This window comes from Xenopus tropicalis, chromosome 8 (genome assembly GCF_000004195.4).
Source record: "Xenopus tropicalis strain Nigerian chromosome 8, UCB_Xtro_10.0, whole genome shotgun sequence".
Classification (NCBI taxonomy): domain Eukaryota; kingdom Metazoa; phylum Chordata; class Amphibia; order Anura; family Pipidae; genus Xenopus; species Xenopus tropicalis.
The window spans coordinates 18,062,396-18,134,484 of record NC_030684.2 but is presented as its reverse complement, the minus strand read 5'-3'; the positions used below and the strand labels follow the sequence as shown (position 1 = coordinate 18,134,484).

The 72,089-nt window shown below is 44.2% G+C and overlaps 1 protein-coding gene across 3 annotated transcripts; it reads left to right on the top strand.

Moving 5' to 3' along the window:
* Positions 1 to 25,815: 25,815 nt before the first annotated feature.
* LOC100494522 (aldo-keto reductase family 1 member C1 homolog) lies at positions 25,816 to 43,351 on the top strand. 3 transcript variants are annotated; one of them, XR_004219606.1, is made up of 8 exons: positions 25,816 to 25,953; positions 30,016 to 30,183; positions 30,856 to 30,972; positions 31,191 to 31,268; positions 31,390 to 31,512; positions 31,632 to 31,714; positions 31,860 to 32,025; positions 42,890 to 43,351. XR_004219606.1 is itself a non-coding variant. In XM_031890948.1 (7 exons), exons 1-7 carry the CDS (start codon positions 25,867 to 25,869, stop codon positions 31,966 to 31,968), a joined length of 792 nt encoding a protein of 263 aa, XP_031746808.1. In that variant the 5' UTR covers positions 25,816 to 25,866; the 3' UTR covers positions 31,969 to 32,278. The 3 variants fall into 3 exon arrangements, 1 of the variants encoding a protein (XP_031746808.1); XR_004219605.1 differs by having other exon boundaries at positions 31,605 to 31,714; XM_031890948.1 differs by lacking the exon at positions 42,890 to 43,351 and having other exon boundaries at positions 31,605 to 31,714; positions 31,860 to 32,278.
* The last annotated feature ends 28,738 nt before the right edge of the window (positions 43,352 to 72,089 follow it).

Below are 72,089 nucleotides of genomic sequence, written 5' to 3'. Positions count from 1 at the left end.
ACAAACTACAGAGTGAGCAGAACAGTGTCCCCATCAGTAACAGGGGTACTGCCCAGCCACAGGGCTCACACTCGGGGCTAAGTCCCCAACCAGTGGATCTATGCTGGTTAACAGGGTCGGTCTTATCAACTGAAGGGGCCAATTGGGGAACTTTGTCACGGCCCCCCAGATAGGGTTGCCACCTTTCTCTTTAGATAGACCCAGACAGGACTGGGGGAGTGACATCAGGGGACGGCGCTGTGACGCAAAGGGGCAGATGTGGTGAAACAGGGGGCAGGCACGGTGATGTAAGGGGGTGTGTCAATAACATGTAGGGGCGGGAATAAACCCTAGCATTCTGTGATTGGCTGTATTTCTTGTCAATCTGCAGGTAATCCTAATCCTAAATCCTGCAGGTAAAGGTTTTTAGACATCTGAAAACCAGGCAGCAATCTAAAAACCGGGTTGCCTGGTTCAAAACTAGACAGGTGGCAACCCTATCCCCAGATTTAAAGAGCCATTAACATTTTAAAAAAAAGTGTTTTTTCCCCAAACAAAAGTTTTCATCCATTAATCCAGCATCTACAAAATAAACCTGACCATAAACATCATTAAAAAAAACCAGACCCACTGCAGAAATACCAATTAGCGCTCCATTAACCGTAATGGTAACAGTAATGGATTCATGAAAACAAAAAAACAAAAGATAGTTATACTGGATTTGGCCCCAGTTCCAAATCACAATGTTCACCCAAGACTCCAACAAAGAATATTATAAGGCAAGCAAGGGCCAAGATAAAGGCATAAGGCATAAACAAGGCCACAATTTAATGAAATAAAAACGGACTAATTTGCAGCACAATAAAACAGGTGGGAGGGAAGTAAAAGACCAGAAATAATGATTCCCAGGCAATTACGATATCATATCAATTAAACATATAAATGTAAACATATTACATTATACATAATATTTGGAGCTTCCAGTTTACTTGTCTTTGCCGATACATTTTCTATGAGCAACAAGAGCAGCAAACATCTCAAGATCTCTAGGGTTTCAGTTTGCACCCTTTGTAACTGTTTCATTAGATGATTGGATCTCAATATATTTATCAATCTGGTACATTATAATTAAATACAGTACGTCACAAGTTCACAACACATAATGGGTCTAATGTTTTCGAGCAAACAAATCTCAATGCTGACATTTTTGCGACCATTCTTAACCCAAATGTTCTATATGTGATTAACATCTGGCATCTGCCTGTCTGTGGTGCAGACACAGATGAATATATTGAGATCCAATCATCTAATGAAATATTTAAAATCTAGTACATTATAATTAAATACAGCAGGAGCAGGTAAGGAGTATAACCGGGGGGTGAGGAGCCACTGACTGTGTGACCCTCTCCCTGACTTACTACTTGAAGAATCTGGAGGGAGCGGGAGGTGCCGACTAGATAGAGGAGCCGATGCCGAATCTCCAAAAGTGCTGGTGGTGTTGCAGGGCAGTGAGAGACAGTTCTACGGCAGCTGGTGGTGTTGCAGGGCAGTGAGAGACAGTTCTACGGCAGCTGGTGGTGTTGCAGGGCAGTGAGAGGCAGTTCTACGGCAGCTGGTGGTGTTGCAGGGCAGTGAGAGGCAGTTCTACGGCAGCTGGTGGTGTTGCAGGGCAGTGAGAGGCAGTTCTACGGCAGCTGGTGGTGTTGCAGGGCAGTGAGAGACAGTTCTACGGCAGCTGGTGGTGTTGCAGGGCAGTGAGAGACAGTTCTACGGCAGCTGGTGGTGTTGCAGGGCAGTGAGAGACAGTTCTACGGCAGCTGGTGGTGTTGCAGGGCAGTGAGAGGCAGTTCTACGGCAGCTGGTGGTGTTGCAGGGCAGTGAGAGACAGTTCTACGGCAGCTGGTGGTGTTGCAGGGCAGTGAGAGACAGTTCTACGGCAGCTGGTGGTGTTGCAGGGCAGTGAGAGACAGTTCTACGGCAGCTGGTGGTGTTGCAGGGCAGTGAGAGACAGTTCTACGGCAGCTGGTGGTGTTGCAGGGCAGTGAGAGACAGTTCTACGGCAGCTGGTGGTGTTGCAGGGCAGTGAGAGACAGTTCTACGGCAGCTGGTGGTGTTGCAGGGCAGTGAGAGACAGTTCTACAGCAGCTGGTGGTGTTGCAGGGCAGTGAGAGACAGTTCTACGGCAGCTGGTGGTGTTGCAGGGCAGTGAGAGACAGTTCTACGGCAGCTGGTGGTGTTGCAGGGCAGTGAGAGACAGTTCTACGGCAGCTGGTGGTGCGGTGCTGACTGAGCCCAACGGGGCGGCTGGTACTGATGCTGCTGGTAATGTGTCCAATAACGATGCCTAACCCTATAGTAGGGAGGAAATGAAAGAAAACAACTTAGAAGTGTTTAGTTTAGTCCCCTCAGAGCCACAGTCTGTAAATGATTAATCCACTGATTCACATTGTAGCAGCATCTTATGTCTGTCGCCCCCCCTCCTGGGAGGTAGAGTACGGTCTGTGCCCAGTCAGATTGTTCATGTACTAACCATGAACCAACCATGCACCAACCATGCACCAACCATGCACCAACCATGCGCAGTGGGCACCAGCACAAACTAGTAAATCCCACAAACTGAGACCTCGGCAGAAGCCCAGAATAGGTATTTTATATTCACCAAAGGGCAGTTTTCATCCAAGGAAAATGATTGGCCAATATTAGTTCACAAACTGCCTTAGGGAACTGCTAGAAAATGTTACAATGGGAGATAAAATGAAGGTCCGAATCCTGTGAACTAACTACCATAGGAGGATGTTAGCGGCAGCCCGACCCAACCCTGCCGGAACCCCGACCCGACACCCCCCCCCACGGCAGCCTGACAAGACCCCCCACGGCAACCCAACCCGAACCCCCCACGGCAGCCCGACCCGACCCACTGCAGCCTGCCCCGAGCCCCCTCCGGCGGCAGCCAGGCCCAACCAGACACACACCCCCCCCTGCGGCAGCCCAGCCCTACCCACTGCAGCCGGCCCCAACCCCCCTCCCGCGGCAGCAAGGCCCGAGCAGAGAAACCCCCCCCACAGCGGCAGACCGACTTTCCACAGCAGCCCCACCCGACCCCCCACCCCCACAGCAGCCCGACCAGACCCCCACCTAGCCATGGCAGCCCAACCCAACCCCCGCGGCAGCCTAGCCCGACCAGACACCACCCCCCCACCGCAGCAGCCCGACTCCCCCCACGGCAGCCTGGCCTGACCGGCCCGACCAGACCCTTCCCACGGCAGGCCGGCCCGACCCTTCCCACGGCAGCCCAGCCTGACCCCCATCACCAGGACCTGACAAGACCCCTTGACGGCATCCTGACCCGACTCCCCCCCGCCACCATGGCAGCCTAACCCCCCCCCACAGAAGACCAAACAGACCCCCCCTGGCAGCCCGGCCCGACCAGACCCCCCCCCCCAGGGCAGCACGGCCCGACCAGACCCTTCCCACGGCAGCCCAGATCCCCCCATGGCAGCCTGACCCGACCAGACCCCCCCAGGGCGTCCCGGCCCGACTCCCCTGCCCCCATGGCAGCCCAACCCTACCCCCCACAGAAGACCCACCCGACCAGACCCCCCGCACAGCAGCCTGACCCGACTCCAAACAACCTGACCAGCCCCCCCCCCCCACAGCAACACAGCCTGCCCAGCCCGATCCGACTCCCCATGGCAGCCTGGCCCCACAAGAAACCCCCACAGCCCCACCCGATCCCCCCCATGGCAGCCCCCCACAGCAGTGCCAACGGACCCCACCCAACCTGACCCAATCCCTGCCACGGCAGACCCACCCAATGGCAGCCCGACCAGATCGTCCCCCACTATAGACCTGTCTCTACAATTGCGAGCCGCGGCAGCGTGATGCGACCCCCCCCCCCCCCCAACTCAATATATCTTACAGAAACTCCCCCCATGGAAGCCCAACCGACCCGACCAGACCCCCCCCACAGCAGCCTGACCCGACTCCCCACGACCTCACCAGACCCCTCCATGGCACCTCGGCCCGACTCAACCCCCACCATGGCAGCCCAACCCGACCTCCCCCACAGAAGACCTATCCGACCCCCCCCCAAGAACCCACCCCCATGGCAGCCCAGCCCACCCCCCCACAGCAGCCTGACTCGACTCCCCATGACCTGACCAGCTCCCCCCACCAATGGCAGCACAGCCAGACCCTACCACTGCCCAGCCCGACTCCCCATGGCAGCCTGGCCCCACAAGAACCCACCCAATGCCCCCCATAGCAGCCTGGCCCGACTAGACTCTCCACAATAGCCCGAACCCCCACAGCAGTGCCAACGGACCCCACCCAACCCAATCCCTGCCCTGGCAGCCCAACCAGACCTTCTCTTAAATTGCGATCTGGCAGCGTGACGCGACACCACCCCGCCCCAGCCACACCCAACGCGACATATCTCACACAAAGCCAACAACTATTTTTAGCAAATACCAACATCGATAACTCACCTACATCCCTCTGGCCCGACAACACAATCGCACTTCTGAACTTGGCACTGCGTCAATAATTAACAAACGCGTCATGACTATAGAGTGGATTTACTAACAAGTTGTTTCAGTTGAGGAGACTGTCTCTTCCTTGTATGCAAATAGCAAAGTGTATTCTGGGATCTCATTAAAATTAATACCCAGAATTCCACTTTGCTTACGTGCTTACATATTTGCCAGTCTCCTCAATTGTAATGATATGATAGCCAATCTACTCTCCTGGGTAGGAGTCATTTATAGTTATTAGTGGGCTGTGTAATGACTGGGCCTTTTGGCTAAGGATTACATTATGGCTCATAACTAGCCTTTCCTTCTGCTGGCCTATTGGCCCTGGAGATAAGGGATGGGATGGGAGGGTTCAAGGAGATATTCTTGGAGTAGTTTAGGCTGGGGGATCTGAAAATAACATGGGTTATGTGTGCATAAAGATGAAGTGTTGGGATAGGTGTAGCTTTTTTTAAGTGAATGTTATTTGCACACTGGATGATGAAGTAAGGCAAACTTCAACAAATAATATATATAAATGTCCTTATAAGGGTGAATTGGGTATAAAGCTCACCAGGCTAAACCCTCCCAGTGCCCATATCTAACCCCATCCCAGAGGGGCCCCTAACCATATAATCTCCTGAAACTTACAGATATTGGTTTAGGGCAAAACCAGTCAGCTCTAGCCCCCGGCACCACTATAGCCAGGCCCAGTCTAACCCTGGGATTTTGGTTATACCACATTTTATATTATTATTACTATTTTTACCCATTCTCTGCTTTGGTCGGTAGGGGGAAGGATATAGGGATCTCTTATATCAAAACACCAGTTCAAATCCCGAATGGGAAAAATTTGGATTGGAAACGAAAATTTCTGAAGATCGCAAAAATCACGAAAATGCTTACGAAAAAATCGTATTAGTCACGATAATATCGTATTGACGATCCGAAAGTCACAAAATTTTCGTACCGAACTATCGTAAACAGCGGCAAAACCAATCCGATTTTTTCACGCATTCGTGGATAAGTAAATGTGCCCCTTAGCCTTACGGCACAGGGGATTCTACTTCCTGCAGGCATTTTGCTCGGGGATAAAGGGCTTTTCTGGGCCAGGAGGCTTCAGGACATTTGGCCAGCTAGTCCTGCATATATTGGCTTTTCAATTTTTCAGGCCGAGTCATTGCCCCCTTTGAACCAGAGTCATACTGGGCCACTGGGAAAAATCCCGGTGGGCCCCAGCTCTAGTGGGCCCAGGTGGCCCAGACCCGACCCTTGCCGGTGCTCCCTCTGCCCGACCGCTGCTTCGCTGACGCGTAAAATTTACGCGCTTGCGGGAAAGATGTCGGGTGGGGGGGCCGTGCAAGGGGGGTTAGGGGGGCCCTGCGGGGAGGGGGGGTTTAGGGTCGGGGCCCCTGTGGGGGGGGGTTAGGGGCGGGGCACCTGCAGGGCCCCGGGGGCGGGAGGCCCGGTGGGCCTTTCACCCCCCAGTCCGACCCTGGTTTGAACAACTGTTGAAGGGTTGGGAACGTTGTTGGAACTGTATGACTGTACATATTAATGTATGGGATATTTAATATGGAGCAAACGATCGATTAGTTCATTAATCAGCTTAATAGAGTGATTAGATTTGAAATTATGACTTTACTGCGTAGAATAAAATCACTTACACGGGATAATTTCATATCGCTCAGAGGTTGGTTCCCACAATCCGTTTGGCCATTTGCTAAGCGTGAGAGTCCAACCTGATTGGTTGGTAGCCTCGCACTCCCGGCTCTGAATAAATTCATGTGAGAATGGGCTTTGGGTTTGTGTTGTTCATGAAGCCCAATAAACACTTATAATAGTGAATTGTGTAGATGAGGGGATTGGGCTGAAAGCCAATAACATGTAATGGGGCTGCTGGAGCCGGTTCTGTACAGTGATGCTCAGAGGGTACAGTTCCGGCTAGAGAATCCGTGCGGATATTGCTGGGGCTCAGGGGTAATTGTGTTGGGCTGAACCCCCCGACTGTTCCTCCCCTTCAGCTTCTTATTCTTAGCGCCCCCCATTTTCTAAACGCTACTCCTCCTACAGGTTTAGGGGTACAACACCCGAACTCCCCACACTTCTTCGCCCTATAGCGGAGCTGGCTGCTTGTGCTTTTCTAAGGGATCCCACCCCCCGTGCCGATCCGAACCCCCCAATATTTCCATTGACTTTGACAAGGAAGATTTTAGAACTGCTGCCAATCTTACAGCTTTGAGGCCACACTCCCCAAACTTGAATCACACAGTCATGGGCTCAGCCTGAATGAAAATATGATGATTGTTGGATGCCCAAAAGTGGGCGGAGCTGTGCACTGCCAATCAGAAATCCAACCTGCTGCCAGTCTCACAGTAATAACGCCGGGGCCCCCAAACTTTGCAGGGTTAGGCGCCAGGTAACTGCGGTTTAAGGAAAAGTGGGCAGAGCCACCAACAGCCAATTAGATTTTATGTAATGACTTTTAATGGGGAAATCCAACTTCTGTAAGATGCCATAGACTGTCACTATTTATTGGGCCTGTGGGGCTGTTTTTATTTTGAATCCCAATCCAGACCTGTCTCTGTGTGTTTCCTCAGGGCACTCTGCTTTCCTCCCACACCCCCAAAATATACTGGATGGCTAAATGGCCCTTGATAAAACTGACCCTAATATAATAAGGACTTTATGGCACACAAGAACGGATGAAGGAATTCTCCGGCCGCTGTTGAGAGGTATCAGAGTGAAATCTACCCATCACCGCTGGTCACAGGGGGGTGACATAATAAGTAATGACAGGCTCAGCTGATGAGTTTGGGCACAAAAATGCCATCATGGTGTGGCAGTCGCCTGACTGGTGTGTCCCACTGATACACAATTACCAATTCCTCCCCACTAGTGGCCCTACACAGATCTGCCTGAGGGGCAAAGTAAAGTTAAGACACATCACTGCTTGTATTTGGTTACTATGGGCAACTGCACTGAGCTTCCTGTCAGTCTGGGGCCCATTGGGAGAACTATCCAGTGACTAGAGCCCATAGAGGCACTGGCTCCTGATAAGCTCAGCTGTCAATCACTAAGTTCCAGAACACTGCAGCCCTTCTTGATAACAAACAACTTTCCACATACCTCCTATAGATTTTACTATACTACAACTCCCAGGATTCCCTGCAAGTCACTTGGAACAGAAAAGTGGGGGCATCCCTCATCTAGGCGAGTTCGCACACAGGAGAAACCCAGACATATATAGGAGGGGAGTTTGGTTAGTCCTACGGGGGAGGCATAAGTAGATGTCCTAGTGGGGGAGGTACAGTGTGGGGTGAGATTAGATGAGCTGTGCTAGGTTTGTCTGTGGGGGGTATTTGGCTCTAGGGCAGTGTGTGGGGAAACTAGACTTCTCTATCAAATGTGAGTGGGCTGTGGCAGCAGGGGAGGTCTCTGGTTATGGATGGGGGGCTGTAGGTGTGTAAGTAAGGCATTAGACAGACATGGGTGCCCATTTTGAATTCACCCAAATGTGTACTTTCAAAAAAGATATGGTTTTGGGGGGTCAATGTACTTTTTTGTGTTGTTGCTCCACAAAAATGCAGTAAATGTGTTGAATTTTCAGAATCTAAAGTGATCTCCGGGGCAATTTGTATGCACTAACTTCCTTATGGGGCCTCTAAATGCCAGATACATCGGGGATCCTATGCACAATGGGCATCAAACTGTTCAGTGGGCCCTTGGCTTTCATATTTAGGGTGTGTTTTCTTGGTACCTAATATTATGTGGGAGATATGATGCTTGAAAGCGGAAGCTTTGAGACAATGTTTTATTATTTTCATATTTTTCTTTTGGAAACTGCTAAACTTAGAAAAGCATTGCTGTTTGGTACTTAGGAGTAGAAAGACACGGTTACCCATTTAGATTCGGCAGAATGTGTACTGTTCAACAATATATGGTTTCCTGGAGTAGGGCTAATGTTCCAGGATTTTTTACTTTATGTATGAATGTAAAGTATGCCGTATTCTGCTGTAATGCTTTGAAAAGTTGGTAAATTACTGCTGGGAGTTTTTGATCTATAGAAGTCAGAAATCTCCATAAAACTATACATATCAGGTATTGGCACGTTCGGGAGATATGAGGCTTTCCAAATCAGTTTAATTTTTGTCCATAAAATAAAATATGTTTCTGGTATAAATCCCTATATCGTGAAAAATCTTGTTCCAGAAGTGGAAATACACAAAAACTGAGCCAGATGTGGAAAGCTCAGGTTCTCCTGAAAAAACGATATATATCTTTCCTACCTAAACTTGCATGCATGCATATAGCCAATATACACTTTAATGGCCGCCCACATGTCCAGGTGAATGTGTACAATCCATATACATTTGCGCAGGCATCCAGACGCATCCATACCGTACACACTATATGCATTGTTATGCCCGTATGTCTAAATGCATATGTAGCTCATACTCTGTATCCATTTGTTTAGATGCATACACAGTAGTCATATACACCTGCATATTCTAAAATAGATGACTTCAATATACACAGCCTTAAGGTGGCCATACATGTAGTGATTTTCGATATTTTGTCTTGGTCGCATGAAAGATCGTTCCCACCGTCAATAGAGGTTCAGGGCTGAATCGTCAGATATGGAGGTAGAAACAATAGAAATTCTACCTCCTTCTGCCAATTCAGCCCTGAACAGAGATTTTGCTTGGGCGCCACTGAAAATCTTTTCACCTGACCGGTTAAAATGAGTCGACCAATATCCGCAGCCTTTTGCAATATCGGTCGCCTTGTCGAGCCGCCATACACGCACTGTATATCGCATGAAACAAGGTTTTGTACGGTATCATCGGTGCGTGTATGGCCGACTTTACACTTGCATACGTATCCAGAAGTATCTGTGGAAGCCATGTACATGTGGACGTGCATCTAGATATATACCCATATCGGGTACTTGGGAAAGCATGTGATTTCCCAGGCCTCGGCTATGGAAACCTCTCGTATGGCTGCTTTAGAAGTGAAGTCTTCTACTGGGCAAGAAGATAGCCAATAACACCCGAGGAACAGCTCATTTACACATCCGTTCCTTGGTGAAATAGGCTTGTTTATGATTTGATTACATAAGGGGCATGCAGGGATAATGTTTAGGACTTTGCTTATCCAGTGGCTTCCCTTCCCCAGATAAAGGGGTGGTACCTGCAGACCCAAAGATTGGGCAGCCATGATTATATTCCCCTTCCAGCATGCAGAGGGAATAAACACCTTAGCATTCTGTGCTTCTTCCCACTTTGCTCCTTGTCTCCCTCACTTTCTACTTTGCTTTTTCTCATCCCTGGTGTGAGGTTCTGAGTTTCTATTCAATGTCATTGCCATAAGCCTTAATTCTCATACCACTTTATTTCTCTTCTTTGCCATTGCCTGCTCTATTGCTTATTTATTTCCCTTTTGGTCAATGTGCCATTCAGTATATGGCACCCTGCGCTACATCAATGGGCCCATTCTATTACAAACCATTACTAGTCCTTTTTGCATAGGAAAGGTGTCACAACACCAAAACCCGCTGAATGGCCCAAATGCCTTAGGAATGGCTCACACCATCATCCCCTAGATCGCTTTGATTGCTCCATCCGCAGCATTACTAGATTTACATGGATAGATGGAATCTCCGCTTGAAACAATGTTGCTGGATACTTGGCTTCAGGGAATGAACAATATAACAGGGACTTATCACGCAAAACACTTTAATGATTTTATACAAAGGCATAAACCTGCCCTCACTCCTGTATGGAAAATGATTTCACACAATAAATCATAAAATGCTTCAATGTCTTTTGTCATTGCTTTTGCTTTTAAATTTCAGTAGGCTATTCAAAGGTATTTGCTGATTGGTTGCATTTCTAACTGCATTTGTGCAATTTGGCACCTATGTTCATAAATGAACCCTTCCGTGCTTTCTTCTGCCCAACTAACTTCACCCTTCTCTTAGTTATCCACATCTTAGCTGTGCTGGAAAAAACACAACAGGCAAGGGAAAGCTAAAGATCCCAATTGGCAACAATAAGACAATAAAAGCCCATTAATTGTTAAATATGGCACAATTTGGTGGAGAATCCACTAGCCAGCAACCCTTGATAGAATCACGTGCCTTTTCCCCTTTTATAGAGTTACTGCACTACCCCTGGGCAAATGGAAATACCCCCCCCCCCAGGGCATAAGTTACACTTCCATTACATTGGATAGTTAACTCATTACACCCCTACAGTTATATCTTGGGGTGCAGAATGCGACGTCAACACTAAGGGGCCGATTCATTAAAGCACGATTGAGAAAAAATCATATTTTTTCTTATAAAACATTTCTTAATGTCCACGATGAATGAATAACAAAATTTGTCATTGCAAAAAGTACGACTTTATTTAATTTCGTTAAAATTCCACTACTTTTTCGTAGTACATTCGTTCTTCCGGGAAAAAGTCATACTTTTTGCAAAGACTACGAAAATGTAGTTACCAAAGCTTGAATGAATATGTTTTTGCCAGGTTGGGACTGTGCCATCGAGCCCTATGGGAGGCTTCCAACATCATACATTTTGTTTTAAAGCCGGAAAGGTTTTCATGCCGTTTACGATCATTTGGATCTGAAAATTTTGTGACTTTTGGATCGCAACTACGATATTTTCGTACGACCAAGGAAATAATTTTTGTGACGTTTCTGAACATCAGAAATTATCGTGGTTACTCCGAATTTTTCCCAATCATGCTTTTAACTAATGAAAATTCATGCTTTAATGAATAGGCCCCTAACTGTTGTGTTCAGCCTTTCAGTGTTAAAGTAAATGAAATCATATATTCTGGATATAAGATTCCAGAAACAGGGAGCACATTATCTGCAGCTTTCTGTAATCTTATTCAGCAAGGAACATCTCATCCCCAAACACAGCAGTAAAACTACTGCAGGCACAGCACAGCACCCTTTACATTACTACCAGTAGTAAAGACACAGATGAATATACTACATCTCCCTTAATTTGAGGTAGAGCAAAAGTACAAATGCAAACATTAATCTTAAAGTCTTTATAGCAACTATCAGACCACTTTACGTGACTGTGGTATGTTGGGACAAAGCAGAATCTTCGGTCCTGGTTTCGGAAGGTCCTCTATTGGTTCTTGCAGTGGACGTGTTGTCGCTTCTCGCAGGGCCGCCATCAGGGGGGCACAGGGCGTATTTAACTTTAATCAACTCCGGGCCTTGTCATTGGTCGCGCCCCGTGCACATGTGTGACGTCAGTACACATGGGGTGCAACCTTATAAAAGTGAAGATGCAGCGGGGAGCCGCGTGACATAATGGAGTGCGCTGCCGGAGGAAGCAGGAGGATTCTGGGGGGGGGGGGAGCTGGAGGATGCTTGGGGGGGCCTGGAGGAAGTAGCAGGATGCTTGGGGGGCCCTGGAGGAAGTAGCAGGATGCTGGGGGGGAGCTGGAGGATGCTTGGGGGGCCCTAGAGGATGTTGGGGGGTAGCTGGAGGAAGTAGCAGGATGCTGGGGGGGAGCTGGAGGATGCTTGGGGGCCCTGGAGGAAGTAGCAGGATGCTGGGGGGGAGCTGGAGGATGCTGGGGGGAGCCGGAGGATGTTGGGGGGGGGCTGGAGAATGCTGGGGGGAGCCGGAGGATGTTGGGGGGGCTGGGGCAGGGAACATAAGGAAGCAGTAGGGGAGCAGGAAGCAGCGGGTCATAGTATGAGGACACTGGGGGAGGACCACCAATGTTTTAGGGGGCCCTGGGCTGGCTAGCAATGTTTTAGGGGGTCCCTGCCCTGGCACCAATGCAAAACGTAAGCCCTGGCCACCAATGTTTTAGGGGGCCCTGGCTACCAATGTCTGTGTGTCCTTTGTATTGATGGGAGGGGTCACTGGGGGAGGGGCCATTGGGGATGTGGGAGAAGGGGGGCCCAGAAAATTTTGTTGTGAGGGGCCCCTTGATTTCTGATGGCAGCCCTGGCTTCTCGGACCTGGTCTCCTTGTGTGTCATTGGTCTCAATGTTTCCATATATCACTGGGCCAGTGTCTTGCTGCATTGGTACTTTGTCTGGCCTGAGGTGCCATCTGTTCCTACTGTAGCGCTTTTCTTGAGGTGTGACTACATCATAAGATCTAGGTCTGTCTCTTACATTTTGTTCAATTGCTGCCTACCAGCCCGGTGTGGTTCCCATCATTACTCTGTCTGCCCTCTGAACAGGAGTAAGAATCCTGGCTTTTCAGTCATAGTATCTCTTTTGGTTGGCTTGGTGTCTTTGTAAACAAGAGGGAACATTCTGTGGAACTTTTGGTTTCAACACAGATGCTGATGCTGCAAATTGGATCACATAAACCTGCCCGTCTCTGGGCACCTAGGGCCCCTGGCGCAGCGCTGATGGGCCGGCATATGCAGTAGAGTGAAAAGAAGAGAATGCACGATCCCATGAAATCGCTACTACAGAAGTACCCTGGGCCAACAGGAGCACCAGCCTTGGGTATAAGTGGTCTTCCGGATAAGGGATCTTTCTGTAATTTGGATCTCCATAACTTAAGTCTGCTAAAAATAGTTTAAATATTTAATAAACCCAATAGGCTTAATAAGGATTAATTAATATATATATATATAAAATATATATTAATTATATACAGATCATGTACAGGTACTGTTTTATTATTACAGAGAAAAGGGAATCATTTAACCATTAAATAAACCCAATAGGGCTGTTCTGCCCCCAATAAGGGGTAATTATATCTTAGTTGGGATCAAGTACAGGTACTGTTTTATTATTACAGAGAAAAGGGAATCATTTAACCATTAAATAAACCCAATTGGGCTGTTCTGCCCCAATAAGGGGTAATTATATCTTAGTTGGGATCAAGTACAGGTACTGTTTTATTATTACAGAGAAAAGGGAATCATTTAACCATTAAATAAACCCAATAGGGCTGTTCTGCCCCAATAAGGGGTAATTATATCTTAGTTGGGATCAATTACAGGTACTGTTTTATTATTACAGAGAAAAAGGGAATCATTTTTAAAATTTAGAATTATTTGCTTATAATGGAGTTTATGGGAGATGGCCTTTCTGTATTTCGGAACTTTCTGGATAATGGGTTTCCGGATAAGGGATTCCATACCTGTAGTTTATTCTAAACTTACCCATTAAATCATGCAGGTACTTGTGCCCCAGACCTTTCAGCATAGGGAGTGGAAAGCAACTGTAAAATAGGAAAAGGTCAGCACTGACATGGCCGTGTGGTTAAAATAATACAGAAGACGAGTGTTTAGGAATAATATTAGGGATTAATATCTATATAATAACATGGACTCTTGATCTTCTGCTTTTAAGGAGCTCAGAGGGGTTGTCTGCCTTGTGTCCCCAATAATAGTACTAAATATTTGTGACATATTTGCAGTATATAAACTAGGGGTGTCCAGTCTGCAGCCCCCCTGATTTGTATAGAACTAGAACTGCCCTGGAGGGTTACAGGCTGGGGGGCATCAGCCAATTACCCCTTGATCAAGGATGAGCCTTGCAGGTGCCTCTTGCCCTGTTTTTACTTGATGAAACGTGTAATTCTGCAGCTTTGCCAACCCGAGCTCCTACATGTACAGCGACACCTCCCAGATACCGACTATCCCTCCATTCCCAGGCACCGTCACTGGTTTCATTTCCCTCCTGTTTCTCTCTTTGTTCAATACTTCTCAGTAATATATCGTTACATATAAGGTGTAAGTAACTGAAATAACAGCACCCATTTAGTATGTGATGTATGGAGAGCCAGGTTTCCCTGGGAAATGATTTTCAGTCCCATTAAAGAAATATGGCCTATTCTCATAGCAGTAACCCTTCAGCATATAGTAACTTTTTATCAATATTGTTCCTTTGCTTTCTGGAACTTAGAAAAACTATCCCAATGGGGGAAATTGGGATAGGCTGAGTACTGCAACCGCTAATACCCATAGGGCCAAGCCACCTTAGGAGACTTTTTGTGACCCTGTAGTATTGGCCACTTTTTGTGACCCTGTAGTATTGGCCACTTTTTGTGACCCTGTAGTATTGGCCACTTGTTGTGACTCTGTGGTCTCCACCCAACCCACGGCTTCCAACTCCTCCCATCTCTATAACATGTACAGAAATGATTTACCAGTGAGGAATTGTGCCCAACGCATACTAATATATGCAATATAAATGATACAAACAATTGCATTTTAAGATTTATTTGAACACTTTTTAACACAACTACATTTGGTGTAGGTTAAGGGGAATGGGAACGGGTGGGAAAGGGTGAGGGTTATATTAACTATTTTGTTTAACTACTGATTTAATAGATCTCCCACTCTTCAAGCAGCACTGCCACAAACCAAGGACTCGGGTGCCGTTTCTGGACATTTCTGAACATTTTTATGTTAATAATTATTATTAAGTGAGGACATGAATGGATATGGGTGGGGGTGGGAAAGGGTGAGGGAGTCTATATTTGTATTTAGCAATATTTTAAATTCTAACTGCCTTCTGCCTCAAAAGATGTGCCACTCTGGAGACGGCATTGCCAAAAATCCAGGTCTCAGTTGCTGGCAGGTCAAGTTCTTCACATTGGCCCGACCTACAAAGAGATAAATAGTGAGTGACATTTTGGTTGGTTCCCACTGTGGCCTCATCCCTCTGCCTCTGTTTAACTATTTAAACTTATGTAAAACCAATGTTTGATGTATTGATCATATGTTTAAATACAACAATCTACAACGAACATTCAGACTGAAATTGTAGAATAACGGGGCCTGGAAATCATACAAAACTGTCTGACTGATCGAATAAATGGCCGATCGCCATAGAACGAATGTTATTGGAACGATAATTCGGAGCCCACACACGGTCTGAAAATGGTACAATTTTATTGGTGCGTGTACAGCCAGCTTTACATGTTTACATACTGTATGTACATATTGAGTATAAAAAAATAAAAAATAAGGGGGGGTTTATACAGAGGGACCAATCTTGGGGTCCAGACACAGAGAATCCCCTGTATAAAGCAATTCTTTTAGGCATCTTGAATGATCCCGGGACCAGAAGTACCTACATCTCAACGTATATACTTCATCAAATGTTAGCTGAATTAGGAGAAAAGTTTTAATATACAGGTATGGGATCCGTTATCCAGAAACCCGTTATCCAGAAAGCTCCGAATTACGGAAAGTCTGTCTCCCATAGACTCCATTTTAATCAAATAATTCAGAATTTATCTCTGTAATAATAAAACAGTACCTGTACTTGATCCCAACTAAGATATAATTACCCCTTATTGGGGGCAGAACAGCCCTATTGGGTTTATTTAATGGTTAAATGATTCCCTTTTCTCTGTAATAATAAAACAGTACCTGTACTTGATCCCAACTAAGATATAATTACCCCTTATTGGGGCAGAACAGCCCTATTGGGTTTATTAAATGGTTAACCTTTTCATAGCCATATATTTATTTAGCCCCCACTTTGTGCCCCGTGTACCTGTGCCAGCATCCAGCATTAGTGTGTAGCCATATATTTATTAAGCCCCCACTTTCTGCCCCATGTACCTGTGCCAGCATCCAGCATTAGTGTGTAGCCATATATTTATTTAGCCCCACTTTCTGCCCCGTGTACCTGTGCCAGCATCCAGCATTAGTGTGTAGCCATATATTTATTAAGCCCCCACTTTCTGCCCCGTGTACCTGTGCCAGCATTAAGCATTAGTGTGTAGCCATATATTTATTTAGCCCCCACTTTCTGCCCCGTGTACCTGTGCCAGCATCCAGCACTGTACTAAGCACAATTCAGCAAGAACAGCCCCCTAAGTTTGTTCATAGCCTGTACAGAGAGATACCATAAAACTATGGCACATAGGGATTCCCCTGTACTAAGTACAATTCAGCAGGAACAGCCCCCTAAGTTTGCACATAGCCTGTACAGAGAGATACCATAAAACTATGGCACATAGGGATTCCCCTGTACTAAGTACAATTCAGCAGGAACAGCCCCCTAAGTTTGCGCATAGCCTGTACAGAGAGATACCATAAAACTATGGCACATAGGGATTCCCCTGTACTAAGCACAATTAAGCAGGAACAGCCCCCTAAGTTTACTCATAGCCTGTACAGAGAGATACCATAAAACTATGGCACATAGGGATTCCCCTGTACTAAGCACAATTAAGCAGGAACAGCCCCCTAAGTTTACTCATAGCCTGTACAGAGAGATACCATAAAACTATGGCACATAGGGATTCCCCTGTACTAAGCACAATTAAGCAGGAACAGCCCCCTAAGTTTGTTCATAGCCTGTACAGAGAGATACCATAAAACTATGGCACATAGGGATTCCCCTGTACTAAGCACAATTCAGCAGGAACAGCCCCCTAAGTTTGCTCATAGCCTGTACAGAGCGATACCATAAAACTATGGCACATAGGGATTCCCCTGTACTAAGTACAATTCAGCAGGAACAGCCCCCTAAGTTTGCACATAGCCTGTACAGAGAGATACCATAAAACTATGGCACATAGGGATTCCCCTGTACTAAGTACAATTCAGCAGGAACAGCCCCCTAAGTTTGCTCATAGCCTGTACAGAGAGATACCATAAAACTATGGCACATAGGGATTCCCCTGTACTAAGCACAATTCAGCAGGAACAGCCCCTAAGTTTACTCATAGCCTGTACAGAGAGATACCATAAAACTATGGCACATAGGGATTACCCTGTACTAAGTACAATTCAGCAGGAACAGCCCCCTAAGTTTGCGCATAGCCTGTACAGAGAGATACCATAAAACTATGGCACATAGGGATTCCCCTGTACTAAGCACAATTAAGCAGGAACAGCCCCCTAAGTTTACTCATAGCCTGTACAGAGAGATACCATAAAACTATGGCACATAGGGATTCCCCTGTACTAAGCACAATTAAGCAGGAACAGCCCCCTAAGTTTGTTCAAAGCCTGTACAGAGAGATACCATAAAACTATGGCACATAGGGATTCCCCTGTACTAAGTACAATTCAGCAGGAACAGCCCCCTAAGTTTGCTCATAGCCTGTACAGAGAGATACCATAAAACTATGGCACATAGGGATTCCCCTGTACTAAGCACAATTAAGCAGGAACAGCCCCCTAAGTTTGTTCATAGCCTGTACAGAGAGATACCATAAAACTATGGCACATAGGGATTCCCCTGTACTAAGCACAATTCAGCAGGAACAGCCCCCTAAGTTTGCTCATAGCCTGTACAGAGAGATACCATAAAACTATGGCACATAGGGATTCCCCTGTACTAAGTACAATTCAGCAGGAACAGCCCCCTAAGTTTGTTCATAGCCTGTACAGAGAGATACAATAAAACTATGGCACATAGGGATTCCCCTGTACTAAGCACAATCAAGCAGGAACAGCCCCCTAAGTTTGCTCATAGCCTGTATAGAGAGATACAATAAAACTATGGCACATAGGGATTCCCCTGTACTAAGCACAATCAAGCAGGAACAGCCCCCTAAGTTTGCTCATAGCCTGTATAGAGAGATACAATAAAACTATGGCACATAGGGATTCCCCTGTACTAAGCACAATTCAACAGGAACAGCCCCCTAAGTTTGCTCATAGCCTGTATAGAGAGATACCATAAAATACGGCCCCTTGCCCCCCTATACACACTATCCTGCAGTTACGGCCCCTTGCCCCCCTATACACACTATCCTACAGTTACGGCCCCTTGCCCCCCTATACACACTATCCTACAGTTACGGCCCCTTGCCCCCCTATACACACTATCCTACAGTTACGGCCCCTTGCCCCCTATACACACTATCCTACAGTTACGGCCCCTTGCCCCCCTATACACACTATCCTATAGTTACGGCCCCTTGCCCCCCTATACACACTATCCTACAGTTACGGCCCCTTGCTCCCCTATACACACTATCCTACAGTTACGGCCCCTTGCCCCCCTATACACACTATCCTACAGTTACGGCCCCTTGCCCCCTACACACTATCCTACAGTTACGGCCCTTGCCCCCTATACACACTATCCTACAGTTACGGCCCCTTGCCCCCCTATACACACTATCCTACAGTTACGGCCCCTTGCCCCCCTATACACACTATCCTACAGTTACGGCCCCTTGCCCCCCTATACACACTATCCTACAGTTACGGCCCCTTGCCCCCCTATACACACTATCCTACAGTTACGGCCCCTTGCCCCCCTATACACACTATCCTACAGTTACGGCCCCTTGCCCCCCTATACACACTATCCTACAGTTACGGCCCCTTGCCCCCCTATACACACTATCCTACAGTTACGGCCCTTTGCCCCCCTATACACAATATCCCACAGATACAGCCCCTACCCCTGTTGGGTGGAAATACTACTCGGTTTGGTTTGGCTGGGGATGCTGGGAAATGTAGGACTAAGCTGTGGAGCTCAGTGGAGACAACTGGAAGGCTTAGAGGCAGTGCACCTATCAATGAGCTTTACGTATGATGTAGATATTGATACAGACAATGTGGTTATTTTTTGTGGTTTTTCAGGTATTTATCTCTTTGCTCAGCAGCTCTCACAGTTTGTTATTTCAACCGATGGCTGGTTGCTAGGGTCAGTGACCCCAAATTTTAAAGTTGGACAGAGGCAGAAGAGGAAAGAAAAAAAATGAAGACCAATTCAGTTCAGTCTATAACACAGCGAGCAGCATCCCACAGAACCCCCGGGCACCGGGCTCACTGCTCATACCACCCCCTGTGGCGCCAAAAGGGTTAAACCATCAGCAACTAAACCTCAGAACAGAAACAAGGGGAAAGTTCGCTTTTTGGTAGAACTACAATTCCCAGCATCCCCTGAGGCCGTCACACCCAGCCCTGTGTCTGGCAGCCAGGTGCCCCCAGTCTGTGTGAATGGGCGCACTATCTGCAATACCAACAGCAGCCACTGGGGACAGCGCAAGAAAGTGACGTGCGCAAGTGCCTCTGGGATATGTAGTTTCAGTCTTCATCCTCATCTAGTCGTTCAAGGTAAAAGAGACTACAATTCCCAATAGACCAGGGGATTTATACTGTCGCTGGGAAATGTAGTTTTTGTATGTATGTATATCTTTATTTATAAAGCGCTACTTATGTACGCAGCGCTGTGCAGTAGAATTCATTAATACAGACAGGGGGTTAAAGATAATGGATAAATACAAAGTACAACAATAAATACAATAAATACAAGGTGCAGTTGCAATAAGAGTCAGAAACACAAGATGAAGGAGGTCCCTGCCCCGTAGAGCTTACAATCTATATTGATTAACCCTACTGTGCGGGCTGAGGGAGGTGTGAATAATGTGTGAGAGAGGGGGATCGGCTTGACTGCTTGCCGACTATACGGCTCAATCCTGTGTAATCTGCCCCCATTGATAATAATAGGGTTGTACCAAGTGTGTGGGTGTGGGGGACAGTGTCAGCTAATTGGGCTTAAAGATTGGGTTGAGAACCGCTGGTATAAAGGTTCTGTGCCACTACCCCATTTGCAGGCATTTGGCATTTCAGCATCTGGTTACTATGGTCTAAATTACCCTAGCAGCCAGGCTGCTAGAGATACTAGAATATGAATAGGAGAGCCCTGAATAGAAATATAAGTACAGGTATGGGATCCCTTATCCGGACACCCGTTATCCGGAAAGCCCATCTCCCATAAACTCCATTTTAATTAAATAATTCAGAATTTTATAACTGATTCCCTTTTCTCTGTAATAATAAAACAGTACCTGTACTTGATCCCAACTAAGATATAATTACCCCTTATTGGGGCAGAACAGCCCTATTGGGTTTATTTCATGGTTAAATGATTCCCTTTTCTCTGTAATAATAAAACAGTACCTGTACTTGATCCCAACTAAGATATAATTACCCCTTATTGGGGGCAGAACAGCCCTATTGGGTTTATTTCATGGTTAAATGATTCCCTTTTCTCTGTAATAATAAAACAGTACCTGTACTTGATCCCAACTAAGATATAATTACCCCTTATTGGGGGCAGAACAGCCCTATTGGGTTTATTTAATGGTTAAATGATTCCCTTTTCTCTGTAATAATAAAACAGTACCTGTACTTGATCCCAACTAAGATATAATTACCCCTTATTGGGGCAGAACAGCCCTATTGGGTTTATTTCATGGTTAAATGATATTTAGCAGACTTAAGGTATGGAGATCCAAATTACAGAAAGATCCCTTATTTGGAAAACCCCAGGTCCCAAACATTCTGGATAACAGGTCCCATACCTGTATTATTCCCGACCTGCCTCTGAAATCCTTATGTTTGTCAGGGGGTCACTGACCACAGTAGCAAAACAATAACCATACACCCCCCCATAGAATGTGGTGGTTCAAGTCTATTGTTTATGATCTTCAGCTTCCAAACTGCTGCCTGGTTGCTAGGGTAATTAAGCCCTGGCAACCTGACAGCAGTTACAATTCCAGGCCTGAGAGCTGCATCAGAAATAAAAATGAAGAATAAAAATCTAAGAAACATATAAAATCCCCCCCCGTCTGCCACTGGACTATCTGGGCTGAACACAGAGGCGGAACTGGAGGGGTTATAGACCCCCCTATACAGAGCCTTATGTTTATCCTGGTCCAATCAGCTGCATTTCCCCTTTAGTGCGTGACTTGTGTGACTAAGGGACCATCATGTGACCAGAATACTAGGCCGCAAGAGTGGAATTTCCCAAACCTTAAAGGCAAAGTAATAGCAATTTATACTTTTCCTATTAGCCTGCATGGCATCAACCTGCTCTTCTATTCCCTCTGTTTCCTGCTTGTGGACTTAACCCAACCCACCATTCAGTCTGTGCTCACTCTTGTCCTTCAGACATTTCCCCCTCCCTGGTGGGAGTTGTAGTTTGGCAACATAGAAATACCCTCCAGTCTCCATCGCTGATCCATAACAGTGGGTACGCAAAGCAGAGAGTATTCTCATTAAAGCATTAAGTGAGCTGTTTTATGAAAGGGCTATAAATAAAATAAGCCACATGGCCACTCATCTGAGTAGACACTGAGCCTGAGTGCATTTGCTCCCCAATGTGTTTCATATGAAACAGTGTTACTGTAATAATCCATCCCTGATTCTGCTGTACTACAGCTCCCAGCATGCTTTACCCCAGGATAAAGTGCAGTGCTGGTAGTTTCAGTCCAACAACAGCCGTAAAGCAAGACTGAGCCACACTGTTTAATAACTGTATATTTACAGCAGTCTCAGGTCTGCCACCCAGTGGCAAGAGCTGCTTATTACACCCACAGGAACATAAAGGGAAAGTGCTGAGTAACCATGACTGCTGCAGGAATACGTTATATAACACCAGATGGCTCAACTTACCATTAAAGTTCCACTTATACTAAATATCTGATTTAGGGGCTGACGGCTGTTTGTTCATGATTCCCAGCATCCCCAGGCACACAGCTGGGGGGGGGTTACACACAAAATATCTCTGCTAATGAGTTTCAGAACATGTAATATCCTAGTTGTTTGCCCTTCAAAGAGTATCTAATGTCCCAAAATGGCTTCCCTCAGTGGAGCTGCAGAATGGCACATTGCTTGTTTATGCACAACCATATATCTGGCAAGATAGAGACAGTAGGGCAGGATGGGGACAGTAGGGCAAGATGGAGACAGTAGGGCAAGATGGAGACAGTAGGGCAAGATGGAGTCAGTAGGACAAGATGGAGACAGTAGGGTAAGATGGAGCTTAGATGGGGACAGTAGGGCAAGATGGAGACAGTAGGGCAAGATGGAGACAGTAGGGCAAGATGGAGTCAGTAGGACAAGATGGAGACAGTAGGACAAGATGGAGACAGTAGGGCAGGATGGAGACAGTAGAACAAGATGGAGACAGTAGGACAAGATGGAGACAGTAGGGCAGGATGGAGACAGTAGGACAAGATGGAGACAGTAGGACAAGATGGAGACAGTAGGGCAGGATGGAGACAGTAGGGCAAGATGGAGACAGTAGGGCAAGATGGAGACAGTAGGGCAAGATGGAGTCAGTAGGACAAGATGGAGACAGTAGGACAAGATGGAGACAGTAGGGCAGGATGGAGACAGTAGGACAAGATGGAGACAGTAGGGCAAGATGGAGACAGTAGGGCAGGATGGAGACAGTAGGGCAAGATGGAGACAGCAGGACAAGATGGAGACAGTAGGGCAGGATGGAGACAGCAGGGCAAGATGAAGACAGTGGCTTAGATGGGGACTGTAGGGCAAGATGGAGACAGAAGGGCAAGATGGAGACAGTAGGGCAAGATGGAGACAGTAGGGCAAGATGGAGACAGTAGGGCAAGATGGAGACAGTAGGGCAAGATGGAGACAGTAGGACAAGATGGAGACAGTAGGGCAAGATGGAGACAGTAGGGCAGGATGGAGACAGTAGGGCAAGATGGAGACAGCAGGACAAGATGGAGACAGTAGGGCAGGATGGAGACAGTAGGGAAAGATGAAGACAGTGGCTTAGATGGGGACTGTAGGGCAAGATGGAGACAGAAGGGCAAGATGGAGACAGTAGGGCAAGATGGAGACAGTAGGGCAAGATGTAGACAGTAGGCAAAATGGAGACAGTAGGGCAAGATGGAGACAGTAGGACAAGATGGAGACAGTAGGGCAAGATGGAGACAGTAGGGCAGGATGGAGACAGTAGGGCAGGATGGAGACAGTAGGACAAGATGGAGACAATAGGGCAAGATGGAGACAGTAGGACAAGATGGAGACAGTAGGGCAGGATGGAGACAGTAGGGCAAGATGGAGACAGTAGGACAAGATGGAGACAGTAGGGCAAGATGGAGACAGTAGGGCAGGATGGAGACAGTAGGACAAGATGGAGACAATAGGGCAAGATGGAGACAGTAGGACAAGATGGAGACAGTAGGGCAGGATGGCGACAGTAGGGCAAGATGGAGACAGTAGGGCAGAATGGAGACAGTAGGACAAGATGGAGACAGTAGGGCAGGATAGAGACAGTAGGGCAGGATAGAGACAGTAGGGCAGGATAGAGACAGTAGGGCAAGGTAGTGACAGTGGGTTAAGATGGAAACAGCAAGTCAACCCCAAAAATAATTTTTTGCCCAATAAAAGAAAACTTAATTCTAAGCAACTTTGCAATATACACTCATTATATATTTGTGATGGTTTTTAGTTATTTGTATATATAACATACAATAAATATTCTTTTATTAGGCAAAAATTTATTTTTGGGGTTGACACATCCTATAAGACTGTTGGTCTAATGGGAGTGAGAACCTACACAGATTCAGCTTTGGTCTGGGCCCCACTAAGACTGAAGATGGTCGATGCCTCTGTGACTGGGTCTCTAGCCCTTTGGCCTCCCATAGAACTGGGCCGATATGGGCCGACAAATGCCTCCCACTCAGCCCCTCCAGACATCTATGGGACATCCCGTGGGGCAAGGACTGCACCAAATGTCCATGCAGCTTGTTGCTCAGTGATCTGATTGGGCTTTGCTTGATTGTGGCCAAATCAGGCAGCAATCCTCATGTTTGATGGCCTAGCCAATCGCAGATCTCCATGTGTATGCAGTGATGTATCTACATTGCACCGGCACCCCTTCCCCTGCAACAAATCAGGGGGGCACACACCCCACAAACACCACCCCAGTCCCCTTTCCCTACCACCCCCAGGGGGGCAGCAAGGTCTGGAAATTCAATCAGTGATTCAAATCATTTATTTGTAGTGCCATCTTGTGGCCAGCTTCATAATGACAGGAGGCTATGGACAGGTTAGTGTTCAGATTGATAAACCCATTTCCTTCACATTCATATTATAACCCAAGGGGGTCAATAGGAAAGTGCACAGGGCAGTTACTGATACAGTGGAACAAGCTATAAATAAATCAACCAAAGAATCATAATAAGATGGAATGACCCTGGGGCCCAGTTCATAATCACTAAGGGATGTTTAATGGGAAATAAATAAGCATATGGAGGCAATGGGACTGATTATTAAGGTGGGGATAAAGGACAAACCTTCCCTTGTTTCCTCCAGTTCTTTTTTTGGGGATTGGTTTCCCTGACTAAAGCAGGGCTGCCTTATACAGGGAATACAATAAATGCAATAATACAAATACCATACTCCCCATGCCCGCAGTCCTGTTTCCTCATAGATTCAGGCAGGTTATTTGGCTCCTAAACCTTCAGTGTTTTTGCCCATGTTTATTAGAGTGTAAACTCCTCTGGGGCAACAATAAAGTGAGGAAAGTAATAAAACTGGGGAAATGGTCAGAATTGTTTTGGGCAATGCCCATGGCTGCCACTGGGGGGAGCTCCAGCTACATACACATTTCCTATTACTAGAAAGCCATATATAATTACTAGTAACTTCCTCTAGAGGTGGCCGTACACAGCAAGGTTCACTTGTTTGGCGAAGTTGCAAAAAAGCGAATCTTCCCCCCAATCTTGGGTGGGTGATATTGTGCTAATGCCTTGGGCCAAACCATCACATTACAATGAAAGGGGTACAAGAAGAGAGCGAGGATCACCTCAATCCAACAGAAAAATGAAGCTTTTCTGATTGACATCTGGCTGACCAGATATCGGTTGGGGGGGGGCTGCAGAGGGGCCTATACACGGGCAGATAAGCTGCCAAATTGGTCTGAATCAGTGGCCCTGCATCATGATAAGGTTTCTCCTGTTTGATCTAACAGTTCAGTATATTACATGTTCAACCGGAGTAGAGTTGAGTTTAGGTGTCTATGGCAAATGTAACAAACAGGTTATATTGGCACTATTTGTACCCTGATGTCCCCATACGATCCCTGCCCAGCAAGTATGCCCAAGATACCCGGGCAGTGCTGCTGTGTTCCTTAATAATAAATAAAAATATTTGGATATTTTATCCAAAGGTTAAACCTTGTTGTGAATGTAGGAGAGCAAGTAGAACAGGTACAGTGGGGGGGGGGGGGGGGGGGGGGACGGTAAAACAGCAAAAAAAAAAAATTCCTTTTGACCTGTAGTGCAATTGTAGTGCATTCAAAAGTGGAACACAAAAGACAGACTGGTCAGAATCCAGTGCAGCTGGCGGCAGGGAGCGATGTGAATGCAGAGTGGAAGCAAATTAAATTTTATATATCACTTTTATTTTGCTGATAGTTGAGCGACTCTGCAGCTCACAACGGGACCAGAGTGAGTGCGTGGGAAATTAGAAGTCACATGACCTGGTGACAGCACCCTGGGGGGGAAAAGTTAAAAAGGCTTAGGGGGGCGGGGCTATAAATACAGTATAACTGTGGGGAAGGTGGGGCAGGGACAGAGAGCAGTCCAAGCGTTGGAGGGGAAGGATCGCTCACAGTAGCCATGGTGCTGCACAAAGACTCCTGCGTTGAGCTGAATGATGGGCACAAAATGCCAGTGCTTGGGTTTGGCACCTACGCCCCAGAGAAGGTAAGTGCTCCCTGTTGGTAGGAACACCTTCTGTGCTGTCTGGTAGGTCTGATGGCCAAATATCTTGGGTGGGTCACAACTGTCCAGCTGTTCCTATACCACAATTCCCAGAATTCCTTGACGGCTGGGGTTGTACCGGGCTGGCATGACACCAGTCCTCGTGGCTCCCGCTGACCCACCTGCAACAACTGCTGCTCCCTGTTGTTATAAGGTGCGAAAGTGGGGAGGAAGGGGCTGGTGCTGGGTGGGCGGACGGGGGCACCCGGGGGAGAAACCCTAAGCAACTAATGCCATTATTGGTGCCGCATACTAGAGCTGGGTAAAGTAGTATTTGTGCCCTGGTGATACTGCTCGATCCGGTACCCCCTCCATTACTCACCCCTATAGGTCCAGCCTTGCTGCACCAGGTCGTGATGCCGACTCAACTCTAAAACTGTGTGCCAAAAAGCTACTTAATGGATGCCATGCCCTGACATATCAAGTACACAGAGGCCCAAACAGCTCCCCACAGACCTAATAAATAGTGACTGTCTATGGCAGGGGTGGGCAAACTACGGCCCGCGGGCCACGTCCAGCTCGTTGGTCTTCTTAATCTGGCCCGCCGACTCCGCAAGTCTCATCACGCGACTGGACTGACAAGCGTAAACGGCGTAACCCGTCTGTAAGTCAATGTGGCCCCCGAGTCAAAAAGTTTGCCCACCCCATTTCTATGGCACCTTACAGCAGCCCCTCTGGCGCTTGCCAGAACCCACAGATTGCCAGTTTGCAATTAGACTGGTACTGTGGGGGGAAATGGGGATTTGCTTTGGTTATACCCTGGCAGTGCCCGGTATTATGCCCCATAACTCTTTCAACTCCCCAAGTCTAATGGTAGAAGAGCTGGGGAAGACCACAGTCTAACTGTCCAAGCAATTCTACAGCATTGTGACTGTGGGCGTCTGGGGGGAACCGTTGCCCCCCTGGCAATTGCCCCAGGTTAGCTCTGCAACTGCTGATTTCTTTATACAGGTATGGGATCCCTTATACGGAAACCAGTTATCCGGAAAGCTCCGAATTACGGAAAGCCTGTCTCCCATAGACTCCATTTTAATCAAATAATTCAGAATTTTAAAACTGATTTCCTTTTTCTCTGTAATAATAAAACAGTACCTGTACTTGATCCCAACTAAGATATAATTACCCCTTATTGGGGGCAGAACAGCCCTATTGGGTTTATTTAATGGTTAAATGATTCCCTTTTCTCTGTAATAATAAAACAGTACCTGTACTTGATCCCAACTAAGATATAATTACCCCTTATTGGGGGCAGAACAGCCCTATTGGGTTTATTTAATGGTTAAATGATTCCCTTTTCTCTGTAATAATAAACCAGTACCTGTACTTGATCCCAACTAAGATATAATTACCCCTTATTGGGGCAGAACAGTCCTATTGGGTTTATTTAATGGTTAAATGATTCCCTTTTCTCTGTAATAATAAACCAGTACCTGTACTTGATCCCAACTAAGATATAATTACCCCTTATTGGGGGCAGAACAGCCCTATTGGGTTTATTTAATGGTTAAATGATTCCCTTTTCTCTGTAATAATAAAACAGTACCTGTACTTGATCCCAACTAAGATATAATTACCCCTTATTGGGGGCAGAACAGCCCTATTGGGTTTATTTAATGGTTAAATGATTCCCTTTTCTCTGTAATAATAAAACAGTACCTGTACATGATCCCAACTAAGATATAATTACCCCTTATTGGGGGCAGAACAATCCTATTGGGTTTATTTAATGGTTAAATGATTCCCTTTTCTCTGTAATAATAAAACAGTACCTGTACTTGATCCCAACTAAGATATAATTACCCCTTATTGGGCAGAACAGCCCTATTGGGTTTATTTAATGGTTTATTGATTTTTTAGTAGGCTTATGGTATGGAGACCCAAATTACAGAAAGACCCCTTATCTGGAATACCCTTGGTCCCAAGCATTCTGGATAATGGGTCCTATACCTGTACCTCCAATACTTGTCGCATTTTTTTTATTTTGGGACTGACCGGCCACATGATAGTGGGGAGTAGGGAGAAATGTATGAGCCCAAAATCCATAACTGCCCCCCTTTTGCAGGCCCCCTGTGCCGCTGCTGGCATGTGTATAAGTGGCCATTATTGTGGGGGTGCACCAAGGAATCCGTCCAAGGGGTCCCCACTTATTAGCCAACTGCTCACCTTGGCGCCTGTGATGTAAAATGGGCCCCCAACAGGTACCAGAAGGCCCTGGGCAAAATGTAATTAGTGGGCCCCCACTGCCCCAAACATTTGTGATAGAATAACCCTGAAGTTCAATATTGTAAGGCAGACGATGAAGAAATGGTCTGCACCTACTGAAGTAGACGTGGCCCCCAGGGTCCCCTGGGAGCAGAAAAATGACAAAATATAACCATCATGTAGAGCTCTTCCAGTTGATTAAATAAAGTTATCCCAGATAATATATGTGCTAGTGGGCCCCCTATCCTGCTAATGCCCCTTTTGCCCATTTTTTAAAATCGTCCCAGCCCCCAATGAAAAAATGTCCCTTGAATACAAGTTCATGCCCCTTATCCACCAAGACCAATCCCCAATTATGCCCAAACTCCTCCCACGATACTCCCAAGCTCAGCCCACACAAGCCTGCAGTACCTCCCATAACCCCCCACCCCTTTCCCCACGATGACAACCCCTATCTGAACTATCTCATTCTGTATGGAAAGGTAGGTGTTTTTGTGTATATCCCTCCCCATAAAGTCTCTGGTGTTCTAGGTCAGTCTTAAATTTTCTAGTGTTCTAGGCCAGTCTGTAAGGAAAACTATACCCCCCAGAATGAATACGTAACCAACAGACAGTTTATATTGCGTTAAGTGGCCTATTAAAGAATCTCCCCAAACTGGAATATATATATCAGTAAATATTGCCCTTTTACACCCTTTCCCTTGAGCCGCCATTTCCTCAGAGATCAGCTGACAGGAAGTGATGCAGCTCTAACTGTAACAGGAAGTAGTGTGGGAGCAAAAGGCAGAACTCTGCCCATTCATTGGCTGATGGGGCCTAGCATGTATGTGTGCCTTGGCTTGTTTGTGTGCACTGAGACTCCTTTGATCCCAGGGGGCGGCCCTTAAAGGAACAGTAACACCAAAAAATGAAAGAGCTTTAAAGTAATAAAAATATAATGCACTGTTGCCCTGCACTGGTAAAACTGGTGTGTTTGCTACAGTAACACTACTATAATTTATATAATAAGCTGCTGTGTAGCCACGGGGGCAGCCATTCAAGCTGGAAAAAAGAAGAAAAGGCACAGGTTACATAGCAGATAACAGACAAGCTCTGTAGAATACAATGGTGTTTTATCTGTTATCTGCTATGTGCCTGTGCCTTTTCTCCTTTAAATGGCTGCCTCCATGGCTACACAGCAGCTTATTTATATAAATTATAGTAGACTTTCTGAAGTAAACACACAACTTTTACCAGTGCAGGGCAGCAGCACATTATATTTTAGTTACTTTTATACACTTTCATTTTTTGGTGTTACTGTTCCTTTAACTCTCAAAATGGCAATTTTCTATTACCCAATAGCACATACTACTAAAAAAGTATATTTTTATGAAAATGGTTTATTTGGATGAAGCAGGGTTTTACAGCTTTCATATGCAATATACTTTTATAGAGACCTACAAGTGTTCTAGATCACTCTTAAAGTCTCAAGTGTTCTAGGTCAGTCTTCCTATTGATAGGCAGCTCTTTTCCTGTTTGCCAGTTCTACTTCTAAACTATCCTAATAAACCAACGAATGGCCAGAGTCCTGCATACACATTTCATACAGACCAAGGGACTCAGAAGATCATTGGGACGGGATGGGGGTGAATTTGTGAATGTGCCACATCCATATAAATATGTACAGCCCCACTGACCCCCCCTTTGATCATATAGATGATTTTTCCCCTCTACTGCTAATTGGCTAGTGACAGAGGAATGACAGGGGTATGCTGGGGAGCTTTCACTGTTTATCTATGTATTATAATGTTATTTTATCCTCAGTTCCCCAAGAGCTTGGCAGAAGAAGGCACCAAAGTGGCCATTGACGTTGGATACCGCCATATTGACTGCGCGTTTATCTATGGGAATGAGGTGGAGGTTGGACGGGCGATCAAGGCAAAGATTGCGGATGGTACTGTGAAGAGGGAGGACGTGTTCTACACTGGGAAGGTAACCAAGAAACTCACCATGATTAACTGGGTGGGAATGGGCAAGCAGGAAAACGATTGTCAATTTGACCAGAGAAATATATATAGGGGAGAAGTAAATACATCCTGAGATCTGATTAAAATGAAAGGTTGGTCATGTCCGAGAGCAGTGGCGCTGTTCTGCTGCAGTCAATGGGATTCGTTCCTATTGAGAGGTGAGATGTGGAACTGCAAGGGACAAAGCTATTAGTAGCATCCGGCACCTTCTATAACATCTGAATGAAGCATCTCCCAGACATAATGGAGCCCTTATTTCAAGTGGCCCCTAAAGCAGCGGCTTAATAACAGGCTTTGCTTTTTGCGTGTTGCCCCGTCCTTGGTTAATGAGGCCTGATACTTGGGGTACACTCAGGGTTGGACTGGGCCAGTGGGACACTGGAAAAAACCCGGTGGGGTCTGCTGACCCAGAACAGATCCCTGCTAGGAAGTGCTCCACCCTAGATCCTCCCTGCCCCAATGGTGCCCAGGTAAGTGTGAAAGTGGGGGCCCATGAGATGGCCCGCATACCCCAGTCTGACCCTGGGCACACTGGAAGGGGGGCGGCCGGCATCCCAATTCCAAATAGAATTCCAACAAGCCCCTGGTAAAATCCAACCTAGATCTTAACTTGGAGACTTTCCATTTTACTCATCAGCTCTGGTCCACGTTCCATACCCCCGAGAGGGTCCGTCCAGCCCTGGAGAAATCTCTGACAGATCTGCAGTTGGATTACATGGATCTCTTCATCATCCATAATCCGGTGGAGTTCAAGGTGAGTCTAATAATGTGCCACCATGTAAAGAGCCATCAGAGAATTGTAGTCCCGCCCATTGCTTGAGTCACAGACTCCCTGCCCCTCCCTTTGTAGGATGTCATTAGACAGTTTTGTCCCACCCACTACTTGAGCCTAACAGGTTGCTAGGGTCAGTTTAATCCAATCAGTTCAGAATAATAATTTTAATTATTATTCTTTTTTTGTTTATGTTTAAGCCTGGAGATGACCCCTTGCCATTGGATGAAAATGGGAAACCTATTTTCCATAACACGGATCTTAGAGACACATGGAAGGTAGGGCTGTTCCTGGGGGGGGGGTTCTCTGGCTTGTCTGGGGCATCAGGAAAGGGTGGAGACCGAATACGGAGTATGGGGCAATAACAAGTCATTTATAGAGTGATTTTGTTCCCATCAGGCTCTGGAAAAGTGCAAAGACGCAGGGCTGGTCAGATCGATTGGGGTGTCCAATTTTAACCACAAGCAGCTGGAGCTGATCCTCAATATGCCTGGGCTGAAATATAAACCCGTCTGTAACCAGGTAAATCTGCTCAGTGTTTTAATCTCATTAATAAGCACATGGGGGAGGAGCACCAGTAAAAATCCAGAACCCTCTGTCTCCGCCCACTGCAGGTGGAATGTCCCATTTACCTGGATCAGAGCAAACTGCTGGAGTTCTGCAAGTCCAAGGACATCGTTCTGGTGGCATATGGTGTATTGGGGTCCAGCAGGGAGGAGAACTGGTAAAACTTTAATAGTGTCTTTTATCAATAAACGTACGGCAGATATGAGAAGTGAGCTGTTTTCTGGCAGTGAAAATGCCCCTGGTGTGGGGGAAACAAAGGAAAAGAGACAGAATTAGGATCTCGCCCTCCCTTTCCATTTCAGGGTAGATCAGAGCACTCCTGTACTCTTGGAAAACCCCATACTGGGCGCCATTGCTAAGAAGCACAATCGGACCCCCGCTCATGTCGCAATGCGGTACCTGCTCCAATGAGGAGTCGTCGTCCTTGCAAAGAGCTTCACTCCAGCCAGGATCAAGGAAAATTTCAAGGTATTTCAACATGCTAAAATGTAAATGCTCCAAACAAATTCACATAAAATTGCTCTTCTGAGCATTTTTCCAATTTACATTTATTAACTAGTTTTCACAATATCAGCAGTTTTTTAAACTGTTAATATAATGAACAACGGCACCAGCTGCTGCCCAGTTCTGCCAACAAGCTACAGCCGGCTGAAAATGAATTTCCTGAATAAAATGTCTTGTGAACTGACAAGTGAAATGTCACATGACTTTTCTCCGCTAACTTGTAGCCCATTACATAGTTACATAGTTACATAGGGTTGAAAAAAGACCAGTGTCCATCAAGTTCAACCCATCCAAGTAAACCCAGCACACCTAACCCACACCTACCAATCTATACACTCACATACATACACTATATATACAACCACTAGTACTAACTGTAGATATTAGTATCACAATAGCCTTGGATATTCTGATTGATCAAGAACTCATCCAGGCCCCTCTTAAAGGCATTAACAGAATCTGCCATTACCACATCACTAGGAAGGGCATTCCCCAACCTCACTGCCCTCACCGTGAAAAACCACCTACGCTGCTTCAAATGGAAGCTCCTTTCCTCTAATCTAAAGGGGTGACCTCTGGTGCGCTGATTGTTTTTATGGGAAAAAAGAACATCCCCCAACTGCCTATAATCCCCTCTAATGTACTTGTACAGAGTAATCATGTCCCCTCGCAAGCGCCTCTTTTCCAGAGAAAACAACCCCAACCCTGACAGTCTAACCTCATAGTTTAAATCTTCCATCCCCTTAACCAGTTTAGTTGCAGTCTCTGCACTCTCTCCAGCTCATTAATATCCTTCTTAAGGACTGGAGCCCAAAACTGCACTGCATACTCAAGGTGAGGCCTTACCAGGGACCTATAAAGGGGCAAAATTATGTTCTCATCCCTTGAGTCAATGCCCTTTTTTATACAAGACAGCACTTTATTTGCTTTAGTAGCCACAGAATGACACTGCCTGGCATTAGACAACTTGTTATCAACAAAAACCCCTAGATCCTTCTCCATTAAGGAAACCCCCAACACACTACCATTCAGTAGATAGTTTGCGTTTATATTATTTCTACCAAAGTGCATAACTTTGCACTTATCAACATTGAACCTCATTTTCCAGTTTGCTGCCCAGTTATCTAATTTTGTCAAATCGCTCTGCAAAGCAGCAGCATCCTGCATGGAACTTATAGTTTTGCACAATTTAGTGTCATCAGCAAAAATAGAAACAGTACTGTCTATGCCCACCTCCAGGTCATTAATAAACAAGTTAAAAGCAAAGGCCCAAGGACTGACCCCTGCGGTACTCCACTAACCACACTGGCCCAATTAGAAAATGTTCCATTTACAACCACTCTTTGTACTCTATCCTTCAGCCAGTTCTCTATCCAATTACAAATATTATGTTCTAGGCCAATATTCCTTAATTTGATCATTAACCTTCTGTGAGGTACTGTATCAAACGCTTTAGCAAAGTCCAAGTAGATGACATCAACTGCCATTCCAGCATCGAGGTTCCTGCTCACCTCCTCATAAAAGGCGACTAAATTAGTCTGGCAAGATCTGTTACGCATAAAACCATGCTGGCACAAACTAATAGTATTGTGAACTGCAATGTATTCAAGTACCCTATCCCTTATTACCCCTTCCAAAAGTTTTCCTACTACTGATGTCAGACTAACAGGCCTATAGTTTTCAGGCTGAGAACGGGATCCCTTTTTAAATAACGGCACCACATTAGCAATCCGCCAGTCTCTCGGCACCATGCCAGACCTCAATGAATCCTGAAAAATTAAGTGAAGAGGTTTGGCAATCACAGCGCTCAGCTCATTTAATACCCTGGGATGAATCCCATCCGGCCCTGGACCTTTGTTTACCTTTACATGTTCAAGTCTCTTTTGAATTTCCTCCCGAGTGACCCATGCGCCAGTAGCTAAATTACTAGAACTGGGCATATTACAAGGGAAGCCTTCATTATCTGGCTCCTCAGATGTATAGACAGATGAAAAATAAGAGTTCAAAATTTCTGCTTTTTCCCCGTTCTCATCAACCAACTTACCCCCCCGTGATAATAAAGTTCCCACCCCTTCTTGCTTCATTTTTTTACTATTCACATAATTAAAAAATAATTTAGGATTCTTTTTACTCCTAGCTGCAATATCCCTTTCCATTTCTATTTTAGCTTGCCTGATAGCTTTTTTGCTGCTTTATTTGCTTCCTTGTACCTGATGAAAGTTTCCGCTGTCCCAGCTAACTTGAATGCCCTAAAAGCACGTTTTTTCTTACCAACCTCGACAATAACACTTTTATTCAGCCATAAAGGTTTTGCTTTGCGATGCCTCTCCTTGCTTACAAGGGGAATATACTGTTGTGTATACCTACAAAGCAATGTTTTAAAGATGTTCCATTTTCCTTCTGTGTCTAACCCCATGAAAAGCCTTTCCCAGTTGACACATTGCAGAGATGCCCTTATACTGGCAAAGTCTGCACGTCTAAAATTGAGCGTATTAGTTACTCCCTTATAGAGGTGTCTCTGCAGCATTATCTCAAAGGAGACCATGTTGTGATCACTGTTCCCCAAATGCTCACCCACACAAATGTTAGAGATAAGTTCATTATTATTAGAAATCACCAGGTCCAAAATAGCGTCATTCCTAGTGGGTTCTTGAACTGCCTGAAATAAAAAGTTGTCATTTAGCATATTTACAAACCTACTAGCTTTTTCTGACTTAGCCACCCCATTACTCCAGTCAATGTCCGGATAATTAAAGTCCCCCATAATAACAACGTGACCCAATTTTGAAGCCTCCTCCATTTGCAACAATAGCTGGGCCTCATCCCCCTCATCTATACGGGGTGGTTTATAGCATACACCAATGATCATTTTCTTTGTGACCTTCAGCCCTTGTAGCCCATTGTCTGAAATAACCAGCAGGTGGCATCGTTGTTTGGAATGTATTATTATTATTCTTTTCATAGAAGCCCGAGTAGGTTCTTCTGCAGTAAAGCCAGCGCAAAGTGTCATAAAATTGCAATGCTCTTAAGGCGGCCATACATGGGCCGATTGTAACTGCCGATATGGGTCCCTTAGACCGATTCGGCTTAGCGCGCCATGTAGGGGAAACAACGACTGACCTGCCTGACCAATACCTGGCCTGAAATCGGGCAGATGTCAATCGGGCAGGTTAAAAAATTCAGCCAAATTGGAGACCGCATTGGCTCGTTGATGTGAACCCAAACCGACTGCGCCTATTCCAGTTGTTATAATTCGATCCTTTGGCCCAAGGGCCAAACGACTGAATTATCCTGAATTCACCCGATATCGCCCACCCGTAGGTGGGGATATTCGGGAGAAGATCAGCTCGCTTGGCGACATCACCAGGTGAGCGGATCATTACGTGTAAGGCCACGTGTACGTGTAAGTTCCCATAAAACCCCAGGACAGTGGCCAAATGTGTCAAAGAGTTTCTTCTGTCCCAACCTCGTCCAAGAGCTAGGGTGGGCACCTTTATCCCCGACCAAAAAGCATGAAGGAGGTAAGGGTCTTCAGGCTTCAGGAAACCCCTTTATCCTTCCCCCCTCCAGTCTGAAGACTTATAAGGAGTCTGGAACTAATGGACCTTTGAAGAAGTCCCGAAAACAATTGCACCCACAGAGGAGCCTAATGGCCACACATCTGCCCCCCTAGATCAGTGCAGGCCTGAAGGTATTGCACCCTCTCCATAAAGTGCACTTTACTTCAATGGCAATCCTGCCTGCTATCTACTGCCCCCTAGAGGAACTAGATAGCAGGTAATGGTAAACAACAATTTTGATTTGTTATGGTGGTGCAAGAAATACTCTCCCATTGGCTGCAGGTTGCTCGTTTGTATACAAGTGTGTATGAGTGTGTATGGGTGTGTGTATGAGTGTGTATGGGTGTGTGTATGGGTGTGTATATGTGTGTATGGGTGTGTATATGGGTGTGCATGGGTGTGTGTGGGTGTGTATATCTGTGTGGGTGTGTATATGTGTGTATGGGTGTGTGTATATATGTGTATGGGTGTGTATATGTGTGTATGAGTGTGTATATGTGTGTATGAGTGTGTATATGTGTGTATGGGTGTGTATATGTGTGTATGGGTGTGTATATGTGTGTATGAGTGTGTATGTGTGTGTATATGTGTGTATGAGTGTGTATATGTGTGTGTATATGTGTGTATGAGTGTGTATGTGTGTGTATGAGTGTGTATATGTGTGTGTATATGTGTGTATGAGTGTGTATATGTGTGTATGGGTGTGTATATGTGTGTGTATGGGTGTGTATGTGTGTGTGTATATGTGTGTATGGGTGTGTATATGTATGAGTGTGGGTGTGTATATGTGTGTGTATGGGTGTGTATATGTATGAGTATGGGTGTGTATATGTATGAGTATGGGTGTGTATGTGTGTATGGGTGTGTATATGTATGAGTATGGGTGTGTATATGTGTGTATATGTGTGTATGAGTGTGTATATGTGTGTATGGGTGTGTATATGTGTATATGTGTGTGTATATATGTATGAGTGTGGGTGTGTATCTGTGTGTATGGGTGTGTATCTGTGTGTATGGGTGTGTATATGTGTATGTATATGTATGAGTATGGATGTGTATATGTGTGTATGGGTGTGTATATGTGTATATGTGTGTGTATATGTATGAGTGTGGGTGTGTATATGTGTGTATGGGTGTGTATATATATGAGTGTGGGTGTGTATATGTGTGTATGGGTGTGTATATGTGTGTATGGGTGTGTATATGTATGAGTGTGGGTGTGTATATGTGTGTATGGGTGTGTATATGTATGAGTGTGGGTGTGTATATGTGTGTATGGGTGTGTATATGTGTGTGTGGGTGTGTATATGTATGAGTGTGGGTGTGTATATGTGTGTATGGGTGTGTATATGTATGTGTGTGGGTGTGTATATGTGTGTATGGGTGTGTATATGTGTATATGTGTGTGTATATGTATGAGTGTGGGTGTGTATATGTGTGTATGGGTGTGTATATGTATGAGTGTGGGTGTGTATATGTGTGTATGGGTGTGTATATGTGTGTATGGGTGTGTATATGTATGAGTGTGTTATGGGTGTGTATGGGTGTGTATATGTGTTGTGTATATGTTGTATGTATGGTGTGGGTGTGTATATGTGTGGTATGGGTGTGTATATGTATGAGAGTGGGAGTACTTATAGCATCATATAACCCATGTATATAAAGGTTTATGTAAATGCCCTGTAATTTGGGAAGGTCTTTAATGAACCTTTTAGAATAAACCCTTTTGAACCTCTGCCAACACCACCTTTATCCTGCATTGGCCTCATACCTGCCCCCATGTTAGCCTCTCCCTTTGCTGGGTGGAGCTGCCATACCACTTGCCTCTTCCATTTCATTGACACCAGGAAAGCAGAGCGATTTATATAAAGACACCCAGAATGATCCAGTGAATGAACACTCAGATGTGGCAGCAATATGGCAATTTACACTAATATGTCAGATGTGAGTGTTTGCACAGCGTGAGGCTTAATGCAGTTGGTCTGTTTAATAGGAAAAATAAATCATGAACACAACCATAATTCTAAATGGGTTTATTTCTCATTATTGTAAGTCTAATATCCCCGTGACTCAAACAGGGCTATCCAATGGTGTCTGAACTTTTATGTTACCCCTCGGCAAGTCAGGGGTACGGGAATGATGGGAATGTTCAGCTGGAGGGGTGCAGCACTGATACACTGGGGGGGGGGGGCATTAAGGGAAATAATGGCAGAAATGGAGGAAATCACTAGGTGGGACTCTGGGCAGCACTTGGGGTATCAGTCTTGGGTTTGTACTTATTCTAATATAAATGTCATTATGGGAGAGTTGGGGTTGGTGGGAGGAATGGGGGAGCAGGGAGACTGCAAACCTCTCGGGATAAATACACAGAAGGATAGAAAGGGATTTGGTACCAGATTCCTTCATATTCTTATTTCTCTCTGTAAGTTACACTGTATGTAAGTGTCAGGGCTAAAGGGTATAGAGATACAAGTCTCAGAGCTGCCCTATTCCCAGCCTCCAACTGTCACTGCCATAAGTCTGATGGCTGCCAGTTGGTACCTGCCTGGGAGAGACCACGGGCTGAAGTAAGGGAGACAGTAATGACTGTGTCTTTTGGTTGCTAGGGTCCCACTTACTTTAGCAACATATACATGTGTGGCAAACTTGCAGCCAATCACAGTAGGAACTAGAAAGGGAAGTTTGAGAACAAACTTCATGTTGGGTTGAAAAACATGAAGTCACTGATTGGGCTCCGCCCACTTTTTCTAACCTTGGACCCACAGTTATACAGTAAAACCAACTGTGCAAAGTTTGGGGACCCTGGTTTTAATAGTGTCTGAATGGCAGCAACTTAAATTTCCCCACTGAAAGTCAACGACATCTGATTGGCGGTTGGTGACTCCACCCCCTTTTTCTAACCTGGAACTGCAGTTACCCCGTGACTAACTCTGCGAAGTTTAGGGGCCCTGGGATTTATAGTTAAAGAACGGCAGCAATTAAAATTTAAACCAATAAAAGTCAATAGGTGAATTGTGATGTGAAAACTGTGGGGACCCTGGTGTTAATACTGTGAGACTGGCAGCAGGCTGGATTTCCCCATTGAAAGTCAATAGGTAAAATCTGATTGGCTGTTGGTGGCTCTGCCCACTTTTCCTAACCTTAAACCGCAGTCACCTGGAGCCTAACCCTGCAAAGTTTGGGGACCCCAGTGTTATTAGTGTGAGACTGGCAGCAGGTTGGATTTCTGCCAAGTCAATAGGTAAAATCTGATTGGCTGTTCACATCTCCGCCCACTTTTGGGCATCCAATAATCATCCTATTTTCATTCAGGCTGAGCCCATGACTGTGTGATTCAAGTTTGGGGTGTGTGGCCTCACAGCTGTAAGATTGGCAGCAGTTTCAATTTCCCCATAAAAGTCAATTATTAAAATTTGATTGGCTGTTGTTGGCCCCTCCCACTTTGGGGTCATCCAACAAATGTTGCTGCTTCATTCGGGGCAACCCCATGATTATGTTATTCAAGTTTGGGGGGTGCAGCTTCAAAGCTGTAAGTGTGGCAGCAGTTTGAAAATCTTCCCTGTCAAAGTCAATGGGAAAATTGGGGGGTTCGGAGCGGCGCCACAAAAAGACGGGGGGCCGGATCGCTTAGAAAAGCACAAGCAACCTGCTCCGCTATAGGGCGAAGAAGTGTGGGGAGTTTGGGTGTTGTACCCCTAAACCTGTAGGAGGAGTAGCATTTAGAAAATGGGGGGCGCTAAGAATAAGAAGAAGCGGAAGAATAAGCTAAAGTCGAAGAACAGTCTGTTATGGTCAACAAAAGTCATAGCACCCCATTCCGAATAAGCCGCATGGTTTGACACCTCATTCATGGGTCTACGACAGATGGTGGTTAATTGCCGCCTGCTGGCAACTCCTATAACTGTCACTGGCCTACGTGTCCCAGCAACCCCTATCAGAGCTGCAGCCTGTAGCCCTATAACTGTCACTGGCCTACATGTCCCAGCATCCCCTATCAGAGCTGCAGCCTGTAGCCCTATAACTGTCACTGGCCTACATGTCCCAGCATCCCCTATCAGAGCTGCAGCCTGTAGCCCTATAACTGTCACTGGCCTACATGTCCCAGCATCCCCTATCAGAGCTGCAGCCTGTAGTCCTATAACTGTCACTGGCCTACGTGTCCCAGCATCCCCTATCAGAGCTGCAGCCTGTAGCCCTATAACTGTCACTGGCCTACATGTCCCAGCATCCCCTATCAGAGCTGCAGCCTGTAGCCCTATAACTGTCACTGGCCTACATGTCCCAGCATCCCCTATCAGAGCTGCAGCCTGTAGTCCTATAACTGTCACTGGACTACGTGTCCCAGCATCCCCTATCAGAGCTGCAGCCTGTAGTCCTATAACTGTCACTGGCCTACATATCCCAGCATCCCCTATCAGAGCTGCAGCCTGTAGTCCTATAATTGTCACTGGCCTATGTGTCCCAGCATCCCCTATCAGAGCTGCAGCCTGTAGTCCTATAACTGTCACTGGCCTACATGTCCCAGCATCCCCTATTAGAGCTGCAGCCTGTAGTCCTATAACTGTCACTGGCCTACATGTCCCAGCATCCCCTATCAGAGCTGCAGCCTGTAGTCCTATAACTGTCACTGGCCTACATGTCCCAGCATCCCCTATCAGAGCTGCAGTCTGTAGCCCTATAACTGTCACTGGCCTACATGTCCCAGCATCCCCTATCAGAGCTGCAGCCTGTAGTCCTATAACTGTCACTGGCCTACATGTCCCAGCATCCCCTATCAGATCTGCAGTCTGTGTCCCTTGCCATCTGGTTGTCAGCGCCCCATTTACCTTAGTACCATTTAGTGAGGTGATCCAGCAGCCAATTACAGTTGGGCTACTGTGATTGGCTGTAACCCATACAGCTAATCTGTACCATACAGACACTCACACAGGGGATACAGTTAAGCAGCCCCATCATTCCCAACCCATTGGCCCTTATATTCCATGAAATCCAAATAAGTGCCTGTAACCCTCCCCTTGCTTTCTATGGGATCCCCTCTATTTGGGAGCTGCCATTCTTGCTACTCCCCCTATGTGCAGATTGGTACCCCCGGCCCATGTATTGGTACATTCTGTATAACAGTCAGGCTCTCAGTATCTCTTGCTAGTAATGATGGCATCACATGGGCTGGAGCAAGGGATTGTGGGAGTTCTAGTAACAGAGCTCGGAATTACAGGCCGTCTCTCATAGACTCCATTATAAGAAAATAATTCAAATTTTTAAAAATGATTCCTTAAGATATAATTACCCCTTATTGGGGGCAGAACAGCCCTATTGGGTTTATTTAATGGTTAAATGATTCCCTTTTCTCTGTAATAATAAAACAGTACCTGTACTTGATCCCAACTAAGATATAATTACCCCTTATTGGGGGCAGAACAGCCCTATTGGGTTTAATTACAGTTGAAATAATTTTTGTAGCAGACTTAGGTAGGAGATCCCAATTACAGAAAGACCGCTTATCTGGAAAACCCCAGATCCCGAGCATTCTGGATAATAGATCCTATACCTGTACATATACATACTGTATTAGCTCAATATAAACAGCACAATAATGCCCTGTATTGTTATGTTATTTATATTATACATCCATATATCAATATCAACTGCCCCAATAACCTTACCCCCTGCCATTATTAGTATCAGTATTACAGCCCCCCCAGTGCCCATAACTCCTGTCAGTAATCGCATTGCTTGAGCCATTGTGATGTCACAGTGCAGGCAGCTGTATTGTGATGTCACAATGCAGAAAGCTGAGGTTGTTGCTAAGCAGCCTGGGATCGGCACATTCTTTCTTACGCGAGCAAGGTGAGTGGAGCTCCGGTTACATAGGGGGGACATTATGGAAATAAAGGTTTAGGGACAGATTTATCAGTGTAACAAGTGGGGGAAGGATACACCCCGCGCGACTGTATTTAATTCCCTACTACAGAGTGTAACATAGTGGGGGGGATATTTATTATAGAGAGCAATTTGGGAATAAGCCATATTTAAAAAGCTTTTCATGACATTCGCACTGTGAATAAAAATTCGCTATTACGTTTGTACATTAAATGCGCCAGTCGCGTCCGGCTTTATACATATAAACAGGGGCGGGGCAAATATGTTCCCTGTGCCAATCATTTCCATTGTAAGATCCCCAGGGGGAGGGGCCAATATAAATACAATACAGTATATACTATACATACAGTTTCCATTTCCCTACGGGGATTTATCACCCTACCAATTCTAATATATTTTATTGGATTCCACACCGTGTTTTCTTCCTTTTATTTATCTATATTGGTCGTCTTTTATCATTCGTAAATAGTATTATTTTTTTTTTAAATTCAGAGGTTTACCCCTTATGTAATAAAAGCCACTAAGCACTGTGTGCAGTAACTCATAGCAACCAATACATTGTTTTGGCTTTGTGACCAGTAAATGCTGCTGATTGGTTGCTATGGGTTGCTATGGGGAAACGTAATTATGTTGGTTAGCGCCCCCCATTTTCTAAACGCTACTCCTCCTATAACTTTAGGGGTACAACACCCAAACTCCCCACACTTCTTCGCCTTATAGCAGAGCAGTTTGCTTGTGTTTTTCTAAGCGATCCCGCCCCCCGTCTTTTTGTGGCGCCGCTCCGAACCCCCCAATTTTCCCATTGACTTTGACAGGGAAGATTTTCAAACTGCTGCCAATCTTACAGCTTTGAAGCTGCACCCCCCAAACTTGAATCGCATAGTCATGGGGTCAGCTTGAATGAAAAGATGATATATGTTGGATGCCCAAAAGTGGGCAGGGCTATGAACATCCAATCAGATTTTATCTATTGACTTTCAATGGGGAAATCCAACCTACTGCCATTCTCACAGTATTAACCCCGGGGACCCCAAACTCTTCACAGTTGGTCACTAGGGGATTGCAGTTTTATTTGTAGAAAAAGGGGGCGGAGCCACCAACAGCCAATCCGATTTCACCTATTGAATTTTGTTGGCTTAATTCCAGGGTTCCCATTGGGTGACTATGTATTCACGGTTACAAAAAGCCGACAGCCAATCACATCTCATTCAGTGGCTTCACCTGTTTTTCAAACCGACATTAAAACACTATTAAAGAAAAGGGTTTGGTACAAGGCTCAAAAGTGGGGCCAAACTGTTTAATGTCTCTATATAAATAATAAAATATAAATAAAAGCAACCAATCGGATTACTACCGTTTGCACCAATGATGTTTCTCTCTCTCCGCAGAAAGAATGGCAGCGAAAATGGCGAGGCGCATACTTCGAAAAGTATTTTGTTGCCTCCCACTTTTTAGAAAAGTAAGGGCCTTTGTTTGACTCTAATATCTCTGATTTGGGTTTGCGAATAAAAGTTACCGATTTCCCAACGCGATCGTTACCATTTATAATCCGACTTTATTCTCTTTGTTTTCAGAAACGAATTGTGAAAGATAAAGAAGTTGTTATTCTGGTAAGGAGGGAACTGCCAAGCAAATATATTGTACCCATCCCAGTTTGCATTTCAGTATAATATCAAATACTTGGCTCTTTATTTCTATTAAATAAACTCTTTTCTTTATGTGAAACAGGTTCAACCAGAAGAACAACAACATCAACCCACTGAAACCATCTGCGAGGTAAGCAAAACGGAGAAGCTGCAAATATCTCTTTCCTCTTCTGTCTTCTTTCCTATCTATCTATCCATCTATCTATCTATCTATCCATCTATCTATCTATCTATCATCTATCTATCTATCTATCATCTATCTATCTCTCTATCATCTATCTATCTCTCTATCTATCTATCCTCTATCTATCTATCTATCTATCTATCTATCTATCTATCTATCTATCTATCTCTCTATCATCTATCTATCTATCTATCTCTCTATCATCTATCATCTATCTATCTATCATCTATCTATCTATCTATCTATCCTCTATCTATCTTCTATCTATCTATCTATCTCTCTATCATCTATCTCTCTATCTATCCTCTATCTATCTTCTATCTATCTATCTATCTCTCTATCATCTATCTATCTATCTATCTATCTATCTATCTATCTCTCTATCTATCTATCCTTTATCTATCTATCTCCCTATCTATCATCTATCTCTCTATCTCTCTATCTTTCTATCTATCTACCTACCTACCTATCTATCATCTATCATCCATCGCTCTATCTATCTGCCCACCTGTCTCTTTCCTCTTCTTCCCTTTGGACACAGACAGGCGCATACACAGTAAAGGGAAAAAGCAGCTTTTCATGTGTAATTGGCTTATACCCTACTGCGCCTGTACCTGCCAGTGTATGTAGGCTCCCATAGTTGTACTGCCCCCCTACATTATATATATCCGCTTTGCACCCCTATACTGGCACACACAGTCGGCTCTAGCCATGTGCCCTGCCACATACAATTAATAATCCATTTTAAATACAGATTAATGCAACTGCCAAACCCATAAGGTCACTAGAAATAGTTTTGAGCTTTTCCAGCAAAGAGCCGACTTGATCTCCCTGATCTCATTATTCTCTTTTCTCTTAACCAGCAACCAGTTCCACCTACTGGGAATGTTGTCTCTCAAGTAGCGAGAAATAAATTGTTTACAACTGATAAAAATATGAAGTAAAGTTGCTTGTTTTTGTATTATGAAAGATAAATACCGTATAGAGGCCTGATATCTCTGTCTCTTACGCAGGACAACCCGGAGCAGATTGTGGGGCTTGGAGATAACACCTTCCAAGTAAGTGGGAAAGGCAATAGTGGAAAGTAACTGGTTATTTTGCCCTTTATCAAATACATCATTACAGTAGTGAATGAGTTAATCACACTTTTTTTTAATTCTTTAACCAGGAACAAACAGAAGATGAAACTGGCGTGGATATTCACCAGGTAAGTTAAAATAGACAAAAAAAAAGTTCTTTAAAAAACCTTCCTTTGTATAAAGAATAATTTCTCTTTGGCTAAATAGGAGTATTCACCTGAGCCATCTGACTTTTCCAAATTCACATTTATTGATCTAACAAAGTTATCTATCTATCGCAACTGCCAAACCCATAAGGTCACAAGAAATAGGTTTTAGCTTTTCCAGCAAAGAGCCAAGTTGATCTCCCTGATCTCATTATTCTCTTTTTTTCCTGAACCAGGAACCAGTTGCACCTACTAGTAATGTTGTCGCTCAAGTAAGTCGCAAGAAATACATAATATAAAACTGATAAAAATATGAACTAAAGTTGCTTGTTTTTGTATCATGAAAGATACGTTAAATACCGTATAGAGGGGTGAGGCCTGATATCTCTGTCTCTTACGCAGGAACCCCCAGAGCAGAACAGACAACAAACTTACATCTTTGATGAAGAACCTGAAGAATTTCATGGTTCTAATGAATCAGAGGAAGAGATAGAAAATGACGTAAGTGGAAAATAACTAAATCAGCAACAAATATAATAAGAATAATCCCGATATTGAATGACTTTGAATGTAAAATGTGTTTTTGTGTAATTGTATTTGTCTTTTTCTCTTAACAAGGAGGAACCTGATGAAGAACCTGAAGAATTTCATGGTTCTAATGAATCAGAGGAAGAGGTAGAAAATGACGTAAGTGGAAAATAACTAAATCAGCAACAAATATAATAAGAATAATCCCGATATTGAATGACTTTGAATGTAAAATGTGTTTTTGTGTAATTGTATTTGTCTTATTCTCTTAACAAGGAGGAACCTGATGAAGAACCTGAAGAATTTCATGGTTCTAATGAATCAGAGGAAGAGCTAGATTATGACGTAAGTGGAAAAGAACTAAATCTGCAACAAATATAATAAGAAAATCCCGATATTGATTGACTTTGAATGTAAAATGTGTTTTTGTGTAATTGTATTTGTCTTTTTCTCTTACCAAGGAGGAACCTGATGAAGAACCTGAAGAATTTCAAGGTTCTAATGAATCAGAGGAAGAGGTAGATTATGACGTAAGTGGAAAAGAACTAAATCTGCAACAAATATATTAAAAAAATCCCGATATTGATTGACTTTGAATGTAAAATGTGTTTTTGTGTAATTGTATTTGTCTTTTTCTCTTAACAAGGAGGAACCTGATGAAGAACCTGAAGAATTTCATGGTTCTAATGAATCAGTGGAAGAGTTAGATTATGACGTAAGTGGAAAAGAACTAAATCTGCAACAAATATATTAAGAAAATCCCGATATTGATTGACTTTGAACGTAAAATGTGTTTTTGTGTAATTGTATTTGTCTTTTTCTCTTAACAAGGAGGAACCTGATGAAGAACCTGAAGAATTTTATGGTTCTAATGAATCAGAGGAAGAGTTAGATTATGACGTAAGTGGAAAAGAACTAAATCTGCAACAAATATATTAAGAAAATCCCGATATTGATTGACTTTGAACATAAAATGTGTTTTTGTGTAATTGTTTTTGTCTTTTTCTCTTACCAAGGAGGAATCTGATGAAGAAGAACTTGTTTATGAAGAAATTTATGAAGAAGTTTATGAAGAACTGTATGAAGAAGTTTATGGTTCTTATGAACTAGAGGAAGACTGTGACGTAAGTGGAAAAGAACTGAATCAGCAACAAATATATTAAGAAAATCCCGATAATGAATGCCTTTGAATGTAAAATGTGTTTTTGTGTAATTGTATTTGTCTTTTTCTCTCAACAAGGAGGAACCTGAGGAAGTAGAACTGTATGAAGAATTTTATGGTTCTTATGAATTAGAGGAAGAGGTCGATTATGACGTAAGTGGAAAAGAACTAAATCTGCAACAAATATAATAAGAAAATCCCGATATTGATTGACTTTGAATGTAAAATGTGTTTTTGTGTAATTGTATTTGTCTTTTTCTCTTAACAAGGAGGAATCTGATGAAGAACTTGTTTATGAAGAAGTTTATGAAGAAGTTTATGAAGAAGAAGTTTATGAAGAAGAAGTTTACGGTTCTGATGAATCAAAGGAAGACTATGGCGTAAGTTGAAAAGAACTAAATCTGCAACAAATGTAATAAGAAAATCCCTTAGGATTTTCAATCAGACTCTTTTAACAAGGAAGCTCAAGGGGAAATAACGGCCAAGTGGCTGTGATGATGGCCACATTTGAGATTTCAGGTTTTTTGGGGATTTAAAAAATTCAAATGCTAATAAATCTGCCCCTCAGGGTGCTTTTAGGGCATTTTAATATCCAGGTGTAGGTGTTTAATTACTAGGGGTAATTACTACATAAATGTGGAGATATGCTAAATGGCTAGCTGAAATTACACCTATTATCTCACATTCATTTGTAGTTTCCTAGAATTGACTTTGTTAAACCAAAGATCTGCTCCGTAGCTAATATTATAACATTCTTCCCTTAGGTGCAAAACAACTGCATAAGACGAGTTATTAGAGACTAAGACCAACAATCTGCCCAAAGGAATTTCTATGATAGAATATTAACAGATCCAATGAAGAACGTATAAGCGCCAAAAAGGAATCTACCCCAGGCAGGATCTGTTACCAACCTGAAACTTGGCTCCTTCGATATGTTCCCAAAAGAAAAGGGAAGGGATGGAAAGGGTTGGGAACATCTGGAGCCAAAATGCATCTACTTAATGCTATGAACCAGTTGTGTTCAGAGAGGAGTTCCAGTGACAACTCTCAAACACTTATCTGCCTGATATTTTTGGATGTATATGTACTGTACATGTATATTATATTTTGCTTGAGAAAATGTATATTTTATAATAAAGTTTTATAAAAAAGAGAAACAAACTACAAAAATAAGGGTTTCTTTTTAATGAGAATTTTAATTTGGTGGCAGTGGACGAGTGTGGATATAATAGTGCAAATAGGGAAAGGAGGGATCTCTTTCTCTCTGTAACATAGTAATAGGTAACTTAAAGGTCCCCTTTATGCAAAAATTGGGATATGGTTAATGTTTTGGTAAATGCATATTCTTAAAATGTGAACTCAGAAATCCCCCAAATCTTAATAAAGTAAATTGCTGGTGGGAAAGCATACGTGGGTCTTGCTTTTCCAAAGTCGCCCGCAGTTTCCTTGTAAACAAAATGCTGCGTATGGTTTCCCACTAGTGGGTTACTTTATTGTCGATGGGAAACAGTCTGGGGTGGATTTGTTGCCCCAGTAGCCCAGATTTAACCCCGGATGACAAATCTCCCCACATGCCATTAGCCTTAAGTGCCGGGCATTCTATGTGGGGCAATTTGTGCTAGTGGTGTAACAACAACAGGGCTGCAAAATGCTCCTCAGAGGGGCCCGGCACGCACACAGCAGCCCCTGCCCGGCCCTCCATCCCCCCACGCTCATGCTGGCTGGGGATGGGGGATTTCTAACAACTATAGAGAAAACAGACCCCTATCCCACAGGCCCCCCCACATGCATGGGGTCTGCATCCTCTATAGCAGGGATCCTCAAACTATGGCCTGGTTAATTTACCCAGCCCCCTGCTGCGTCCTCACCCCTGGCAGCGGAGAGAGAGGACTCAGCGGGGAGCGGGACAGGGGAGCTGAGAGGGAGGACAGACGGTGCTGGCAGAGAGAGGACTCATCGTTGAGTGGGAGGGGGAGCTGGGAAGACAGACGGAGCGGAGGGAGCTGGAAGAGGGAGGACTCAGTGGGCAGCGAGAGGGAGTGCGGGGGCAGTGGGGGGGGGTGGGGAGTGGTCTGTGGAAGAGAGAGGACGCAGCGGGTAGCGGGAGGGGGGAGCTGGAAGAGAGAGAATGCAGGAGTGGCCCATAGTTTGCCCCCAACAGTCTGAGGGACCATGGACTTGCCCCTTGCTTAAGAAGTTTGAGGACCCCTGTTCTATAGTTACCCCACTGGCTCGATGCCTCTGTATTTTTTTCAGAGGATCTAAAGTTCAATAAAAATCGAGAAAACTTCCTAAACCCTCTCCCAAGCACTTGGATTGTTTTGTATTGAGCAGTGACTGCTAATGCAAAGCTGAAATTTCTATTTGGCCTTATACCCCCTTTACTTATACTGAGAGGAACAACTCACTTAGCAACTTAGGGACGTCTTATACTTAGCACTAGCCAATGGGGCAGTTATGTTGAATGAGCAAAATGATTGATATAGAACAATTTGCTTCCTCCATCTATTGCAGTTGTGGAACAACAGTTCCAAGGTGCATACCTCTGTTGTGGATGTGAGCGAGTTGCCACTTTAGAGGCTCGCGTTAGAGCTCTAGAGGAACAAGTTGCAACACTGCGTTCTATTGACAATCTTGAAAGAAGTCTCTTGCTAACTGAACAAGAACTAGCGGGGTCAGATAGTATGGGGGAGGGGAGCAAGGAAAGGATGATAGGGCAGTAAGCTGGGTGACAGTTAGGAAATCGAGTGTGGGGAAAAGAAAAAGGGAGGCTGCTCCAGGGTTTGCGCATCCCAACAGATTTGCCAGATTGTGTGAAGAAGATGGGAGTGTGAACTCTGGACTGGTGGTTCTAGATGAGGCTGATCTCTCTAACAGCCGGGAGACCAGTTTCTCTAGTAGTGGTGGGGAGGAGAGCAGAGCTAGGCCTAAACAGATGGTGGTTATAGGGGATTCGATCATTAGGAAAGTGGACAGGGTAATCTGTCGAGCGGATCGCTTCAACCGGACAGTTTGCTGTCTTCCTGGTGCCAGGGTTCGGCATGTGGTTGATCGGTCGACACATTATTGGGAGGGGCTGGGCATGACCCGGCTGTCTTGGTACATATCGGTACTAACGACAAAATGAACGGTAGGTGGGGGACCTTAAAGAGTGAGTTCAGGGATCTAGGCTCTAAAATTAAGCAAAGGTCCTCCAATGTCATTTTTTTGGAAATTTTGCCGGTGCCGCGTGCTAGTTTAGGGAGACAGCGGGAGCTTAGGGAGCTAAATCCGTGGCTAAAGTCTTGGTGTAGGAAGGAAGGGTTTGGGTTCCTAGAGCACTGGGCTGACTTTTCTTTGGGGTACAATCTATACAGCCCTGACGGATTGCACCTCAATGGAAGGGGGTCTACTGTGCTAGGGGAGAGAATGGTTAAGAGGCTGGAGGAGTGTTTAAACTAGACAGGGGGGGGTGGGTGAGCTAGATTCTTATGGGAGAGCTAGTGTAGATGGGGCAGTGGGACCAGTAAAGGGTTGTGGGGGAGGAGTGAGGGGGGCATATAGTTTATCAGATAAGGAGCTTCCATTGTTACAAGGGAAACAGACTAATTTTCACCTTAGCTCTAACTGTCCTTTAGCTAATGTAAGCATCAGAGGGAGAAGTAATAATCTCCGCTGCATGCTGGCTAATGCGCGTAGCTTGTCGGGAAAAATAGGGGAGTTGCAGGCTATTGCATGTATTGAAAATTATGATTTAATTGGTATCACTGAGACCTGGTGGGATGATAAATGCGACTGGGCTGTGAATTTAAATGGTTATACGCTTTTTAGGAGGGACAGAGGGATTAAAAAGGGTGGAGGGGTTTGTCTTTATGTAAAGTCAGATTTAAAGCCATGTAATAAAGACATTACCAATGAAAACGTTGAATCTCTTTGGGTAGAAATTTCAGTAGGGCTGAAGGTCACAAAGAAAATGATCATTGGTGTATGTTATAAACCACCCCGTATAGATGAGGGGGATGAGTCCCAGCTACTTTTGCGAATGGAGGAGGCTTCAAAATTGGGTCAAGTTGTTATTATGGGGGACTTTAATTATCCGGACATTGACTGGAGTAATGGGGTGGCTAAGTGAGAAAAAGCTAGTAGGTTTGTAAATATGCTAAATGACAACTTTTTATTTCAGGCGGTTCAAGAACCTACTCGGAATGAGTCTATTTTGGACCTGGTAATATCTAATAATACTGAACTCATCTCTAACATTTGTGTGGGTGAGCATTTGGGGAACAGTGATCACAACATGGTCTCCTTTGAGATAATGCTACAGAGACAGCTCTATAAGGGAGTAACTAAAACGCTCAATTTTAGACGTGCAGACTTTGCCAGTATAAGGGCATCTCTGCAATGTGTCAACTGGGAAAGGCTTTTCGTGGGGTTAGACACAGAAGGAAAATGGAACATCTTTAAAACATTGCTTTGCAAGTATACACAACAGTATATCCCCCTTGTAAGCAAGGAGAGGCATCGCAAAGCAAAACCTTTATGGCTGAATAAAAGAGTAAAGGTCGAGGTTGGTAAGAAAAAACGTGCTTTGAGGGCATTCAAGTTAGCTGGGACAGCGGAAACTTTCATCAGGTACAAGGAAGCAAATAAAGCAGAAAAAAAGCTATCAGGCAAGCTAAAATAGAGATGGAAAGGGATATTGCAGCTAGGAGTAAAAAGAATCCTAAATTATTTTTTAATTATGTGAATAGTAAAAAAATTAAGCAAGAAGGGGTGGGAACCTTATTATCACGGGGGGGTACGTTGGTTGATGAGAACGGGGAAAAAGCAGAAATTTTGAACTCTTATTTTTCATCTGTCTATACATCTGAGGAGCCAGATAATGAAGGCTTCCCTTGTAATATACCCAGTGCTAGTAATTTAGCTACTGACGCATGGGTCACTCAGGAGGAAATTCAAAAGAGACTTGAACATGTAAAGGTAAACAAAGGTCCAGGGCCGGATGGGATTCATCCCAGGGTATTAAATGAGCTGAGCGCTGTGATTGCCAAACCTCTTCACTTAATTTTTCAGGATTCGTTGAGGTCTGGCATGGTGCCGAGAGACTGGCGGATTGCTAATGTGGTGCCGTTATTTAAAAAGGGATCTCGTTCTCAGCCTGAAAACTATAGGCCTGTTAGTCTGACATCAGTAGTAGGAAAGCTTCTGGAAGGGGTAATAAGGGATAGGATAGTTGAATACATTGCAGTTCACAATACTATTAGTTTGTGCCAGCATGGTTTTATGCGTAACAGATCTTGCCAGACTAATTTAGTCGCCTTTTATGAGGAGGTGAGCAGGAACCTTGATGCTGGAATGGCAGTTGATGTCATCTACTTAGATTTTGCTAAAGCGTTTGATACAGTACCTCACAGAAGGTTAATGATCAAATTGAGGAATACTGGCCTAGAACATAATATTTGTAATTGGATAGAGAACTGGCTGAAGGATAGAGTACAAAGAGTGGTTGTAAATGGAACATTTTCTAATTGGGCCAGTGTGGTTAGTGGAGTACCGCAGGGGTCAGTCCTTGGGCCTTTGCTTTTTAACTTGTTTATTAATGACCTGGAGGTGGGCATAGACAGTACTGTTTCTATTTTTGCTGATGACACTAAATTGTGCAAAACTATAAGTTCCATGCAGGATGCTGCCGCTTTGCAGAGCGATTTGACAAAATTGGAAAACTGGGCAGCAAACTGGAAAATGAGGTTCAATGTTGACAAGTGCAAAGTTATGCACTTTGGTAGAAATAATATAAACACAAACTATCTACTGAATGGTAGTGTGTTGGGGGTTTCCTTAATGGAGAAGGATCTAGGGGTTTTTGTAGATCACAAGTTGTCCAATTCCAGGCAGTGTCATTCTGTGGCTACTACAGCAAATAAAGTGCTGTCTTGTATAAAAAAGGGCATTGACTCAAGGGATGAGAACATAATTTTGCCCCTTTATAGGTCCCTGGTAAGGCCTCACCTTGAGTATGCAGTGCAGTTTTGGGCTCCAGTCCTTAAGAAGGATATTAATGAGCTGGAGAGAGTGCAGAGACGTGCAACTAAACTGGTTAAGGGGATGGAAGATTTAAGCTATGAGGTTAGACTGTCAGGGTTGGGGTTGTTTTCTCTGGAAAAGAGGCGCTTGCGAGGGGACATGATTACTCTGTACAAGTACATTAGAGGGGATTATAGGCAGTTGGGGGATGTTCTTTTTTCCCATAAAAACAATCAGCGCACCAGAGGTCACCCCTTTAGATTAGAGGAACGGAGCTTCCATTTGAAGCAGCGTAGGTGGTTTTTCACGGTGAGGGCAGTGAGGCTGTGGAATGCCCTTCCTAGTGATGTGGTAATGGCAGACTCTGTTAATGCCTTTAAGAGGGGCCTGGATGAGTTTTTGAAAAATCAGAATATCCAAGGCTATTGTGATACTAATATCTACAGTTAGTATTACTGGTTGTATATATATAGTTTATGTATGTGAGTGTATAGATTGGTTAGTATAGGTTGTGTGCTGGGTTGAACTTGATGGACAATGGTCTTTTTTCAACCCTATGTAACTATGTAACTATGTAACTATGTAACAGTTACACTCTGTACCCCTGATACCATCTTGCCTTACTATACTCACTATCCCACAGTTACACTCTGTACCCCTGATACCATCTTGCCTTACTATACTCACTATCCCACAGTTATACTCTGTACCCCTGATACCATCTTGCCTTACTATACTCACTATCCCACAGTTATACTCTGTACCCCTGATACCATCTTGCCTTACTATACTCACTATCCCACAGTTATACTCTGTACCCCTGATACCATCTTGCCTTACTATACTCACTATCCCACAGTTACACTCTGTACCCCTGATACCATCTTGCCTTACTATACTCACTATCCCACAGTTACACTCTGTAACCCTGACATCATCTTGTCTTACTATACTTAAGAGGTCATATGACTTAATTGGTACCTAATGTGGTTAATATGTACCTAATGGGGCTATAAAACATACAGGGAGCCATAGATACAGAAATGAGGGCAACCAACCTACTATATACTGTAAGTATCTACTGTACTGTAATGATTGGAAGGAAGTAGAATATTGCTTTGCTCCAAAGGCCACAATGCAACAGCATGGCTAAAGCCTCTTCAGCAGCTCCGTATTATAATTATTCTTATTCTCTATTGCCGAACAGTCCCTCACTCTGCTGTGCTGTAACTATGCTAACTGTTCAGCAATAGCGACTAAGGATAATGAGAATACGGAGCTGCTGAAGCACAGATGGGTCAGTGAGCTCTAAAGAGAAATATGTGAGCCATAATGCGTCCCGCTCCCACTTTAATATGCCTTTCCCAGTGCCCCCTGTTTCTCACCCCAATGGGCTATGTGCCCAAAACCACATATTGCAGGCCAATCAGTATATTCCAGGCCCAGTTTGCGCAACATCATGTATAATGCCCACAGAGCACACAGCCAGTATATATGCAGCGCCAACAGCATGTATAATGCCCACAGGGCAATCAGCTAGTATATATGCAGTGCCAACATCATGTATAATGCCCACAGGGCACACAGCCAGTATATATGCAGTGCCAACATCATGTATAATGCCCACAGGGCACACAGCCAGTATATATGCAGTGCCAACATCATGTATAATGCCCACAGGGAACAAAGCCAGTATATATGAAGAGCCAACATCATGTATAATGCCCACAGGGCACACAGTTAGTATATATGCAGTGCCAACATCATGTATAATGCCCACAGGACACACAGCTGGTATATATGCAGCGCCAACATCATGTATAATGCACACAAGGCACAAAGCCAGTATATATGCAGTGCCAACAGCATGTATAATGCCCACAGGGCACACAGCTAGTATATATGCAGTGCCAACATCATGTATAATGCCCACAGGGAACACAGCCAGTATATATGCAGTGCCAACATCATGTATAATGCCCACAGGGCACACAACCTGTATATATGCAGCGCCAACATTATGTATAATGCCCACAGGGAACACAGCCAGTATATATGCAGCGCCAACATCATGTATAATGCCCACAGGGCACACAGCCAGTATATATGCAGCGCCAACATCATGTATAATGCCCACAGGGCACACAGCCAGTATATATGCAGCGCCAACATCATGTATAATACCCACAGGGAACACAGCCAGTATATATGCAGCGCCAACATCATGTATAATGCCCACAGGGAACACAGCCAGTGTAAATATGCAGCGTCAACACCCTGTATAATGCCCACAGGGCACACAGCCAGTATATATGCAGCGCCAACATCATGTATAATGCCCACAGGGCACACAGCCAGTATATGCAGCGCCAACATCATGTATAATACCCACAGGGAACACAGCCAGTATATATGCAGCGCCAACATCATGTATAATGCCCACAGGGAACACAGCCAGTGTAAATATGCAGCGTCAACACCCTGTATAATGCCCACAGGGAACACAGCCAGTGTAAATATGCAGCGTCAACACCCTGTATAATGCCCACAGGGCACACAGTCAGTATATATGCAGCGCCAACATCATGTATAATACCCACAGGGCACACAGCCAGTATATATGCAGCGCCAACATCATGTATAATGCCCACAGGGAACACAGCCAGTGTAAATATGCAGCGCCAACATCATGTATAATGCCCACAGGGAACACAGCCAGTATATATGCAGTGCCAACATCATGTATAATGCCCACAGGGCACACAACCTGTATATATGCAGCGCCAACATTATGTATAATGCCCACAGGGAACACAGCCAGTGTAAATATGCAGCGTCAACACCCTGTATAATGCCCACAGGGCACACAGCCAGTATATATGCAGCGCCAACATCATGTATAATGCCCACAGGGAACACAACCTGTATATATGCAGCGCCAACATCATGTATAATGCCCACAGGGCACACAACCTGTATATATGCAGCGCCAACATTATGTATAATGCCCAAAGGGAACACAGCCAGTATATATGCAGCGCCAACATCATGTATAATGCCCACAGGGCACACAGCCAGAATATATGCAGTGCCAACATCATGTATAATGCCCACAGGGCACACAGCCAGAATATATGCAGCACCAACATCATGTATAATGCCCACAGGGCACACAGTCAGTATATATGCAGCGCCAACATCATGTATAATGCCCACAGGGAACACAGCCAGTATATATGCAGCGCCAACATTATGTATATTGCCCACAGGGAACACAGCCAGTGTAAATATGCAGTGCTAACACCATGTATAATGCCCACAGGGCACAAAGCCTGTATATATGCAGTGCCAACATAATGTATAATGCCCACAGGGCAAACAACCTGTATATATGCAGCGCCAACATTATGTATATTGCCCACAGGGAACACAGCCAGTGTAAATATGCAGTGCTAACACCATGTATAATGCCCACAGGGCACACAGCCAGTATATATGCAGTGCCAACATCATGTATAATGCCCACAGGGCACACAGCCAGTATATATGCAGTGCCAACATCATGTATAATGCCCACAGGCCACACAGCCAGAATATATGCAGCGTCAACACCATGTATAATGCCCACAGGGCACACAGCCAGTATATATGCAGTGCCAACATCATGTATAATGCCCACAGGGCACACAGCCGGTATATATGCAGCGCCAACATCATGTATAATGCCTACAGGGCACACAGTCAGTATATATGCAGTGCCAGCATCATATAATATAATAAGTATAATAATAAAGTATAATGCCCAAATAATACATTATGCCAACAGAAAGCAAAGTAAAAACACATGTACATTTCATGGCTGATGCCCTTGAATATATAGTGAAGGGAAAAGAAGAGCAAGTTGGTGGCACAGTGGCACTTTGGGGCTGGGAAAGAAGCGTGACAGAGAAAGAAGGTTACGTTTGGTGGGAGAGGTGGAAGGGAGTTATCAGAATAGCGGTCAGGGAAACAGTGAGTTTATAGGGAGGGCACTGGGGATTTAGAGAGAAGGTGGCATCAAGGGGTTAATAGTGCCATGTCTGGGGGCAGAGGCAAAAGAGGCTTTGTAAATGTGTAGCAGGAAATGATAAACTATTAATGGGTTAGGGCACCGGCACACAGGGCGTTTTCTTACCCACGATAAACTGAGATACCGCGGGCGAAGAAACGTCCCTAGTTCCCTTCTCACAGGCAATAATGGAAATCGCCGGTGGGGAAACCTACAATGCGCTTCCGCTTTCCTAAGTTGCCTCGCGGGGAATCTTTGGGCGACTTGAGAAACCGGAAGCAGCCGTACGTTTCCCCCCAGTGATTTACATTACTGCCAATGGGAAAGCATTTTCAGGAGAGCAGTCGCCGGCGGTAGCGCAGATTTACTGCGGGCGACTAATCTCCTAGTGTGCCATCATCCTTACCAGGGAGTTGGTAGGGGGCAGGGGCAGAGGGGGCTGAAGAGAGACAGCAGGGAGCAAACACACTGCTAAGGGTTAATATAGAGGGATTTCTCTCCATACTCACCCCCTGCAGCTCCTCTCTGATCCTCCTTCTCTCCTGCTCATGGTATGTGCCCCCACCTGTATAGTCTGGCCAGAAATGGGCCGCTACCCTGATGTACCGCTCCATTAACTCCACACATGCTGGAAAGATCCTTGGAGAATGGGCAATAAACATTCCATTAACTCCACACATGCTGGTACGATCCTTGGAAAAAGGGCAATTAGCATTCCATTAACTCCACACATGCCGGTACAATCCTTGGAAAAAGGGCAATAAGCATTCCATTAACTCCACACATGCTGGTACGATCCTTGGAAAAAGGGCAATTAGCATTCCATTAACCCCACACATGCCGGTACGATCCTTGGAAAAAGGGCAATTAGCATTCCATTAACTCCACACATGCTGGAAAGATCCTTGGAAAATGGGCAATAAACATTCCATTAACTCCACACATGCTGGTACGATCCTTGGAAAAAGGGCAATAAGCATTCCATTAACTCCACACATGCCGGTACGATCCTTGGAAAAAGGGCAATTAGCATTCCATTAACCCCACACATGCCGGTACGATCCTTGGAAAAAGGGCAATTAGCATTCCATTAACTCCACACATGCCGGTACGATCCTTGGAAAAAGGGCAATAAACATTCCATTAACTCCACACATGCCGGTACGATCCTTGGAAAAAGGGCAATTAGCATTCCATTAACTCCACACATGCCGGTACGATCCTTGGAAAAAAGGCAATTAGCATTCCATTAACTCCACACATGCCGGTACGATCCTTGGAAAAAGGGCAATTAGCATTCCATTAACTCCACACATGCCGGTACGATCCTTGGAAAAAGGGCAATTAGCATTCCATTAACTCCACACATGCCGGTACGATCCTTGGAAAAAGGGCAATTAGCATTCCATTAACTCCACACATGCCGGTACGATCCTTGGAAAAAGGGCAATAAACATTCCATTAACTCCACACATGCCGGTACGATCCTTGGAAAAAGGGCAATTAGCATTCCATTAACTCCACACATGCTGGTACGATCCTTGGAAAAAGGGCAATTAGCATTCCATTAACTCCACACATGCTGGTACGATCCTTGGAAAAAGGGCAATTAGCATTCCATTAACTCCACACATGCCATATTGTTGCTGGAAAATGGGGAATACGCAGTCCATTAACTCCAGAAATGCCTGAAAGACTGGAAAATGGGAAATGAACACTTTGTTAACACCACACAAAATACACTAATTATACACACAGTGAGAAGCAGTGAGAACCATAGCTTAAAACCCATTAAATACACTGATCTCTGAAACCCCAGACCCCTTACCCTTCCAAAAAGCAGGTCTCCTGTAGGCTGCCTTATGTTGTACCTGAAGATCTCAGCATGATAGAGTTCAGAAAGAGTTCAGAAATCTTTTGTGTTGCCAAATGTTCTCAGTAGCCCCTCCTTGTGGTAGGCATGAGAATAGCACCCAAGCTGGAGAAACCCTGTTCCCTACACACCAATATTACAACTAAAAAAGTAAAAATTTGTCAAATGCTAATTCTTGACATGCAGACGTGATGTTTTTTCGCATACAACTATTTTTTATTCTCATTTCAAACACATTAAAGTCAATGAGTGATTTTTCTGATTCCTACCGCCAACTTTTTTTGCTGTGCAACTTTTTTCACACTCAAATCAGTCAATGGGCATTTTTTTCTCAATTTTACTATCGTGCCTTTTTTTTTCACGCACTTTATTTTTTAACACAACTATTTTCTCCAAATATATCAAAATCATTGTTATTTTTGTTGTGGTCAGTTTTTTCCCCAGTTTAACGAAAAATTTTACCAATTACGAAATGTATAATTTCACTGTGAATCCATGCCTAGCGAATAAATTTGCTCATCACTAGTGCCAATACCTTTCTTTAGATGGGAGCTCCTTTGGGTCGGGCCCTCTATAGCTATTGTACTTGTTATAGGTCGGTTTGTATGGTTTCTTGTATGTTTAATGTATACATGCATTTATTGTACAACCCTGCAGAATATATTGGCGGTTTACAAATACATGTTAATAATACTTAATGCCCCCAAAACATGTAGGGTTAACAAAAAACAGAGCTATTTCCCATTTGCTCTGTTGCCAGGGTGCAGCAGCCAGCAGAATGAAGGGTCCCATTACACACCTTTACTTTAGGCGCTGTAACGAAATTGTTTCCCCGCCGCCTAGTATCATTTATGAAAAATCACCACGACAACTGACCCCTCCCCAACAGCAAAGTTTAATGCCTACCTACACCAGTGCCGGGCACCTTGCCCCTCCCCTGCGTGTGTTAATTTGCACATTTTTGTTCATTTACGGTGCGTGAATAAACCAGTATGTGCATAGGTGCAGTCACAGGGCCCAGGGGTAAAGGGGCGACAAAAGAGATACATTCCTAGTGCCCCCACACCATTGCGCCCTAGGCACGTGCCTCTCCGCCTACCCCTAGTTCCAGCCCTGATCTGTTTCATCTACAGGGGTCCTACACATGGTGACAGGCACATTACAATGCCTTCAGTGTCCACCCCACCATCTCAGTGTGTATGACCCCCATATAAACAAACTTTGGCCACCTGAGGGCCACAGCAGATGGAAACACAATGTACTGGGGCTACCTCAGTCAACACAATAGTCCGGCAATTACCAACTGGTAAGGCAGGGAGAAAAAGCTGAGCAAATTCCGACAACTAAAGTTGGAGGCAGACTCGGTGGGAGGGGGGTGCACAAATAGATATTGGGATAAAAGCCATAGTGAAGAGACTGACCAACAAGATAAAGAAAAGAGGGAAATGACACAAGGGACAATTTAATACAAGGTATGTAGAATGGTTGGGGGTAGAGTCAGACTGGGCCAGCGAGGCACTGGGAGAAAACTCTGTGGGCCCCGCCACAGCGGACACATTGCTTGGTCTGTGAGTAGATCTAATTGTAGGAGGTGCTGCAGCGGCAAAGAAGGAAGCGGTGCAACTGGGAGGAATGGGGGTATACGCAGGTACAAGTCCCTCTAACGTGCCGGGCTAAACAGAAGTGAACCAAGGTAAATCAGGCTGAATCCCCTAAATATGAATGCCAGGGCGCTACTGGGCAGTTTGATACCCGGTATGCATAGCATTACATAAGGATCTGGCTTGTAGAGACTTAAATATCACAAAAGTGCATACAAATAGCCATGTAATAGTCACATTTTCAGCATATTATGCTGGGTAAAACCACAAATAAAATGTTGACTCAAGAAAACCTTATATTTTAGGACAGTAAATCCTAAATGGGTAAATAGTTTTTTGTTTTTTACTAAGAATTAATGAGTCACAAGGTTTCCCTAAAATTAACAGCTTTGACAAAATACCTGAAAATCAGCACAAAGCTTGCATGTTCCAGCATCCTATCTCCCTCATCATCAGGTGCCAAGATAAACCATCCTAAAAACCAATGCCAGGGGGAAACCGAACAATTTGATGCCCAGTGTGCATAGAATTACCAAAGTATCAGATCTATAGAAACTCCAAAATCAAAAGAGCGCAGTCCTTCTGTCCTTCTCCCCATCATCCACACACTTTGTATCCCACCTGAGTAACACTTTACTAACTGCCCCAACCAAATACTCCTCCCCATCCCCCCACACACTTTGTATCCCACCTGAGTAACACTTTACCCCTGCCCCAACCAAATACTCCTCCCCATCCCCCACACACTTTGTATCCCACCTGAGTAACACTTTACCCCTGCCCCAACCAAATACTCCTCCCCATCACCCACACACTTTGTATCCCACCTGAGTAACACTTTACTAACTGCCCCCCCAACCAAATACTCCTCCCCATCCCCCACACACTTTGTATCCCACCTGAGCAACTCTTTACCCTCTGCCCCAACCAAATACTCCTCCCCATCACCCACACACTTTGTATTCCACCTGAGTAACACTTTACCCTCTGCCCTGACCAAATACTCCTTCCTATCACCCACACACTTTGTATCCCACCTAAGTAACTCTCTACCCTTTACTCGTGCCAAAAACTCCTTCTCTCCATCGCCCACACACTTTCTATCCAACCTGAGGAACTCTTTACCCTCTACCAAAACCGAATACTCATTTTCTCATTTTTACCCTCTGCACCGGCCAAATACTCCTTCTCCCCATCACCCACACACTTTGTATCCCACCTAAGTAACTCTCTACCCTTTACTCGTGCCAAACACTCCTTCTCCCCATCGCCCACACACTTTCTATCCAACCTGAGAAACTCTTTACCCTCTACCAAAACCAAACACTCATTTTCCCCATCATCCACGCACTTTTTATCCCACCTAAGTAACTCTTTACCCTCTGCCCCTACCAAATACTCCTTTCCTATCACCCACACACTTTGTATCCCACCTAAGTAACTCTCTACCCTCTACCCCGACCAAATACTCCTTCCTATCACCCACACACTTTGTATCCCACCAAAGTAACTCTTTACCCTCTGCCCCAACCAATACTCCTTCTCCCCATCCCCCCACACACTTTGTATCCCACCTAAGTAACTCTCTACCCTTTACTCGCACCAAAAACTTCTTCTCCCCATCGCCCACACACTTTCTATCCAACCTGAGGAACTCTTTACCCTCTACCAAAACCGAATACTCATTTTCTCATTTTTACCCTCTGCACCGGCCAAATACTCCTTCTCCCCATCACCCACACACTTTATATCCCACCTGAGTAACACATTACCCTCTGCCCCTACCAAATACTCCTTCCCATCACTCACACACTTTGTATCCCACCTGAGTAACACTTTACTATCTGCCCCAACCAAATACTCCTCCCCATCACCCACACAATTTGTATCAGGGCTATAGAGCTAAGGACAGTTAAACCTTCACTGATGATTGTAAATCCTGAACTAAAGACAGAAATACATGCACTACTGATTGTAACTCTTGTAACTATTGACTGTAACACATGCATGGCTTATTGTAACTCCTGAGATACTATCAAACATACCGGCACTGCTGATTCTAACCTCTCAGTTAGTGACAGAATACCTGCACTGCTGATTAAAAACTCCAGAGCTACTGACAGTAATACCTGCACTGCTAGTTGTGACTCTTGAGCTACTCACAGTAACATATGCACTGCTTATTTTAACTCACGAGCTACTAACAACAATACCTGCACTGCTGATTGTAACTTTTGAGCAACTGAAAGAAATACCTGCACTGCTGATTTTAATTCCTCAGCTACTGACAGAAATTCCTGCACTGTTGATTGTAACTCCTGAGTAAGTGGCATTAAAAGCTGCACTGCTGATTGTAACTCCTGAGCAAATGATTGTAATGCACTGCAGAGCGTAACTTTTGGGCTACTGACAGAAATTTCTACACTGCTGATTTGTAACTCCTGAGCTACTGACATGACTAAATGCACTGCTGATTACTACTGAGATGCACTGCTGGTTGTAACTCTTGAGCTACTGAACTTTATACCATTTTAAATAAATCTACTTTACAGATTTTGGATTTTACATATACTATGCATCTGTAAGTCTGATGCCAAACGGACAATCTGGGCCAAATAGGGCTGATCTGACCATTGAGCCTTTCATTGGACCCAGATGCTGGAAGAAGAACAAGAACTTCCTCTTGTGCCACCATCTTACCTTAGGGCAGTGCTTTTCAGCCAGTCAGAATTATCAGTTCAAGCTCCTCTCAAAAGGTTCAACCTTTGACCGAGTCGCTCCATGAAGGTCCAACGTCTGGTCATTGCCCCGCCTCAGCTAAGGACATAAGTACAGATATTGGAAAACATTAGAGTAATGTGAATACAATCACTGGGGGGCACCATCCAGTGATTCCACCTTTCCTTTTCTTTTAAGGGTATATATAACTTGATCTCTTTTTTAGGGAACCAAGGGTGTCAGGTTAGTGATCCACAAACAAAAAATAATGGCATCTAAATGAAATAATATCCTATTAAATAAGTAATAAAGTCTGGGTTTCCTTGTCCTGTATACTTACCAATGCTGCCCCAGAAGCAAGGTTCTCACGCCTCATGGAGCTCTAGGAGATTCTATCTTCCCCCTGTGTCTGAGTTGCTTTTTACCTGAGAGAACAATTCACTGACGTTAATATACTCGGCTCATTACGGCAGAACAGTAGAAGGGAATACAGAATGTGAGTTCTAGAGTACGGTAAGGATCTGACTGATCACTGTGCAGCCCTACAGATCCCGCAGGAAACTGATCTCACAGAATATAAAGTAAAACAGAGACCCAGTCTAAGGGTAATGGCACAGGGGGAGACCCCTGCGGTACCTACAGTCCCCACCGTATTGGCCACTCACTGTAGCACCCAGGCATTTCCATGTGCTCACACTACAGAGCAAACTGACATATCCTTTATGTTTCATCCATGTTGGCCTTTATATCATTTAGTTCTGTTAGCCTAGAGCAGGGGTCCTCAAACTTTTTAAACAGGGGACCAGTTCACGGGCCCTCAGACTGTTGGGGGGCGGAATACAGTGTGCATCACCGCGTCACACCGGCCCAAGTGTCTAAGGGGCTAAGGACCACGCTGAGGCAGACAGGTAGTAGTCAGGGGTGAGGACGCAGCGGGAGCCGGTAAATGACCTTGGCAGGCCGTATCTGGCCCACGGCCTATGGTTTGAGGAGCCCTGGCCTAGAGTCTCACTCGTGTCCTACTAAACTGTGTGCGGAACTAAAACTTGCAGTCTTGAACTTTTTGCAGTTTCTATTCTAATAATTGCTTTGTCTGTTGTTACTTTATAATACAAAAGAGCAATGAATATCCTAAAAAGTATATCCTTATAACTCCACACAAATTTAACATTAAGTCCAGTGGATCTCAGGTGTCCAGGGTACATATAATTCATGTACAGTATAATATATATATATAAAATCAATAAAGTTTATTAATATGCCTCTTGCTCTAAAATACCCTACAGGGGGCCCTACAACAACAGTAACTCCTGTATAGACAAATACATTTTACGCAAACGAGAACCATTCCCAAAAGAAATAAAATAATAAGTCACACAAATCAATCGGTTGGGATTGGGAGTCGCACCACTCAATAGATTTAATATCAACAGGTTGATATATTTTCTTTAAGACAAGTCACAGAGTCTCAGTGGGGGTATGTGAATCCACATGACATTCAATGATTATATAATAAGGCTCCAAATTGATAATGCCTTGTATTTGATGGTAACTAAGCTGACTAGATCCATATTAGTGGCAAAACAATCCTACTGGGTTTATTAAAACCTAAATAGTTATTTATTGGGTTTATTTAACGCTTAAATGGTTTTAATCAGACTTAAGGCATGGTGATCCAAATTAGAGAAAGATCCCTTATCCAGAAAACCCCAAAGCATTGGATAATAGATCCTATCCCTGTGCTTCAGAATATGTGCGCTGGTATTTCCCCACTCTTTGAACTTCAAAACGTAGTGACATCTAGTGGGAAACTAAGGGTAGTGCACAAATTGACTAACAGTCAATATTCTGATAACACAATTAGAATACATGGGCATACTGCACTTAGGGGCCCATTCATTAAAGTATGATTTTTTAAAATAATAAGACTCTCCATGGTACATTCATTCATCCACGAAAAAGTCATATTTTTCGTACTTTTTCGTTACCCATTCCAGCTTTGGTATCGTACTGTTTTTTTAATGCTGTTTTTTTAAAATACATTACATTGGAACAGCCAGTAGAAGAAACCCCTGTAGTGCCCTGACACACTCTAATTGCCATAGGTTTGTGTTCCTGCCACTGGTTAGGCTCATGTCACACAAGGCACTTTGTCTCCCTGGGATATTTTACCAAAAAGTGCACATGATCTTCTTCCACATCTACCAGTCACTTAACCCTTTCACCAACAGCCGATTTGGTCACTTAGCAGGTACTTTTATTGCCCAACAGATTTTGAACATTTGTACACTCTTTAATTTTAGGGGGCCTTTCCTGGGGGGCATTTAAATTTACCCAGGGGAAAAAAACTATATAATTTTTTTCAGGACAACTTCAAGGGAACGTAAAGGCAAAGATGAATAATTGCTAAACACATTCACTGCGCCGCGGGGAGCAATTTTGCAGTACACACTGATTCAAACCCTTTGCACATTGAAGCTCTGGAATTTTGTTTGTTGGGCATATCCCCCCTGCTTGAGCTCTGTGTGCCCCCCACTAAGGGCCACTGGCCGACCAGAACTTTCTGTTACTGGCCACCAATAAGATTTGAGCGGGCCTATAGGTGCACACAGTAAGAGGCACGTCAGCACTATTCTTATTGGCAATTGGGAACAGCAGGGAACAGGGACTGCCTGCTAATTCACTTTGGAGCTGATATGCAACCACCAAATTTTTTCCCCAACGAGGGCAATTTGAGTGCTTCAGTCTTGTAAATGGTGGATACGTTTTAATCAGTATATATTGCAAAATTGTTCCTTATGGACTAAAGAATGCATATAGTAGTTGTTATTATTTGCCTTTACATACACTTTAATATTAAAATAGGCTAGTATTTGGTGTAATTCCCCTTCTGCAACAAGAAATTGGCTTCAAACTGCGTAAACATAATTTTTATAGATCACAAACTCCCAGCAGCACACTGACCCATTCCTACAGCACTGCTCCAGTAAGCTGCACACTTCTGATTTCAAGGCCAAATGTTCCTCTAACAGTAGGTTTCCCCTAGCAAACCATACATTTCTGGAAAGAACACATTCTGACAAATTCAATATAGGTAATTGTGCCTTTCTACTCCAAATCACCAAACTGCAATGCTTTCCTAAAATTATTGTTTTTGTTAATAAAAATGTGTGAACTTTTTTAAAAATGGTTTCAGTCTACAGCATCTTATCTCCCACAGGTCATTAGGTACCAAAATAAAACACCCTAAATATGAATGCCAGGGGTCCAATAAACAGTTTGATGTCCAATGTACATAGGTACATGGCTAAATATGTGCCATTTAGGGCCCCAAAATAAAAATAATTTTAGCTACTGGAAAAATAACACATTTATTGCATTTCATATACACTCACCCCAGAAAGTCATACAGTTTTGAAAAGTACACATTCCCCCAAAACCAAAACAAGCGCACCTCTTTCAACTCCAACTATCAAACGGCAAAGCTTTCCTAGAGTTGGTGATTTTCATGACATTTCCAAAAATCCACTCAAGGCTTCCACTCTGCAGCTTCTTATATCCCACATATTATTAGGTACCAAGATTAAATACCCGAAGTATGAATGCCAGGGGTCCTCTGAACAATTTGTAAAGGCCCCAAGATGAAAACAAACTATATTTTTATATATTTATATATTATTCCCTCAAATCCATCCATCCAAATGTCTTTCTACTCCAAACTACCAAGCTACATAGCTTTGCTAAAATCACCATAAAACTTCCACTCTGCAGAATCTTATCTGCTACATATCATTAGGTACCAAGATAAAACACTCTATATATGAATGCCAGGGGTCCCTTTGAACAGTTTAATGCCCAACGTACAAAGGTTTATGAAAGTACAAGGCATAAAGAGACCCCAAAATATACCTTGGGCATACAAATTTCATGTTTTACATTTACACTAATTCGTAAACACACCACCAGTTTCAGGGTATTAGCACATAGGGAGATTAGCCGCCCGAGATAAATCTTCACTACCTCAGATCTCCCTGAAACACTTTCCCACCGGTTTCCTCACAAGGAAACTTAGAATTTCTTCAAAAACCTCAGACGGCAGCACCCCCGGAGTTACCTGGGGCGGCAAAAAGCCGTTCCTGGTAACTTTAAGAGCCAAATTTCCATTTCTTAATATGGAATTTTGGCTCTGCTAGTGTAGAGAGCTCTATTACACTCTCTATACCAGCGCTGCGCCCCCCTCTGGCGCTGTAAAGGTAAGCGCAGGGGGGCCGAGAGGGGCAGCATCGGAGGCCAGAAACGCCCCTGAGCGACATGTATGTTTTCCCACCAGAGAGTAACATTATCGGCAGTGGGAAAGCATTTTAAAGAGAGCGTTTGCCCGTGGTAGTTAAGATTTATTGCGGGCGACTAATCTCCCCGTGTGCAGTCACCCTTAAATAATCTCTCCAAAATCGCAGACCTGTATCTGTAAGAGACCTGCTGTATGTACCCACATGTATAGCAGCCCCATGCAATAAACAGTAACGCCCCCAATGTTCCTTACTATACACTCTATCCAAATACTGTCTCACTGCAGTTTTCAACGGAAAAAGAGAAGGAAAAAGTGAAAGAAGGGAAATCTGCCAAAATACAGCAAATGTCTTTTAGAAAAGTCTATTGTGATTCAGCTATAAAATATGTCAATATAAAAAAATATAAATTTTAGATGGCTTTAGTTGAAAACTATTACAGACCAAATTGTTTTTTTTTATCTGTGAAAGGGTCACAATCCACAATGTGCAAACAAAAAACGCATTAATAATAAAACATGTAAAATAATAATAATTTTCAGGAAACTTTAACACATTGCTCCCTGACACGTTTGGTCTCTTCAGCTTTATCCTGAGCATAAAAACATTGCTAATTCTTATTTCCAAATGATATAAAAATCCCTGAGCAAATGCCCTAAGCCGGACGTTGCAGGAAGTTGGTGCTAAAAGAAAAACCCTTCTGTGCCAATGTGCCACACACCCATGTGGTTTCCTCCTTGGTAGAGCAAACACGGCTGTAATAGCTATATGGGCCACACTAGGGAACCATAACTAACATTTTTTTTTTTTTGTTGTAAATTGAATTACTCTCATCAGTTTCCTACCATCTCCTAATTGTTTCCCCCACCCCACATGAGAGACTTTACCTTTTCTGGTAACTGTATTTTTCTGGTTTTCTGCCCAAGGTTGTTAGGATGAATGTGGGGCGGTGGCTGCAGCAGAGGCCAGAGAACCCCCTCCAATCTGACCCTCCTTCTACTGATTTCTTCTTTTTCACAATACAAGGCAGAGGCCGGAACTTGGAACCAACAGAGAAAGCTTCCGGAAGTCTCACTGCTGCAGTAATAAAAGTGAGTGAATGAAAGAGCAGCGCCCCCTGCTGTCCAAACCTGCTTCAGCTCTCCAGCGCTCCATAGAACTCAGTCGGGTGTGAAAGGCTTTCAGTGACTCTCATTCTGGGTTAAGCCCCGCCCCTCTGCTTGGGAATGTGAAATGGAACAGCCGGAAGCAGGAAGCGGAACTGGATTTGTGCTAAGAGGAGACTGATTTCAGTTACCTGGGGGAGGTTACTAAATGGAGTAATGCATATTGGCAAATGAACCAAAGTGTATAATAATGTGTAATGCCTCAAACACCCAAAGCAAAATCAACTACAAAAAGCCCAAGATTGTAAAAATACATATATAATAAATTACAAAAATGTATTAAAGAAAACTGCTACTGGGTTTTATTGTGATGTGCTGCTATGTGAGTCTATAGGCCGGCACATGGGATGCCACTGAAGGAGGGGCGTATGATAGGCAGCACTGTCCCAGAGTACATTGGGGGCGGATAAATGTCTCTCCACAAGAGAAAGGGTAAATTAGACCAAATGTGTTTGTGGGAAACACACAGTCATTTAAGACAAATTGCACATAGGCTGCTCCTCTGCCCAACAGGTACAACTTCTACTCCCACTTAAAGGGGAAGCATGTCTCTTCACAAAATAATACAAAATCAGTTTATATATTATTTCCCCCTAAATATTTCTTTGCAGGTAGGGATTAGTCTGTGGTTCTCCTTTAAGAGGAGAGGCTACCCATATAATTCATGTATATAATCTCTGGGTTTGGAAAATGATCCTCCCCTTTTCCCTCACTAGGGTTGTTCCCAATACACTGCTTACTAATGTTGCAAAGTCCTCAGAGCACTTCAAGAGAATATCAAAGTGCGTGTTATGTCTCCCCCAGACCCTGCAGACCAGTCAGGGTTCTCCTTTTTAGAATTTAGTTAATAACAATTTGGATAAGAAATGAGATTTTATCCGAGAGGCATTGCAGATACAAAGCGGCCATGTTACTAAGGTTCTGTTCCAAAGCCCCACAGTAGGAGACCATTGCTTTCTCCTCCACTCCTTGACCTTCAGATAAATCATTTGGAGGACAATTTTCATTGTTACCAAACTTGCCATAAATAAAGCCATTTCCTGAATTTAACATGCTGATTTGATGCGTTCCTTCTTCCTGGAAATGATGAGAGAAAAGTCTAAAATTGAATGAAGCTGCTGATCCCTGGAACGAGCACTGTACTTTGTAGCACTTTGAGGTAAAGGGAATCGTGAAGGAGAAGGTCTTTCTGGCGATGGCCAACCCGATGATTGCAGGGTACATGGAGCTGTACTCAGTTTAGTTGGTAAGGCATTAGTACATCCAGCAGACTGGAGAGCTTCCTTGGTCTTATTCGGTGTAGGGTGGGAAAATGACTTGCCATTACGTGTAAATATCAATTTCAAGGGAAACCCCAGTGATAGCAGATCTTGTGAGATCTGGGGATCTGATCGATGTGCAGAAACTGAGATGGTAAATGGTAAAGCATTCTTGCAATTCTGACTCCAAGTGCTTATAAGATTCTGGAATTCCTCGTTTTCTTATCTCGACAAAACCTGTTCTCCAGGTATTCTAATTTCAATTGGAGGTTCAGAACCTGTTGTTTAATTCAATTACTTAATTAAGTCCATTTCCTGGGCCTCTAAAACCATTTTCGTATTGTCCATCCTTGATTCGAGTGTATCTGTGTGTCTTGCCAATTCTTTATCTTTCTCAGAAACAGTAGTGATTTGTGCAGTAGCCTTGTCCATTAATGACTGGAACACCACTAGAACACTGTCAGATTGGTCAACAGTTAGAGGACTTGTTTGAGTAGTTTGGAAAGTGGGAATTGCAGATTCCGTTTCCGCCCCATCCGAGTTGTGTGCAGATTGTATCAAACAACCAATTTGTTGTTTCAAGAAAGCGACAATTGGTTTTGTGGATAAAGGAAGGGAGAGGTTTTGCTTTTTTCTTTGATCATTAAAGATAAATGAAATTGTAATCCAGGAGAAAGTTAAGTGGCACAGTAATGTGGAGGAAAATACTTGTAAAGAGAAATATTTAGCTGCACAGTAATAAAACATTACCTTTCCAAGATTATTTGGTGTTATGGTGCCATCTTATGGTGAAGGAGTTGAACTACAAAAGTATTTGACAATACAGTCCACAACCTCACAGTCCCAAAATTACTGAATATAACAGTGCATTTTTAAAGTGTTGAGAAAAAGCTGAAAGCCAGTGATAGGTTCTCCAATATCATAGAGCAATTTGAGATATAAACCTTTCAAAGTGTCCTAGGAGATCTTAACGCCAATACGTCAGGTTATTAAACTCTTTATGCAGTTGTATTAGTCCAAGGGGCATATTCATTATAGTGTGGAAGCCAACATCACTAGTCATGTTGCCAATAAATACCAATTAGCAATTAGAATTTGAACGGTCAACTACAAAAACAAAGATCTTATTGGCTGCTATGGGCAACATCACCAGTAATGTTTGCCTCCAATGTTAATAATTACTGCCCCAAGTGTAAGACTAATAACCTTATGACTTACAATAACCATATGAATGCCATGGTCAGAACATAAAGTAAATCAGCCTATGCATTCCCAAGTAGAAGCAACAAGGTCAATAAATTCATTTCAAGGCTTAATAGTTGCTATAGTTGCCTGGAGCTAAAACAAAAACAATTATGCCTCCATATAACTATAGAAAAAAGTCCAGAAAAATGGTAGAGAAGTTTTCCAAATGTCAATCAAATATACTTAAATTTGCATGTAGTTGACCGCTTAAAAGCTACAATGCTCAAAAAAGAGATAGGTATGTGGCAAAGCTAACTGGGCGCCAGGGTGAGAGATTCAACAAGAATAATTAGAAGCCAAAACTCACAATTTCCCTGTGAGCTGAAAAGCCTTAAGTACGTCACACCAGCCCTCCTGCCGGATACCGCGACTCACCATCCACACTGTAGGGAGCAGAGTCCGGCAGAGATTTGCAGGCTCCAAATGGGCAGCGGGCGTCTCACTCAGGAGTACTCCAAGTCCATCTCTGTAAAGAAAAGGGACAGCTAGCAGGGAAAAGGCATCCCTAATTTCACAAGAGAGACTGCAAATAGTCAACTCCAGTCAAGATTAACTGGCGCTCCGAGATCTGCGGCCTGCTTGCTGGGCGATGGCCATGCTCAGAAATACTTAGTACAAGTATTAAGTAAAGGGCTGTCATGTTCACTTACTAGAGTTTTTAATATCTTCCAAACAATTGTTGTTGTTTACTGCTTTGTTCAAAAAATAGCCTTAAAGAAATATTTTTTTACATCATGCAGGGAACTGGAGTTGTGAGAGGGATGTTCCCTTGCAAAAACAATGTAATAAGGAACTGATAGATACTACCAAGTTTAAGCATAAGAGCAACTTTTATCCTGTGCAATATGGAGGGACACTTCTAGATCCAGTTGTTCTGACCCAGTACAATAAGGCACTGGGAAGGTTAATAACAGAAGCTGCTGACACAGCAAATAAGTTTCTCTTTGATGCTGTTCAGATTCCCAAAGCTTGCTATTGAACCTTATAAACGCACACTGTTTTGCAGAATGCAGTATGCTAGACTCAGGGATAACATTCCCCGTGTTGCTGCTGTTCAGTGCGTAACTGCATCTCCCACAGAGGCTTCTGGGAATCATAGTCGAACAACAGAAAGGCCAGTGACTGCTTGAGACCTGTGCCTGTGGAGAAACCTGTGTATCTGCCGGAAGGATGAAGAAGGCCTGCACAGAATGATGAGCACCATATAAAAACAATAAAAATAAAAACTCTTACCTGACAACAATCTGCTTTCTGATTCCCAGCGTCCCCAAGTATAGATGACTAGAAGCATTTTATGTTTAACTGTGGAGAGAGGCAAAACAGGTGTAAGAACAACATAGAAACTGGTTGGCATAGTTCCATCTGCAACATGTAGGCAGTTAACTTATGGGCAAACTTTGTCTTTAAGTGATAGAGCTCCTAATTTGTGTATGGCCACTCGGGAATTATTGGCCCTGCAAATTCATAGAACTGGGCAGCACTGCAACTAAAGCTCTGCAGCACCACTTGCCAATTCTTTAATACACATAGGGGCACATTCATCAAAGTACGAGTTCGAATCCCGAAATGGGAAAAATTCGGATTAAATACGATCATTTCTGATGATCGCAAATCGGAACAGTCATGGTAATATATTGTAAA

What these genes read in the sequence shown, in the direction of transcription:
- LOC100494522 (XM_031890948.1), top strand. Translation starts at nt 25,867, where the DNA reads ATGGTGCTGCACAAAGACTCCTGCGTTGAGCTGAATGATGGGCACAAA. An exon ending in GCACCTACGCCCCAGAGAAG is followed by an intron (nt 25,954 to 30,015) that starts GTAAGTGCTCCC and finishes TTTTATCCTCAG; the next exon opens with TTCCCCAAGAGCTTGGCAGA. An exon ending in TCCAGCAGGGAGGAGAACTG is followed by an intron (nt 31,715 to 31,859) that starts GTAAAACTTTAA and finishes TTTCCATTTCAG; the next exon opens with GGTAGATCAGAGCACTCCTG.